General features: G+C 40.6%; 3 protein-coding genes across 10 annotated transcripts in view; 1 reads left to right on the top strand and 2 right to left on the bottom strand.

Moving 5' to 3' along the window:
* The window catches only part of FGF6 (fibroblast growth factor 6), a 3,603-nt gene extending 2,100 nt beyond the window's left edge, over positions 1-1,503 (bottom strand). Inside the window, exons 1-2 of the mRNA XM_009947601.1 lie at positions 1,164-1,503; positions 152-255 (exon numbers count right to left, since the gene is read on the bottom strand). Of these exons, the coding sequence (XP_009945903.1) occupies positions 152-255; positions 1,164-1,503 (444 nt within the window). The remainder of the gene's footprint in view (positions 1-151; positions 256-1,163) is intronic.
* Positions 1,504-27,019: 25,516 nt separating this feature from the next.
* Positions 27,020-48,951, bottom strand: FERRY3 (FERRY endosomal RAB5 effector complex subunit 3). Of its 7 annotated transcripts, none has more exons than XM_086478897.1 (13): positions 48,765-48,951; positions 48,344-48,489; positions 46,788-46,969; positions 45,036-45,135; positions 44,820-44,941; positions 43,493-43,599; positions 42,550-42,747; positions 38,227-38,355; positions 37,065-37,139; positions 35,317-35,519; positions 29,539-29,596; positions 28,268-28,335; positions 27,020-27,277 (listed from the first exon to the last, which is right to left on the bottom strand). In XM_086478897.1, the coding sequence occupies exons 1-13, from the start codon at positions 48,940-48,942 to the stop codon at positions 27,185-27,187; spliced, it is 1,659 nt and encodes a 552-aa protein (XP_086335023.1). In that variant the 5' UTR covers positions 48,943-48,951; the 3' UTR covers positions 27,020-27,184. The 7 variants fall into 7 exon arrangements, 6 of the variants coding, with proteins under 6 accessions (XP_086335023.1, XP_086335031.1, XP_009945904.1 ...); XM_086478905.1 differs by having other exon boundaries at positions 37,065-37,133; positions 38,248-38,355; XM_009947602.2 differs by having other exon boundaries at positions 37,065-37,133; positions 48,765-48,947.
* Positions 48,952-50,711: 1,760 nt separating this feature from the next.
* On the top strand, positions 50,712-58,560 carry RAD51AP1 (RAD51 associated protein 1). 2 transcript variants are annotated; one of them, XM_086478919.1, is made up of 8 exons: positions 50,712-50,740; positions 51,084-51,133; positions 53,048-53,189; positions 54,013-54,122; positions 55,125-55,274; positions 56,394-56,549; positions 56,863-57,009; positions 57,872-58,560. In XM_086478919.1, the coding sequence occupies exons 1-8, from the start codon at positions 50,721-50,723 to the stop codon at positions 57,997-57,999; spliced, it is 903 nt and encodes a 300-aa protein (XP_086335045.1). In that variant the 5' UTR covers positions 50,712-50,720; the 3' UTR covers positions 58,000-58,560. The 2 variants fall into 2 exon arrangements, with proteins under 2 accessions (XP_086335045.1, XP_086335054.1); XM_086478928.1 differs by lacking the exon at positions 56,394-56,549 and adding an exon at positions 54,462-54,536.
* The last annotated feature ends 12,970 nt before the right edge of the window (positions 58,561-71,530 follow it).

Raw genomic sequence — 71,530 nt, 5'->3', positions numbered from 1 at the left:
ACAACACTAATAACACCAGGCTGGGCAGCTGCCTGTAATTGAAAGGCTGTTTTCTCTGCTTGTAATCAGAGATTTCCAGAACGAAATAAAAATCCCAAAACTTTTCAGACTTTGTTTAAAGCCTTGAAAAACTATTTGCACTTGTACTCACCGTTCCATATAACCTCCCCTTGTTGTTCATTGCGATGAAGAGAGCACTTTTCACACCAAACAGGCTAACAACACCTCTCTCTACAGTGGATATTTCAAAGAGACCTGAAAAATAAGAAGTTAATAGAAGTGTTATCACAGAATTTAGGGTTGATCAAAGGCAATTCAGACATAATTTATTTATTTTAAAACCCTAATGAACTTGTCGTATTTTCTTTATTAGAATTATCTCTCTAGTCCAGCAAAACAGAAATACACAGAGATGTTTTTTTCCTGCATGCCATAGGATTTTAAAATAATTATTTGGGAATTGTAATCACATGCTGTATAATCCTTTTGCTGTATCAAACTCTTTTGATCTGTCAAACTCTTGGGCTTTCTAATAAGTAAATTATTTTTATCTAATATGCTATAATCACAGAGTGTTTGTAATTGAGCTTTAGGGAAGAGTGGCTTGCATTTTGAAGGCCCCCATGATATCTTAGCTGCAAAAGATTTTAGCAACTGCCCTCTACAGCAAATTTAAATCCACAGGGCTAATGCTTTTCTTTAATCTTACTGTAACACAACAGTACCCCTAAGAACAAGCAAACCAGGAACAGCAAGCCTTTTCCATGACTGAGTGTCCAAAAAAGCACTAGTCGTCTAGGATTCAAAAATCATGCTTTGGCACTCTGAGCTCAGCAACAACCTCCTGAATTAAAAAGGCAAATGAGAAGGTGAGGAACGAGTAAATGCAGCAGAGAGATGGTTTTCAACCTGATTTTTCTTTTCTCATCTGTGCGGTAAAGCAGAGCAAAAATAAATTGTATCTAAATTTGTCTAAGCATTTGTGACACGTTTCAGCCTGGAGGGTTCTAATGTTTATTGATCCCAGAGACTTTTAAAAGGCAACAGATGTAGCACAGATTAATAATATCAAGTAATAACATTTGCATTCTATGAAGGGTAATTACTAGAGTTCACAGCAATTAAGTGACATCTATTCTATTTCATTTCTGGATGCAACTCACTGTATTGGTTTTCATTGTGAACTCCGCTTATCCTTCCGTCTGGGAGGATTTGAAGGTGAAACCCGATGCCCACGTTGCAGTAAAGCCTCCGCTGCCTCTTGATTCCTAGCAAATAGTCACTCTCCCAGTTCACATCTGACTTCTCCCCTGACATCCCAGCAATGGACCTGGACAACAGAGATTGCCATCCTCTCTCCAGCAATGTGCCATTAGTTCTGCTTACAACTGGATGTGTTGAAGCAATCCCAGCTAGAAAACTCAGGAGAATGAAAGCAGGCAACGTCCAGTGAATGCTGGCTTCGCTGGTCATAGTGATGAGAAGTCTTTGTGCAGTGGCCATCCGGTTCACCTCCTGGGCACGTGGTCAGAATTAATGGCCCTAAAAATACCGCCCTTCTTGTTTTTCTCCCTTCAGCATGGTGGCAGAGGCTTATTTTTGGAAAGCAAATAGGGATTGCTGACATGAAACTAAAGCCCGATAGCAGTTGGGTTAGAAGGAGAGAGAGGCCAGCAAGACTCAAACTGGTGGGGACCATGTTTTGTAGATCGTGGTCTCTGGTGGGCAGCCTCAATTATATTTGATTGACCCATCTTTATAGTGCAGAGGCTGTCCCTCCCCACATCATCACTCTGACATCAACAGCTTGCCAAAGGTAAGCCTGCCACGGCTGTAACACTAACCTGCCGTGCTCCCAGGCTGGCTGAGGTTTGATGAATGCTGTCACCCAAGACTGGAGGCAGGAGTGGGGTTTCATTGGCTGTTGAAAGCAAGAGTCAAATTGGTCGGGCAGTCAGAAGCTTCACAGGCGACTTCCTTATTTAGAGAACAAGGCGTAAAAACAGTTATGGACCTCATCAGTAAGCAATGAAAACTTTGCAGTCACTTCCTTGGTGGCACGATCTCTGAGTGTACATCAGGGCAGTTCAATATTTGGGGAGAATTGGCTTGAAGTGGCCGTTGATACTCAGCAAATCCAAGGCACGTCTTACAATAGCAGCTCATGCGCTAACAGCTTGTCTGTACCTCTAAAAGAAGCGCTCCTGGCTGGTTAACAGAGAGGTAAGCCACATTAAAGGGAGAAGAAGCCACAGGGCTTGCTCCTGCTGTTTTTTATGCGAGCACATTTCTGCTGCTTGCAGTGGCAATTCTGGGCAGGGCATGCAGGCTGGAGCATTGATCTTGCAGTTACACGTAGCTGGCAACATTGATATGTTCTTAAGTGTTCATGTTTTTCACTGAGGTGACTTCCAAATGATCACATTTATTTGGGGAAGGTGTGTGCCTCTTGCAGGGGTGCAATTGTATTTGTATTTGCAAGGCAGGGGCTTAGGTAATGCATTAAAGAAGAGGAAAAAGGGAAATAGACACATCTCCCTACTGTTTCACTGTCTCTTTTCCTCAAGCCCAAATACTCTCTTTTTTTGTAACAATGTATGAGCATCTTTATTTTCCTCTCCTTCTATTTGCCTAGCCTGTCTTACTTGTCTCCTTCATTTTGCACTGACACTGTTTCAGCTTCTTTGGAGCTGGACGGATTAGACTTTTAATTATCTTCACGGGACTTGTTAACGCATTAGTGGGGGGAAAATGGTTGAGATATTGATGCAAATATTTTTGCAACATGTTTGTCACCTTTTCACAGCACAGAACTTGTGTTGTCTATGTCATTTGAGATGCCTGCATGTTAATGAGAGTACCTGGAAGCGTAATAGAACTGAGCGCACTCAGCGTGACATACAGTTTCACATTAACAGGGGTGTAATATGAGGCCTTGTAATATGAGCGCAGACACTCAAGCAGGAGCACTGTGAGTGAAGGGGAGGCAATGGCAGCCCTGAGACAGGTGACCAGTTACATTCAGTGACGTATGAAATACTGATTATTCTCTTGGGAGACGCTCAGCTATAAAAAGATTGGGAACCACTGGACTAGACCCTGGCTTGTGCCAGGTGGTGTTTCAAAGCCTCTCTGCCTTTGTTGAAGCAGCACTCGGAGTGTATTCTTCCTTTTGCTTGCAATGGAAAACCTGAGACCTTTGTCTCTCCTGCCTTCTGCTCCGTATCATGATCTTTCAGCCATGCAAAGTGCATACATAATATTTAGCAAGGCATAACACTAGTATTTTACACCTCCTCAGCATAGCTGCAGTCTTTATGAGTGGCCAGCATCAGTGGAAAACAAAGACCAGGGTCACTGTTATAGGAATGGAGCACCGGTTTCCTAGGTTGTCTTATGCTGCAGTCTGAAGACCTGCACATTCCCAAGGCACATGACTCCTAGAAACATTGCCTAATCTCAGAGTCATCACTGTCTGTAAAATATGCATTGTAATATTTTCTTTCCAATTGGTTTGTTTTCCCCTAGAGAAAGTTCCAAGTGTAATTTTGCAGTTTGCTCATGATCAGTGTCCTAGGAGGTAAATCAGAACACAGCTGCCAATCAGCAGGCAAAACAGCGTTTGGTGGTTTCACAGGTTGAGGGAGGAGGGTGCAGAGCTGACTTTTCATCATTGCCTTTTGATCACCTTTTTTGTGTCTCGTTTGTCAGGTTCCTCATAGCAAAACCAAGGCATGGGCTAAAAGAGCTTCTCTAACTTGTGCTGGCACATCTGCCACTGCAGATTGCCAACCAGCTATTCTGATGGCCCAAATCAAAGGAACACTTTGTGGGATTCACCCTATTGCATCCCAGCACTCTAAATCCTAGAATGAATACTAGATGATAGTACAAAAAATTGGGATAAATTCTGCCAAGTCTATGGGACGCATGGCTTTGGCTTTTAGTCAGTCCAGTTGGAAAGTGACTGCTGAGAGCTGTCCTAGGCCAGGGGGCAGCCTCCCACCTGCAGCTTCTTGCTGAGCAAGTAGAGCTGTCAGCATACTGTACGGAAAGGGTGTGGCCAGATTGCTTGCTTGCAAAAATCAGGACTGCTCTTTTTCGATCTGGAAGCCAAACCAAATAGCTAAAAATTGTGATTTCTTTGGGACATCTGGCCCTTAGAAGACCAAAAGTCTTGGTATCTGGCCTAAGACCAAATGGTGTACAGCTGGGAGACTAACTGCATGCTGTCGTCTTGTCCTACTCAGCAATTCTGCATTGGAGATGAAATGTGTCTTGAACCATTCTGTAGTTTGATCTGTGGTTGCTGAGTTTCTGAGTATTAGCAAAGTGGTCTGAAGATGAACTGCCATGTAAATTCTGGAGCTTCTGATTCCATTAGGCAAGCCTCAACTCCTCTGGTTAAACTCATCTTCTTGGCCCATGAAGTTACTGTTTCCAGAAAACACACTGTAACCTTCTGATTTTCAGGTAGCACGTTGTCCTGACTTCATGTGCCCAGTGAAATTTGGAAGGCATCAAGGGAGACACCAGTAACATTTGCAGTAAAATAAATCCTGTGAATTCTAAAATGGTAAAAATTTGCTTCAGCAGTGCACCTCTGCTAAGTCCAAATCTTAGGACCCAAGATGACAGTGCTTACCACCTAATTAAAGTAACAAGTTTTCGTTGTCAGTATTTTAATACAATATTAAAATAGCTTCCCTTTAGAACACAGCAGTAAGGATCCACTTTCAGACAGTCTAGGAAAAGCCATGCAGCTGAGCAGTAACATGACATGGATGCAGAGCATGTCCTTCAAAAATGCACGATGACTTAGGGTCCTAAGTTCCATTTTCAAATCTCTTAAAGGTCTCTCCCTATTTTAAGGTCTGGAAAGAGCAATCACTCATTCAAACACAGGACAGACTAAAATTGTTCACCTTGCCTGTGTTGAAGACCCAGGCTGGTGGAGGAACAGAGGAGAAGGGAGATTTCCGGGTGACAAATCGGACTCTTGTGGCAGGGCAAGTATTGCAGGCTCTGGATAACTTGCATAAAACTCTGTTAACTCAAGTGTGACCATGGAGCCTCATCAGACCATCTTTAGGCTAATGGGGTTTGTTGGCCAGCATATAGAGATTTGTAACACAAATACTAGCACGATTATGAATGAAAAATGAGTCACAGTATGAAAGCAGCAGAAAAGAATCATAGAGCAAGTGTTGCAGGGATGGGCTGTATTGATATCCAAGGACCTGATAGCTGTAAAACTGGTAAACACTGAGGAGTGTGTTGTTGGCATCAAGACTAGATTGGATAGAGCCACAGCATAGATGATTAACCCGCAGAAGACCTGAGCTCTGATAGCAGGATGATGACAAAAAGGGTTATAGCACACTGCATCTGTTATTTCTCTTCCTGTTATCCAACAGAGAGGCAGATTTGTAGCCATACAGATACCCAAAATGAATAAACAAAACAACAGACCTTGCCTGAGACTCTTGGAGGCTGAAGCATGCAAGCTTTTGAAGCTTCTGTCTCCTGAAGCACATAAAAGACCTGTTCAAATCCAGTTTGCCAACACCAGTCAAAAGGAACCTAAGATACGGAGTGAAGACTTAACAGGGGATGTACCTCATCCTTCATGTCAAACACACAGCAATGCTGGCTAGGCCATTTGGACACACACACCTTGGTGCATGTGAGTACCTGGCTAAGAGAGTGGGTATGTTAAACAACTCAGAAAGTCATCTAATATAATTATCTTCCCATTTTGTCACAAGGACTCTCACTGAGTTTCCACCTGCTAATTTCCTAGAGGCAATCACAAATGACAGAACAGCTTCCTGCTATTTTTTTGAGGGAAGAGGGAAAAAGGATCCACTCCTGAAGGAAACAGTGGAGAATTTAGGACTAGATGGATGTTAGCTTGCCTGGAAAAAATCTTGGTTTACTGCTTATTCATGCTAAATTCGTATTCTGAAGAGGTATGCCAAGCACAGTCAAACATACCCATCTTTTTCTCCTGAGGAGTTACCACAGAAGCTGGTTCATAGGGACACAGACTAAGTTTGCCGTGTTTGCACACAGACAGGGTTATGGGCAAATCTTGCTCTTTATGACACGACGACAAATTCTTTCTTGCAGCAGAGCTGTCCTCAGTGTACATGGCGTAACAGAGCAGCACTTGCATCCTTTATCTTTACCATTTTCTGCACAATATCTGTCCTAGCCTTATGCCTGTTTAAAGCTTGGCATAGAGACCCAGAGGTAGGAAGCTATGCAGGAAATGAAATTGTGTTTCAGCTTCTCTTCTGTTCTAGGGGCTGGGAGAAGGTAGCTCACATAGCCTGCAGAGGCGGTTGGCATTAAGTTGGAAGAGGAATAGCCAAAGCTGCTGGTGGTTGCACTGACTTCCCTGTGGACCTCTTGCCAGTACAGGTTGAAGAAGACTTGGAGATTTGAAGCTCCGTGGAAGTGCATCCTTCTGTAGTGCAGAACTGTGAGCGAGAGATGCATTTCCATGTAGCTGGCTTTCTGGTCCTTCTCCATTTGTGGGTGCAGTAAAACCCCATCCTGAACAGTTCTGAGGTGGCCACGTCTGCCTCTCCATATCTTACAGAAGTTGAAATGACAGTCATAAGACAGAGCAGTGGACTGCACAGCGAACTTGTAGGTTCCCAAACTGGTGTTCTGCATGCCAGCCCACACTGCCTCTCTCATCACCTTCTCAGCTGTTCCCACTCTGAAAGGACAAGCAGTCCAAGAGCAAAATGCTGAGCTGAAAAAAAGTGACAGCCACCAGCCCCCACAGGGATCTGTTTGGTGTTATTTATTAGAGGAGCAGAATGACGTGGAACATGTTTAATTTGGTTTTAGTATATGGTTTTCTCACACAGCAGGGACAGGGACACTGCAAGAACAGGGATGCTAAATGCCCTATTTAGGTAGCATTATTAACAGGAAAACAAAAATAGCTTGTTTTTGGTGGTAGTGGTGATGAGATTTTGTCAAGAGCCCAACTGGCCAGGTCTCTGGGTGATTCCTGACCGTGGAAGCCACTCAGACAATATACTGTAATCCGGTATAGAAGATTAAAGGAAATTTCTGCCATTTTCCAAGTAACTGTGTCTTCCTTGTGTTGCGTATCATTAGCTCAATTGAGGACTTTCTCTTGCATGTCAATTCTTCATCTGTTGGTTTGTATCCTTCCTCGTATTTCGGAGGATGATTCTGAATCCTGGGCCTTTTGTGCAGTCACCTGAACTCTTTCCTGGTTTTGTCAAGCTCTTTTCCTGCAGGGCAGGCAACACTTAAAGGGATAAAGCTTGTAATTCATCTTTGATAGCAGTTGTGATTTGTTGTTTAATTTTCATAGAAAGGATCCTATCTTTGACATCTCCTCTTGTCCTCTTCCACCACTATCTTCCCATTCCTTCTGCTGTGTTGGTGGGGAAAGAGAAGATAGGAAGATGCTGGGTGGATACACACTGCATTCCTGAGTCCTGACCATGGCTGCTTGATGGGTGGAAGTGAAACTCTTCAGATCCCTGGTATTTAGGAAGTATGGTTTATTCTTTAAATGGAATACAAGACTTGAATCAAAGCATAACAGAAGTTTCTAGCACACAACTGGTTTGCCTGCTGGTCGCCAGGAGTGGAGGAAAGCAACACTACTTCACATTTTGACTGCATTCACAGCATCTGAAGCCTTCAAAATCCTGTAAGGCACTCAGGTGTGTAAACCTTGTTGTCATGTTGCTCTTCCACAGAGGAAGGCTGAATGAGTTACGGGAGAGTGAGAGGAAGGGGAAGGGGTCAATACACAGTGACTCCCAGCATGAGAGGAGAGTAGAGTAAAGCATGGTTCTAGGAAAAGAGTCCTTAGGCCATGTAGGGTGGGAAACTGCTTTGTATTCAGACACCAGTGTGTGGGTCCACATGCACTGAGGGACTAAGCCAGTGGGGATCTATTTAACACAGCCAAGGAGCCCAGTAACTGACACATCTCACCACCCAGTAGGTGTCTTCATCAGGATGAGCTGAAGCACTCTCTAGACTTCACTACCTTCATTGACAAGGTCTGTGTTTCACAGGAGCTGAGACACGTGGAGACACCTAAATGGTAGTCTTTTACTCTGGAGATTAATCCCTTCCCCAGCACGCAGCAGCCTACCTGGGAATGAGGCAGCAAACAGACTGCAGTTAAAGCTGTGTGAGCTGGTGTTAGATCTAGCAGCATCTGCAGAGACAGGGTATGCTTGGAAACCTCTTGCACCTCTCCTGTTGCACAGACATGTTTCTCAGTTGAAGTCTGAAAAGCAATCTTAAGTCCATAATCTGAAGCCCTGCAGACTCTTCACACATGCTTGCATCAGACAGGTGTCTCAGCACCCTGGCTGCTGTATCCCGGATGTTTTTGGGGACTAGAACTTCTGCATATTCCCAGCTACATAAGGGTGGGTGGAGAGTGGCTGCACAATGTGCCTCATCCTCATCCTGCTTGCATCCAGATCTGCAATTGGGAGAATTTTTAAATGTCATCAAAACTCCAGACTGACCTAAGTGATCCATGCAAGGTTTTGAAAACTGCTGGCTTCTGTCATCAGCTGCATGTGCTTTCCATGAGACTAAGCCCCCTAGGGCTACCTAGCTATCAGAGTTCAGGGACACAAGTCTCACCAGCCACCTACCAAATGCTGGGTCATGCTCCAAATACTTTGTGGAACCAGAGCAAGAAAAATAAATTTTTCAAATCCTTTATGATTCTAAAATTAAATTGCAGGAGACATGGGATTCCAGCTCCCTGTTGCTCCTGCTATCATGCCCATGGCAGGTTTCTCAGACTCAGACTTATCTTGCCCATTGCAAAAATACCTTGTTTCTTCCTTAGGCATTTAATTTATTTGGTTTCAGCATTGTTCTGCAATGTGCCTGTCATGGTGTTGCATGTACAAAAAGAGCAACCATATAAGAGCTCATAATGGGAGGAAATTTAGATTGCCAATGATATTACTGAAGAACTCATCATGTCTACTCCCGCCCTTCCCCATCAATCTTCTCTTTGATTACTTAACTCCCTGAGTAAATAGGGAGTCAGAATCGCAGAAAGATTTACATTAGAAGGGACCACCAGCGCTAACTCCAAAGCAAGAGAAGGATGCCCAGTCATGTAAGCCCACCAGGCAGTGACAAGAACAGGGCTCCTCCACAATGGAAGGCAAGCCAGTAGCTGAGTGTGACCACAGTGTGGGCAGAGGCAGTGCCTTTAGCCAGGCAGGGCACAGTCCCAGGTCCTCGCCAGCACCCAAAGTGGATGAGCAGAGCAGGGGTGCTGATACTAACAGTCATCAAAGTCCACTGCTCAGCTCAGAAAGGTAAGACAGACCCCAGTTCAAACCAGGAAACCCAAATAACAGCAGAGGAGCCCCCGGGAACTGGGCTGGAAACAGGAATACCTATGCTCTAGCTTAGGCCGGGACTGAAGGCACAGCTCTGAGCTTAAAGGGAGCTCCTGGAGCAATGGACAGAGGGTGCAATTTGGAGGGCATAGGTGGGGCTGTATGGAGCAATTACAGCCTTCTGGTGCACTAAGGGCTCTGAAAAAGTATCCTTAAAGACAGAAGAATCCCTACCCTCTCTGGCTGCCCCTTCTGGTGCTGCACCACTCTTAAGGGTAAATATTTTTTCCTTATAGAACTTTCTCCTTAGAACTGTCCAAAAGGTCGAATGTTCTCCCTTCAATCCCTGGGAGCATAAATCCGACAGCTGTCATCTTGAACTTTTCGATGGCTCCAAAGTGTCATTTTAGCTTAAAGATGGAGCTGGTGTTTTCCTTTCATGTTGTTCTTTATGTGAAATAGGCAAATAAGAGTGAGAGGGTAAGGAAGTTTTATTTCTTTGTTATTTAGTACAAGTAAGTTGATTACTGGGGCTGATTAAAAGGGACCTGAGGTTAAGCTAGGAGTATTAGTAGATTTTTCATTCCCTCTTTGAAAATGTGCATATAAATCTGTATCCTATTCTCATCACCTGACATCTAGTGAAGCTGCAGACTGCATTCTCAGAAAGCTGTACATCATGTACTTGAGAAGTACATCAGATCTGCAGGAGCACACAGAAAAAAAAAAAACAAAAAATGGTTAAAGTGCAGAGCAAACACTAAAAAATATACAGACAATAGGCAGCTAGTAAGCATTGTGGCTTACATCATCAAGGACCAAAGATATGTGGTAGGTGGCTGGGACCAACCTAACTTTTAGCAGCTGCACTTTTGGAGGCTGCAGTTGTTGGTGCCTGTAGTATCTGGGACTGTTCACACACTCAAAATTAGGCACATGCTGCTGCAGATTGCTGAACTGGCCTGACTTACAGCAGTAAAGATAGGCACATGTAGAAGGTAGAAGTAGTCTTAAAATCAGAGCACTAAGGAGCAGAGGGTACAAAATAAGCAGTTAGTGAACCTCTTTTTGGTGTCAGAGAAGAGGTGAAGGAGATGATGGCCTGCATCTCATTATATATAATACTCATGGTTAGTAAAGAAATTATAAAAAGAAACATGGAAAAAGGTAAAATATGGCTGAGAGCACCTTCAGCCTCTGCGTGAACATCTTCAACATGCTCCCTGTGCATCCTATCAGCTCTCCACTGGACTTCCTCCAATTTGTTGACCTCTCTCTTGTGCTGGGATGCCCTAAACTGAACATCGCACACCAGATGTGACCTCATCAGTTCCAGTTACAGGGAAATAATCACTTCTCTCAACCCTCGACCTCCTGGCCATATTCTTACTAATGCAGCCCAGTATGTGGTTGGCCTTTCTCACCACAACTACTGGTTTAGGTTCAGCTCACTCTCCACCAGGATCCCCAGCCTCTTCTAAAAGCAAAGCTGCTCCCCCACTGGTCAGTGCCCAGCCTGTACTATTGCCAGGAATAATTTCTTCCCAGGGCCAGGGCTTTGCATTTGTTAATGTCAGAATGCATGAGAGTCCCGTCAACCCATTGATCCAGCTTTTCAGGGTCCAGCTGGATGCCAACCGTACCCTCATTGTATCAGCTTTTCCTACACATTCTTGTGACCACTGCAAACTTGCTGAGTCAATGAAAATAAACTAGTCTGGTGCTACTGATGGATTCTTCCTCAAATGCCTACTGTATTTACGCATCATGTTGTTTCCACTCTCAAAATTATTATTTATTGTGGTTTTGTACTATGTGGTCATCCCATATAGTACCCATAGTAAAAAACAATACACAAAAAAAAGGGCCAGGCTTTTGCCAGAAAAGACCTCGTTCTTTAATCTCATGTTTTTATGAGAATGTTTTTAACACATTCTTTTTAATCTGTGTATGATTCTAGATGTTTAGCTACTAATCCATGACTGTACAATACAGTTAAACTGACTGAAGCTTCCCCTCTCCAAGGCACAACACAAAGACAATGTGAGATCAGTAAACCCAGAGTTTTAATCTAGTTGATTACAATGGTCTTTGGGTAATATTTTTAAAGCCTGCAAATCCCATTTTCAGAAAGGAATCCACCTCTCTGTGTCAAAATCTCCTCTGCTCCCAGTGCATTGAGGGGTTCTCAATACTAGTACCATTTTCACACTGGAGTCTGGGAGCTGTTGAAGAGCTGGCTGTGAGTTACTAGAACATCAGTGCTCTCTCTCCAAATATACAGATTTGCAAGTTTCTCTGGTTCAAGACTGCCTCCTTCCTTGCCTTGAAATTATAATTTCTGATACTTACTCTAACAAAGGGTAGCAAATCTGAGCACAAAATAAACACTTTTCATTTAAGGCTGCAGCCACCTTATTATTTCTTTGTCAAGAATTGCAATGTAAGGTATTTGTTGTGATGGCTTTTAACATGTGGATGATCAAGACTGGATTCCTAAAATATTCTGAAAACCAGTTATAGCTTTGACAGTGACTGTGGTTAAATATAAAACCTAAGTAATTTGTTCTATTAAAAAGTCAGAGCCTTATTTTTATCAAGTGATGTTATGAGGGTATGTTCTAAATCAGCCAAAAGCACTTGTAGCTGTAAGAGCTTCACTTGTGCAATTTTTAACAGCACAATTATGTTGGTGTGGCTTCTTTTATAAGCACAGAATTCTTTCTCTGACATTGGCCACATCAGGTAGACTCTAGAAGATCAAACATTTGACGAAGACACAGTCAAGGAAAACGCAAGATCTGAATAATAACGTTGATTTTATTTTTCCCCTGCAAAAGTGAGTCTCATTTGGACAGGGTCGGGTTGTGATGGACACACAGGACTAAGAGGCAAACCCACCCATTTCATGCATTCATATAACACTCCTGCTCTTGACACCTCTCCCCATACTGTTGTGCACTCTCCATATGCATGGGCCCAGTTTAAGATTACACTGCTAATGATGATATGCAACTATTCCAAGCATCCTTTAACCTGAATGTGTATTCCATGAAGGATTAAAGAATAGTTTGTCTGATGCACACTAGACAAGCGGTATGGAGCAGGGTCAAGGCAAGTATGTAGCATAGCTCTGAAATTTCCTTTTTGATCACGCAAGTAGTGAGCATATGTTCGCAGCTGGAATGCGTGCTCAACTTACTTTAGTGGAGTTTCAGTACTGACCTTTTGCTGCATTCCTCCAGCAGCAGTAAAATGTTTCTGCTTAAGTAAACTGACATATACCACGTGCAAACTCAGCTGTCTTCTCCAGCCCACCATTTCTCCTACTGTTACAAAAAGCCTGAAGGCATGGGAATGCTGTAATTTAATGTGTAATAACCTCTCATGAAAATAATGTTGTGAAAAATAATTGTGCTCATGGCACAATAAAATCCACCTTGAGAAACTGGTTTAAGGACTGGCCATAGGAGCGCATGTTAATGTGTCCTGTGTTGTTGTACTTTATAATTGCCTGTTTGATGTAAATATAGGAGGTTAAAGCCTCTTACACCATCTCCTGCTGAATCCTGTTGCCATCTCCAGCTTGACCCATCCTTTCCTCTCTTTGGTTGCTTTGTGTTTTCCACCTTTGTTCTTGTTTTGCTTTGTTTTTCTAAGTGTCTGGCAGGCCTGGCCTGTGTATGACTCCACTGTAAAAATTAAGATGGTCTATGCAGCAAGTAGGTGATCCAGCAGGCAGTTATTACCAGGCAGAATGCTTCTTTGCAGAGCTACTCGTGACAGTAAGCACTGCCATCTGCATGAGCAGTCCATAGGGAAATAGGCACATTGCGCCCCTATACTGTGGCATTGCACTGTGTGCAGGCCGAGGCTTTCACAGACCGTGTGCAACTACAAGTACCTCTATTTATGAGATGCGTTAAAATTTCAGACGTGTGGGCTTGGCTTTCAGAAAGCGCTGAATATCGCCCATCTGAAAGACAACCTGCTTAAGCTGCCTTAGTGTGGGTACTCAAAAATGCAGACATCACTTGGTGTTTGGATAGCCATGAGAGAGCTTTCTTTTATGTGCATGGCCTGAGCTTCCCAAAAGTCACAATTGAATGCATCTTTCCCCATAAAAATGCAGAAAACAGACAAATGACATGTATCCAGCGTGTACTGTATACAGCCTGCACTGCCACATTCTTGATGCCTTTTTTGGGAGAGATGAAAACCCTGGTGAATAGGAAGAGCAGTCAGGAAAGATACAAAGGCTCTTGGGGTTTTTCTAATTCTCTCATAGGAATTAGGGTGCTGTCTCCACTGCCCTGCTCAAACAAATACCTCGATCAAGTTTTCCTCCCACTGCCATGACATCAGCCGAAAGATTATCACCTACTGCTGCTCATTGCTGCTGCCTTTCACTCAAATGGAGGTGGGTCAGTTTATATGGAGTGACCGAGGAGCTTTTCTGACGCACTTCTCTTTGCCTGCAGAGGCTTAGGGAGCATTTTGGGGAGCATTTCACCCAATGGAGGTGGCAACTTTCAGCAGAGAGGGAGTCAGAGGGCAGAGCTGCAGCTGGAGAACAAGGAGGTTTCAGAGCTCCTTCAGTTTTCCAGCCTCCCTAGGTGAAGCTCCCCATATACATGCTCAGCACTGTAGCACTTCACTTGCCTCAAGCTGAATCCAGACCCTGTCAGGCAGCAGAGGAGCATTACTCGCCCATGAATGACAGCAGCCAGCAAACTATGGAAGCACTGTAGTCTTAAGCGAATACTAAAGGGTACGTGCAAAAGCCGCCAGATTCAAGACCTTCTCTCCGGTCTGTTTGTAACCCCAAATCCTTTTTTGAGGTTAGGCACCAAAGAGGAAGGAAGGTCAGCCTGCTTTTTTCTGCCATGGCAGGAATGTCCTACGGTTGCACATTATTTGCCAATACATAAGACTGTATCAATCTCTTTGAAGAGGGAAACTCAGATTACAGGCCCACTTTGTCCTGAAGATGTTCAAATCCAGCTCTCCCCTAAGAATGGCTTAACTATCAAGGGAAAAGAGTGTGTTACGAAGCCAGGCTTGGCTGGAGTAAGGGATAAATGAGAAAGAACCCACCACTCTTAGTGCACGTCCCAGAAGCCAAGGAACATGTGGGTGGGACCTATGTCCTCACTGCATGGCAGGTGTGCTACCAGTCTATCTGAAAACCTTGTGTGAAGTTTAGTCCACACACTCAAAAAGACACCTAACCTGGGTTGGAAACACAACTGAATGCTGAGGCTATTGTGGATAGAATTAGAGTTAGGAACAACACCCTTGACTGTGAACTCAGCCATGAAGATAACTCCCTGTTGTCATAAAATCCAATTAAAGAGGCACTTAAGTATGTATATAATTTTAAGTCTTGATATGTCTGCAATTAGACAAATACTTGGTTTTTTGAGTTAGGGCCCTAGGCAGTTCTGCAGAGTTGTAGTCATAAGAAAATCAGTTCTCCATCTTGACTTTGTATTTTGTACATATTATGAGTCTGATTTATTTCAGCTGTGAGACAGACAAGCTACGAATACTCCATCAGCACAAAAAGATGTCAGAGCTCTTGGGAGTCAGAGGATTCCAGAGTGCTGGGCATTGCCAAATCCAGATGAGGTTGCTGCAGCTCTATAGCCCCAGGTCCAGCCAGTAGTGAGGCTGAGCATGTATCCCCAGTAGCCACACACATATACAATATGTACACATGTATCTATGTGGCAGATTCTATGGCTCAACACAGGCAGACAAACAGCACGTAACCGAACACCAACAGCTCCCCAATGGCTTCATCTGTTACCTTCTCTGACTGATCGGGATGAAAGCCTGTTAGTGGAAAACATGTGTCACATGCATGTATGTATACATACACATAAACATACACATATATGCTATAGGTAACCCTCCAATTGCTGATGTGCTTTTAGTTACCCAATCTATCCAGAAACTTCCCCTACTGCTGGCACTTGGACATACAAGCCCCTGAGTCCTGCAAACCCTGTTGCTACTACTCAAACTTACTCACACACCGATGCAGACATACACTTGCCCTGTGGATGCCCCCAATAACTGGACGTAGTTGTTGAGTGTCTCCAGTACCTGGCCACTGGATTTCTGGTCTCCCTGACACCTTATGTACAGACATACACAAACAGCCTCTCTCCACTGGCCTTCCCAGTAGCTGACTCGCAGATGCCACAGTCCCTCCAGTAGCCAGCTCTCAGACCCTCTTGTTGCTTTTGGTCACTCCAATACCTGGCTGCCAAGCCTTTTATCCCACTAGAGGGTAGTCCAGCATGATATTCACTAACAAGTACACACACTGACACCCACACCCACACGATAGGCATGCTCTCCAGTTTCCGCAGTTTCTGGCTCCTCAGACTCTGGCCCATTCTGACCCAGTGGCCCCTCGACAGTGGCTGGCCCTCAGACCTCTACATACGCACATGCATATAAAATAGAGGGTCCCTCACCCAGGAAAGTAGTCAGAAACAGTTTAATAAGAAGGCAGGACAGCCTGTGATGACCAGGTGCAGGGCTGACCACCAGCCTGTGTACATGCAACTGTCTCCTTTTCACCCCTTATCCCTCTGTTTTCCCGCACTTTTTCCTCCCCAGTCCACTTTGACCCCTCCCTCCCCAGCTCTGGTCCCTCCCCTAAACATCCCATAATAGGTCTGGTGCAATTCCAAGATGCTTTTCCCCTGGTATGCCCTACTGAGTCCCATGGCCCTGCAGGCAGTAACCCCCCCTCAGTCTGCAAAGTGATGTGGGGTGAACCTCGCCAGCTGACTCACCTGGTGAGTCTCACATCCACACAATGGGGCTGATAGTCCTCATCGATTAATACCTGCTGACTAAAATAAAAATAGGGAGAAGAAAAACTAGAAAATGTTGTCCACTTCCAGCAAATTATTTCCCAAGTGTAAGCAAAAGTAAGATATACTGTTGTCTACGGTGTGGTGGACACAGATAAAGAGTCAACACAACTGAAAGCCCTTTCCTTTAAACTCTTTATATATGAATACCCGTAATGACCTCTGCACATCCCAAAGATTTTTAAAAATTAACAGGGCCCCTTTAGTTACAATATAGGCATGAGATCATGCTATCATAGAAACGTTGGTTGGAAGGGACCTCTGGAAGTCATCTAGTCTAACCTCCCACTTGAAGTGGGACTTTTGCCAACTATAGAAAAGATCAAGCCGTGACTGACCTTCATGCTGTATTTCAAGCCATAGAGAGATAGCCATCTAACTTAACATATGATGATTACTATAGGGCTAAGAATAAGACTCTGACTAGGGTGATCTTTTGAGTACACTGGATGGTATCTGATTCAATTTATTGCAAAGATCTTTTGCGATGGACTGACTTTTTCTTTCTGTCTGTCTATTTTTTTTTTTAACTGCAAGTTAAATGTTCAGTGCTTTCCCTTTTTCTGTAAGGAACTAGATCTTGTGAAAACATGAGCGCCTGAATAGCACTGCTAATATAAATGAAATGTGAAAGCGTCTTTTAACTTGTTTCCTTTTTCATGAGATTTTCACTACCTACACTGATACACTGCTAACGAGGGGGCTTTGGGAAGTACATGTTTGCATGGTGAGGAGCTGTATACATTATTACCGAAATACCACCTGCCTGCTGGTGGTTAAGTATATTATGATGCTTATCCAGCACTCTTGTACTATGTATCTCAGTTTTGCAAGGGTGACTTTCATAACCCAAGGTTTTCGAATGAGGTACCTGAAAGGGGGTACATTGGCTAAAGATGCCGTGAGGCATTGGTGACACTGGGGAAGTGAGTCTTGTTCTTCTGATGCCCAGTCTAGATTTTGCGCCTCTAGATCTGGCTGCTAGACGATCTTTTGTTTAGAAGAATTGCCAAGATTTGTTGTCTTGCATATTTTGCACACATTCATCTTCTTATTTAACCATTACATACTGCTAGAGATATGCTGGGAAGTTAAATCTTGGGCCCACTGCAGCCAACAGCAAAACTCCCGCAAAGTTCGGTAGGGCCAGTATTTGACGTTACTTTGTCATAAACCCCCTGAATTTGGCTTCGGCATGCAACTGAGTGGAGAAGGCTGACTGTAAAGTCAGCCTGTATAATAGCATCCAGCAAAGACTCAACATATGAAGGTTTTGGGCTTTAGCTTTTCAAATTCTGTAGCTTCAGTGTAAACAGCCTTGATGGTGCTCTTTACAGAGCAAAGAAGTGTAAACACATGGGCAGAGATTTTATAAAAAACATCTGGAAAGACTAGTCTTTGGCTTCATCACTCGCATCACATTAAGTAAAAATTAATTGAAAGCCTTCTCTTAGTGTTGGTTTGAGTCATCCTGTTGAACACAGTATTTTATTTTTATCTGCATTATTCAGCTGATCAGCAGAGATTTTTCTTGTCTTCACTATGTTTTTCTATTTTTCTGAGGGGCAAAAGCCTATTCAATTCTCCTAGACAGTATTTTATGTATATGAGAATTAAGACAGGCTCATGAACTGAACTGTAGTTAATCTGGTAGCTCAGGAGATAATAGTCATGCCAGAACAACTGAGCCATTCCAGTTCAAATCCTGCTGTTTTCAGGTGGAGAAAGTGTGGTTGCTTATGTACATTGGTCTGTCTGGAAGACCCTTGTAATGATCTTTTTTTCTGGTATGGGACTGCAATGATAAGTAACTAGCTTCAATTGACCTGTGGGTGCTGGTATTTTCTCCTGAGGCCTTATCAGAGTTTGGGCATGTTACTTACCCCACTGCGGACCACAATGGTCTGAACACGCATGATTGCTGGTGCTTTTGGCTACAGAGGCATAAAAGGCCAAGGTTGTAAGAAAGGTCTGGCTAGACAGAAATCCATTTAATAATAAAGGGACCAAATCTCCTTGGATCTCCTGTGCTCTCGAGTCATTTTCACTAATTTCAGTAGCCTTTGAGTTAGGACTTTCGTGTCCTGGAGTATGTAACAGACTATGATCTCGCACGACTTCGTGTCCTGCAAATAGTGAAATATTAAAAACAACCAACCAACCAACACAAAAGCAACAAGCAACCTTCCTTCCTGCTCAGGGTGCCTGTGGTGGGGCTGATGTAAGCCTAAGGCTGGCAAGAAAGCTATGGAAACAAGGCCTGGCCTCCGTGTTCCAGAGAGAATGGTTGCTCCCATCTCTGCGTGACAGAACATCCCGTCCATTGTCCAGGTGATCTTTAATGCCCAAGTGATTTTAAATTATTTCAACTTTTCTATAGCCTGATAATATTCCCAGCCAGTGAAGTTTTCCTGATCAACTACATTTTATCTCTTAATAATTTATGCTACTATTATCTGGCCTACACTTTGTAGCTTCATAGAATCATTTAGGTTGGAAAAGACCCCCAAGATCATTGAGTCCAACTGTAAACCTAACACTGGCAAGTCCCACTACACCAAGTCCCTAGGCATCACACCTACCTACAATGTCTTTTAAGTACTTGCTGGGATGGTGACTCAACTACGTCTCTGGGCAGCCTGTTCCAACGCTTGACAACCCTTTTGGTGAAGAAATTCTTCCTAATGTCCAGTGTAAACCTCCCCTGGTGCAACTTGAGGCCTTTTCCTCTTGTCCTGTCACTTGTTACTTGGGAGAAGAGACTGACACCCAGCTTACTACAACCTCCTTTCAGGTAGTTTCAGGGAGCGATAAGGTCTCTCCTCACTGCTAACAACAAAAACTCTCCAAGTCTGCTGCCTGTCTTCTGTGCTACTGTCAACTATACATCATTCAGTCACTTGAGTCCTTCCATTTTTAAATCAACTTAATAGAAAAAATTGCTTGATGCAATGACAGCCATTTTAAAAGGACTAGATAATTTGAAACATTGAGAGTTTGACTTTGCTGGGTGTTGGGTACTTCAGAGTGAGGCAGCTATTTCTCATTAAGACCATGATAACCAGAACATAAAGCTTTGCCTTCTGTATTGTGTAGTTCCTTGTGTGCTGCGTGCCATGGGCTGGACATTCAGAATTTTTACGCTACTCGTGTTGACTGCTACATCCACCACTTACCTTTGCCTAGGTACACCATCATCTCTGTTGGGACTCACGATGACTGCCAGCTACCAAGTGATTCAAAAACACAAGTAGGAAGGTGTTATGGTGAAACTTTGCCTTCCTTGAGGACTCCAGAGCACATCCATTATCAAAGGCAGAACTGAAGAAGCAGTGGCCCAATCTGCACAGCAAATTCCATCCACTGAAACAGCAGAAACTGGCACTAGTAAAAACATCTGCACCAGAGAAAGCACAATATCCTCCACGGTCAGGCAGCGCTTCCCTGAATTATTTTGAAGGTTTAGAAATCGAGTGAACCTCACAAAGATGCCAACAAAGTATTTTTACCTGCAGTTCATATTTCTTAACAGGAAGGCTCCATAAAGAGAGCTGAGAAGGACTAGCTATCAACACAAGAGTGGTGTGTACCATTTTGTATGTAGTAACATCAGCTTGCAAGACTTGCCCATGATTTATGGACTGCTTGAAAGAACCACTTCCATGGGCAGGGAGAATTGCCCGAAATGGCTAAAAACATATCCAAGATAACAACTGGTGGTCAGGCAGCGGTTTCCAAACAAGTACTCAACAGAAGCACTCACATCCTCTTGTGTAACTGGTCAAGCTTGAGGCCAAGCTCCTGTCACTGGCCCACTGCAATTTCCACCTTTTATTGGTGAGCGGGGAAAGATTCATTTCTCAAAAAAGGAGGCTTGGCCGGCTTGCGCTGGTAGGATTTCCGCTGCGGAAATAAGCACAGAGAAGACTGATAACATGGATGCTGCACACACGAGGAGTGGCGGAAGGAAGCAGGCCCCTGTTTGTGGAGCGATGCTATTTCTGCCAGGATTTAAAAGCGTTCTTTGGAACAAAGTTGAAACAGTCACTATAAATGACTTGCATGAGTGAGTACAGAGCATTTTGGAGGATTATAATTTATGCCGGGCAGGAGCAGTTATGGTTCGGTCTAAGGCACTTAAAATAAGACTTTTGGGAGACAACCAAACCAGCTTCAACTCTGGTAACTTCCCAGTTCAAGACACTCCTAAATTTATATGTACAGGGTCCGTTCCTGCATGGAGGCCAAGGACCTTGAACCCTTTGTTGAAACTACTAGGTCTCAAAGATGCTCTGATGATATTTGGCACTGTTATAAAAGAACCAATGCCCATTAGGAAAGAGCTGACAATATCATGTAGCATATGACTCTCTATACTTCTTATCCAAACCTGAATTAATTTAACTAAAGGATTTCTTTCCCCAAAGTTTTGTCTTTCACAGAAAGTATGTCTTGAAGGAACAGAAAGTTTTTCTCCATGGTATGCTCCTTTGTGCAGATTTAAAACTGATCAACATGTTAAGCCAAGTGGGGACAAACCACGTCTGTCTGGACCCAGATGGTCATGCATGTTCTTTCCCAAGATGGAACAGCAGGAGGGAGAATTCAATCCATTTCAGCTGAGCAATCAGAAAGACAGATATGAAGTCCTGTCTTGCCATCTCCTAGGCAGCTTAAAGTACTTTGTAACACAAAGGCATAGCTGTATCCTCTTGTGATTTTGTAAATTACACAGTGGATATCTCTCCATTCTTAGAGATGAGATATTCTCATTTTTGTACATTATGAGATTGATTTCTAAGTTTTTAGAACTATTGCTTCTCTAATTCTTACATATTTTTCTTTGCTCAGTTTTATCCCAGTTAGTTAAGTTAAAATCCTTCTTGGAACATGCAGTACCAACCCGCCTCCTCTTTAATCTTTCATCCTTTAAATATTTACAGATGGTTTTCATATTCCCCTTCAGTTGTCATTTAGCCAGTGTTACTCTGTATCTCTTCAAACTTAGCACCCTTGGAAGGGCACACAAGGCCAAATTCTGCTCTCAGTTACATCTGTATAATTTTGGAGTAAGTCAGTGAACCTCAGCAGACATTGAACTTACACCAGCAAAGCGCAGAGTGAAAGGTGAGTCCTAAATAAAGGTGACTACTAAATAAAAACTAGAAAGACAATCAAAATTAACAGAACTATGCATCATGTACTTAACTCCATAGTGCATTTTCCAATGAAAAAAACCACTTCATGTGTGAAGAAAGTGCCCAAAGGAAGCTTTGCTTTCTAAAGCTATCCCATCTTCCCCAAGCTGCACTTGCTGCCCTGCTCTTTATACCATCTTCTACCACTTCTGTAGTCTTTTTTTGTGGCCTGGTCAGTCCATTCTGCTATATTCTACTAAATACCTAGGGAATGTTTCATGGTCTGTAAAATTATGACTGCTATTTCCCAGCCATATCCTTGGGCCTGTCCTAAATCATGTTGCTGTTCCAGCTGACTTCCTTGTACTGTCACGCTTTCTTCTGTCACAGCCACATTAGAGACTGTTAATGCAGTCAGTGTTTTCCCTAGTTGAAAGGCATTGATTTTGGGAAAAAAAAAAAAAAAAAAAAAAAAAAAAAGCTGACTGGTCATTGACAAGAAGTTTCTCTGGGCTCTTTTGCACTCCATTCTTCCACTCGGTTTATTTTCCTGATGCTTCGCCCTCTAATACCCTAAATTAGATAGGATTAATGGAAGCCCTCCCTTTTTCGTCCACTCAGCCAAGCTATTTCAGGTATGATGCCTGCTGCTGTATGAACTGCCGTTGTCTCTGCAGGTCATGCACTTCCCCAGCCTTCCCACAGGCCTAATGACAGGGACCACCTCCCAGGAGCCTGACAGAGGTTCTCTCCTCCACAGACAGCAGCAGCCACCTTCCTCATACTTATTCAACAGGATGCAGGCAACGGACTAAACACCTTTTTCCTTGCCCAGGGTAGACAGATGTACCTGTCTGAGCTGATGGGTGTGTCACTCCTGCTGTACTCTTCTACTCCTGCTGTACACAGCACCTCCTGTAACGATACCGTTGGTAGGTCCTCCTAAGCAATGGACTTTGGACATGACACTTTGTGTGGGAAAGCTTATGTAACAAGCGAGATTTACCGTGCATCTTACATTGACTGGTTTCAATGGGTTTTCTCTTTTGGAGCCTTTATTATAAAGGGTGAACACCATTTTTGTCCCTTTACAGGTCATTCTGACAGATGCAGGAACGGAAATAAAGAACCATAAACCACCTTTTTTTCCCCATAATCTGTCCTAATCTCCAATAAATAATCTTAAAAAGAGCTTTGCGGGCTTCTTATGACTTCCTCTGTAGCCTAAAATCACCATGACAGCCCGTATCATGTGCAAAGAAAGAAGTTAGCACGTTCCAAATGGGAACTAAGACGCAACTTACATGCCTACTTCAGAAGCTGTGAGCCTGCCACCCATGCTTAGCCAGTACCCACCTATGGAAGTGCTTGGTACTGAAGCCTAGGAAAGAAAACTTTTCTAGGAATTTAAATGCTCTGCTTCTGTGTATTTGTAAGTTCATCTCCATTTCAAGAACAAGCAGCACACAGGCAACTGGCTTCATCCGAGCTCAGTTGGGCTGCCTTCACTGCACGTACTCTCTGGGGCTCAGCCCAGCAGATGTGCTGAGTCTGTGATGCACATCCTGGCAAATACTGCCGTCATGGGAAGGTCCCCCCTTAGTACGGCCCACCCATTTAAGCACTTGCTCAGCATGTTCAACACCACAGTTCAGTCTGACTTTCCATCTGAGGTGATTCAGTGCAACGTTTGCTATCAAGCTACAGATTCTGCTGATGGAGGGGCATTAGCCCATTCTGCCCGTCAGGGCCGCCTGGTGCCTGTTTTGCCAGCAAGCACAAGGGGGAGCACAGCTTATGACAGATGAACCGATCCCATCCGCTGACCACACTACCTGTAACTGCTCGACTTCTTTGCCTTTTGGGTTTATTCCAGCTTTCCAAAACAATTTTGCTAACAAGTAGCTTAAGCCATTAGCAGGACAGGCTACACTCCTCTAAGGACTTCCTCGCACACAGAATGCCATCCTGTTGCTGGAGGTAGTCCCTTTTTTCTCTCAAGTGTAATGAGTTTTACTGGGGTACTCAGTTCACCACTGTCTTCTGATGACTGTTGTGGCTGGTCTCCAAATGCTGCTCCTTGGGATGCACGTTTGCTTTGTTCCACTTGCTTCTAAATGTTGGAGTAAGATTACAATTTAGTGTTTAAACGCTATTATAGCACAAAGTCAAGCCCGTCAACTTACACAACCAGGAATAAGGTTGTTTGTACTTGTGCATACTAATATATTCTTCTAATTCTGCGGTTGCTACTGACTTCTACTACATCCAGCATACAGTATGAAGTAATAAATTTATTTTTATGCAGCACTGATGGTCTGTCCTGATGCCTGGATGAGGCAAAGATACAAGAGGAGGGTAGGAATCTTTTTACGCTTCTGACCTGGTGTGAATACCAGGGAACAGCACCGTATTTTTGGATATTGTACAGGCAAGAAAAAAAAGAGTAAATGTGGCATGCAATGCACATGCCCAAAATACTACACAGGCATAAATTAAGCTTTCTGCTAAAGAGGGGAAAATGAGGTACAGATCAAATTTTAAGGTCACAAATAATAGAACTGGGTTAGAACACATAATTTTAGTCAGAATTTCTTCCTTTAAATCATATCTCCTCTTCTGTGGCTTCACTCATCTCTCATACAATGGGAAAAGTTACAGAATAACATTTTTCAGCTGTGCTTCATTAACTTAGACTCTGCTATCCAGAGTGAGCTATGGCAGAAGGGAAGACCTCAGATGCGATTCTTACATCTCCGGACAGTGACATCTACGAACAGTGAAATTTCTGGAATTACAACAGGGTGAAAGCAGCTTGGTCTGGACGAGGTCTGTAAATCTGTTTCTCAACTGCCTGCATTCTTTTCCTCCTGTTTGTCATCAGTCACCATGTACGCGAACAGACACAGATCATATAGCTGCAGACAATAGGCTGAAGGTCAGTTAGCTACGTCCTTGGCAAACTGAGACTCTCTACCATTCTTTTTTTCTTGTAATAACCTCAGCTCCGATTCCATAAAGGGCACAAAGGCACCCACAGTTTATACTGGTCACCATGAGCAGGTTAAAACAGCTGAACCACGGCATTTGTGCCCCTTTTCTCTTAGCTGCAAAAACAATTTATTCAGTACAAGCCACATGTACAATTTTATGCAATGTTTTCAAGGCATTAAATACCGTTATCCTTCCAAGGAATGCTGCACTGCATATACAAATAGAAAACCTCATGCCTATTGAGTCATTTTCCTCTCAATCTCAAATAGCTTCTCATGACCCAAACAGGATTTCTCACGTGGCTTTACTCCATAAATTGCAGCCTGTATGCTACTGTTTTGTACAGCTGCCAGGTACGATCAAACAGAAAGTACAGTTTAGGTCATCCCATCTCGATATTCTGGGTTTTTCTACAAAGACAGCTAAAAACTGCTGTTAGCACTACTTCCTTGGGAACAGACATGAAAAATAGGAATAATAAATGTTGTATCAAGAATCCTTTAGATGAAGATTCAGTTTGGCAAGCCAATTCAGCATTTACAAGGGCCAGGCTTCAGTACGATTTTAAGCAGAACTAACAGCTTTCCCTGTACCATTCCTACCACTTTGATTTTCCAAAAGCCTAACCACTAGAGCTTGTTTGTTCTGTTTAGTATCAAATACCAATTGGTTATTATGCTGGAAAGTTTATATGTAATCCGCCGAGGGCTGAAAACACAGATACAAAAAAAGGAAGGCAAAAAGCCTAATTATTTTCTCAGAAATTACTGGCAGTTTTACACAAGTGGTACTAAACTAAGTGGTGTCTTCATGTTTTGGCAAAATAACAGAATTCCAGCATAATTTTTATTAACAAAGGCTCTAAAAGTATAAGCAAGATGATTTGCTCAAGAATTTTTGGTGTTCCACTGGCTACTTGTTGGTATACGTACTGACTGAAGGAAAAAAAAAAAAAAAAAAAAAAGAACTACCAAGTACGTAACATAGACATTTCTCACAACACATGTAAGTCTTACAACTTATAAAAAGGATTATTCCTGCTACTGCACCTTTCACAAACAGAATAGCAGTTAGAGCACTTGCTTTTCTGGGACCAGAGTTTGATTTCAGCTTAAGGCCAGCAATGTAAAATGAGCTCGAACAGGATTAAATCCAGCTCCTTCTAGCCGAATTTACATCCTTCTTTTCTAGAACACCAAGATAGGTCACAATACTTGCACGATTCTTCTTTAGAAGTTGCTGGCAGAGGAAAAGCAAGCATTTGACAGTTCAGCAATAGATGTTTGCTGGGTCACTTACATGGCTTCTGTACAGCATGTAGGGCTCGGTAAAAATACTAAGCTACGAGTTCGTTAATTACAGAGTGACTTTATAAACATCATGAACTGATTAATATTCTGTGAGAATTTTAAATTATGCAGTTTCCAGAGCTTTGCAATCTTCACATTTATCAAACTAAATGATAATAATTTAAAGAAAAATCACAGTGCTAATAGAAAATAATTCGGTTTTTAGTTGGCTCCCGGGATCTCCAGTTTTCAAGTGCAGAATTTCAGCAATACATAGAAAGAGATTTCAGATTCAAAGCCAGCTCTGCCAGCATCCCCGTGCTTTCTGCAGAACAGAACTGTGGACTTCAGAAAGCTGCCTGAGACCTTCACCACCCCACCTGCTTCGCTGTGAGCCTGACTCTTCTGGCCACCCTGAGAATCCCAGTTCCAGACAGGCCGCTCCCTGTAGCCAGCCCCTGCACTGAAGGATTGCTTCCAGCTGCCCGGGACCACAGCTGAGTTCAAAACGCTTGCCTGGCCCAGATGGGGCAAAAGCAGATCCCAACCTCTCCCCTGCCCCCATGATGGGCAGGCCAGGGGGTGCAGGCTTTTTTTTTTTTTTTTTTTTTTTTTTTGACTGGAGTTGAGTTTGCCCCAAGATAGTTCATAGCTGCACCTTGAGCTGCCTCCCCAGCGTTTCTGATTAGCTTTAGTCACAAAACATTAATAATTAATAGGCTGCAAAATATACCTGTACAATGGAGTCCAGAACACTATAGTGTTCCTATTTAGTTGTTCAAGATTTCACACTGACAAGTCTGTCAGATGAAATAAAGCAAAAAGTTAACATCTTTTTTAAAAAGGAAGAAATAGTAATTAAAAATTCTAATTATTGTCACAGGTATTATTTTGATTATTTTTTTTAAAACACTTCCGTGATTCACAAAATGCAGCAGGTCAAATGCTTGTTTCACGTCTTTCATTTTGTAAAAGTAAAATGAGGTGGTAACACCTTTCATTTTGTGGACACTGTGACACTGGAAAGACAACTGTGATGAATTACGTCAAAGTTATTCTAAGGAGACATCTGACATTGTTCATATTATTTTAAAGGTCACTGAGCAAATTCAGAAAACGTTTTTAAACAACAACCTGAAGCCCACCCAGAAGATCCTATTCCTACCATAAGCTCTAATTCCTACTACTGAAGTATAAGAGTCACCTATATATTTCTGTAGATTACATACAATAAATTATATCGAATGTCCTGCAGCTAAAGGTGAGGAATTCAACATTAATACCGTGCTGAAATAAAGCAAGAGGCAAAAATCAACTGCTAACACCCAAGTATAATGTTTGTCTTTTATTATGACTACATGATTCTTGAAATTGCAACAGATACCACTTCAGGGTCATCCTCCCTCAGAAAAAAGACATTCCAGTCCAGAATCTCTGTAATCTCATCCTTTGTCAGCAGAACACATCTTACTGCCGCACAAAATTCAGTGCTTAGAGGTCAGAGTCAATGTTGAGGATACTCTGAAGATTTGTGGAAGCATATTACTCAGCTGGTAAAACATTTCCTCAGAAATTGTCTGGAAAAAAAAAATACACCAGTAAGCTTGGCTTTTTGTTGTAGTTTGGAAGAATTAAGTCTCTCTCAACTTTGTTTCTTGACAATTAAGAGGAGAACTGCTGTTTTTCAGAAGACCACAAAGATAGTTTTCAAACTATGTGTTGTAATTCTGTTTAGTTCAATCAAAAGGAAAAGATTGACCTAAAAATACTGTTTGTGTATTTACATAACATATCTGTTTCCAGTAGATTTCTTGTTCCAGTAATCGATTATTTCTGTCTAGCATAAGCAGGACAATGCTGTTTGTTATCTGCAGGACTCCTGCTCCCTGAATTTCAGCATTAGACTCAACTTCAGTACTTAGTCTATTCTTGGATTCCTCCTTGATTGGCAGTTTACTACTTTGTCAAGAAACACATGCTAATTCTTTCCTAATATAACTCTTGATTTTTATATAACTTCCAGTACCACTGTTTAGAACCAAAAAACTTAGTGCTGGCCACCTTTGGAAAACTTCCTGTTTCTGAAGATCAGCTAGAACTCCAAATTAAATAATTTCAGAATGTTAATTACAATTAACTTCAAATACCTGGAGTCATTAATGACTTTGTGGAAGCATGACTGAACTCAGTGCATTGCAACTTTCCAAGTTGTTAGACAATATACGACTAATAAATGCCTAAACTTATGTAACACAGGGTTAGCCCATCTTTTCAGGGTAAATAACATCAAAAAAGCATCTTTTTCAAAGAGGATGTATTCACTATTTGTAAAAGTGAACCTCCCGGTTTGAAATTTTAGCATCCTCAGAAGATACTATGGGATATCAAAAAAAAATATAAACCCTTCTTACTCCTGTTTTGTAAGCAAGGAACCAAAACAACAGTGATTAATTTAAGCTCAGACAAAAAGAACAGGGCATAGCAAAGAAATCAAAGCTAAATCTGCTGACATCTAACTTCTTGTTCCAACAGTCTCCTAGGTTGGATATGAACTTGGTTTACTCTACCTGTGGTACCAAGAATTGTACAGTCCGAGAAATTCCTCCATCCCATGAGGCCATTTCCATCATGAAACCTAAAAAACAGCATTCATACTATATGCATTACCTGTGCAATCTTCCCCGTCAATTACACCGTTATCAAGCAGTGAGGGAGTAGTATTCACATACAATCGGGATTTTAACTGTCTGAACTAGGGATGTCATTGCATCTAAATCATACTTGGCCAATCTCCTGACAGAAATCTGCTTTAACTGAAAAATCTAATGAGGAGATATGGAGAAAAATCAATATACCCTCAAAGAGCAGAATAACCAGTCCTATTGCACAGCACAGTGCTAGCCAGCAGAACCAAGACGTTTCTCCAAACACGTCTGTTAGGAGTTCTTTCAATGGCTTGCCTTCATTGAGAAATAGCTCTTCCCTTTAGCTCTGTTGTGACCCCACAACCACATTAACGAGTACAAGCCTGTTGCCAAAAGTACACTGACAACTTGGCAGCAACAGAAACTACCTGGACCTGCTTGTATGGTAAAAGCTCAGCACTCATTTATCGCTCAAGTTACAATATGGCATTTTTATGCTGGCATTTCCTTACAAATGAACCACAAGGTCCACAGAAACACACTTGTGGCAAATAAAGATAATCAGAAAAATACTTGTTTAACGAAAGTGGCTACATGGATGATATTCCATTGTGAATTACTAGAAGTCACAATAGAAGAGATTCCTCAAGTAGGCAGTAAAAAGAACATTAACACTACTAACATTTTAAATGGGTCAAGTATTTAAGTGCTGCACATAATAATACAGTAAGTAATAACACTTCTTGGAAAGACAGAAAACCAAGTTGAGTCATGAGGACATTCTAGCAAGGAGATGAATTAGCGTATAAACTACTCTTCAAAAAATGCACGGAGTCCTCATTGTTCAAGGCAAGTAAAACATAAAAGACACTTGAAATTATACTGCAGAGAACCACCAGCTCTTGCCCTGCTTAGAGATTGCTCAAAGCAGCAGTAAGAGCTTCTTCTTCTACTTCCTACGTTGAAGCTGCAAAGATACTTTCAAAACATTTTTAGTCTCTATTCTAAGTGCCTTAGACTATTTTGTGCTATGACAGTTAAAAATTTTAAAGAGAAAATATAAGTGTATGTTTTAACAAACGATAAATTATTGAAAAACACCTTTTTTTTGAAATTGTATAGCCTGAGCTAAGGCTGATGTCACAAAATGCAACACAAAAAAAACCCAACAGCCAAAGCATTCACTAGCATACCTTTGACACACTTAAACACAAGCTCTGCCCTCTTCAAGCACCATGGAATGGTCATTTCCTAAAAAACAATAAATGAAAAGCCTCAATGCCCAATTGATCCAACCAACAAGAGTAGTGGGGAAGTTACTGAAAATAATACATTTTTGCAATAGAACCCCATTTTCCCAGCAGGTATTCAAGCATCATTATAGGCCATGAAGAGGGAATCTGTTTTCCAGAGTATTCTAGGCAGGTGGTATATACTTTACAGGTGACCATAAAAGCACCGCCACAGCTTATTGATAGGAGAGCCCAGTGTGAGACCAATCTATAAATTTTTAAGCGGATATGTTGAATAAAAATACTGTTGACAATCCTATCAATGTCATTGGAAATGGGGCTATTTAATTCCCCTGTGGAGCTTCAGAAAAATGTATACTACTTAACAGCAGTAACTGACGATTCCTAGCTATTCTTGATGATTCTGGTAAAGTTTATTGGCATATGTGCCACCTTCAGTAACACCTTCTCTCTAATACTGGAACTGGAAGCCGCCCTTCTCCCCTAAAGATGGATTTACTTTAAGAGTTAAAACAAACAAAATCCATCTTCATCTGATGGAGGAGTTTCAGATAAAAAACAGACAGCAAATCCTTACCTAAAGTTAAAAACCAAGATGGGATATGAAAACCACAGCGGTTTAAAGACACCTTAAGACACAGCTACAAGCACTGGTGTAAATAATTTAAGTAACAGTTGAAATGCTTTAGTGCATTAAAAGTCCTTTGGCTGTGCACTATAAAGTGATTTATATCAAGATGAATATTCCTAGTTGGAGACAGAATGACTCACTGTAAACACTTCTCAAAGTAAATACTACCTATTTGTTCTGATGCACTCTCCAATATGGAAATAAGCACTTTCTAGTCTGACTACAGGAATACAGACGTGGGAAACAGTTATCATTCTATGTACCTTTTCAAATTCAAGCTCTACATAATTTTCTGCTCAGTAACGCCAGCCTTTATTTTGCAACGCCAAACACTGTGCAATCTGTCATTACCAAAGACCTTAATTTCAAGATTAAAGAAAAAGTTATTTGAGAAGAAAGGTTACCGAAGAATGCCAGCTGATAATACTGAAACAGTATACTGAATGCAGCTGCATTAAAAAACTACTGAGAGCCAAAGTTCCTTAGGCAGGAGTATCTCCTGCCATCCCCAAAATACCTAAGTTAAAACCAGCCTACACTAGAAATATCTTTTCAGAAAACTTTCATTATGAAAATCACTACATCAACAGGTGCTGCTTTTAGGGTATTAAACATTAATCAGACAAATCATGATGGATGACTTTTTTTTTTACTTCCTTTTTAATTTCTAGCCTTTCTGGAAGAAATACATGGTCGTTGTTATAATGTATCTGCCTATGTATGCTTCCTGTCACAAGTAATGTAGATGTTTATTGTTAGCTTTGATCACTGTTTTGGCCTGGGTTAAAAAAAAAAAGTATCTAAAAAGAAAGGTCCTGTTGCTCTGAAGGCAGCTCAGGACTACCTTTCATGGTCAATAGAGGGAACTAAGCCTTTAAAGGACTGATCAAAACAGCAGGATACGTCCCTGTTCCTTGGACTATTTCAGAGCAACATAAATGTTAAATCTTGTGGGCACTCAGGGAAATAACAGGTTGAATCCAGAGTGTTACTCCATGCAAGCCACGAGAACCGAAAATGATGCAGTAGTGATTCAATTTAATCTACCTTCAAAAACTTAAGTTCTCGTAATTTTGCCATGTTATCAGGATTTTTCTCTAGATGCAAACTAAGTCACAGTTGTGGAAATGCTGAAGGTACCAATTCAAAATACAGTTCAGGGGATAGGAAAAAAAAAAAAAGCAAATACCCCATCTCCTATAACGAGTGTTGGTTAATAGCATTCAAGCAAGTAAAAAACTACCCGGGATTTTTGGTTCTGTTCACTAACAGAGCCCACACCTCATTTCTTTTCAGGATGCAACGATTTGTGTCAAATTAAGATTTCTCCTGCTTACTAAAAAAAGGGGGAGGGGCAGCTTTACTGATTAGAAAGATATGCTGCAAACTTTTTTTTTTTCCCAAACAAATTTGTGACAGACTCACTACACGGGGCTGCCGCTTTTGTAAAGCTAAGGGCTTACGCCTTTGCAGCACCATGTCATAACCACGCAATGAAAACACTAAAGTCCATAAAAGTCTTGCGGGTCAAAGATTTCAAACCAAATTTCAATGGTTAATTTTACTAAGTTAAGAATTAGCATGATGTTTACTCAAAGTTTATATATGCAAATCCTAAACGCCATATGAGCGGCTATACATTTAAAGGCAGGAAACTCAGATGAGAAATATTTGAGGTTAATACACTCATCAAGAATCTCTCTATAATAATAATATTCATATATATTTGTTACACAGCTTAGTCTCCCTTCATTTCTACTTTTTTCAAAACATTTTTGTCTTAACCTGTGGTAATAACTGCCCGAGACCCCTGAAGAGTCACATTTTTCTCAGTGTTGCCGTGTGGACAGCAGCAATGGCTCTTGTGCTGAAACTACCAAGGAACTGTGCCAACTCTAGCATTTTTAGCAATGCCATACTGTTGGAGCCATTTGATTCCCCAGTTTATATATCAGTTTATATTCAATTCAGAACAGTGATCAGACAGTAACACCCAGTTGTCCTGAATTTCAACTTATCTGCTTTTGCTTTTCTCAAGTATCAAACCCGGTTTCTTTCCTTTGTTTAACTTAATGATCAAAACAATCTGGTTTTGTTGTTCTCGTCTTAAGAAAAACTAAGGAAAACAGAATTCCTAATTTTTTTTTTCATAGAAATAACAATGAAAAGTAATAGTTTCATTGAGGTCGATAAATTCGTTACTTCTATGAGGTTATAAAACACCACTCTTCCATCCATAATAGAAGAAAACCTTTGGGAAAAGCACAGAGAAAACTCATGATGAATGCCTCCCACAGTGAAGCATGCAAACATCTCTGCAGCTGTGCTCCTGGTTAACCACTTTACAAAAATGTTTTTATGTAGGTGGTAAACGCAGATTCAAAACTGGGGCTGCTGAAGGCACCAAGTTCAGCTCAACTTTCAGCAATTTGTTACTATTCACTTTTCCCTCAACAACAAGCTACATAGTTGTATGTTTCAAATGAGGTCAGCCAGCTGCAAAGCACTGTAATAAGCAACCCTGCTAATGCCATTCTCACAATGCAGTTTTGGCTTAACGTACACGTATCATACAGGTCACTTTCTGCTTACTCTGCAAAGACTTAAAACTTAATATAAAAGGTAAATAGTTTTACCACCACCTTTTAAGAACCTAGCACTACACAAGATGATAATTCTTTAGTTTCACACATCCAAGCAACAACACACTCTCAAAGCACATTGAATACTTGGTCTTGTGCTTTATTTGTATTTTAAAATGCAGACATGCAAATGAAAGCTAAAACTAACAAGGTTTAAAGTAAAAAAAAAAAAAAAGAGAGAAAAATAATATAGTCAGATGGCAACTGATCTAAAAAGGATAATAAATTTATGAAACACAGTAACTTGGTCTCATGAGTAACCCAGGCTGTTGTCCTGCAAGTTGATCACTTGCACTTGTGCCTAAAAAAAAAAAAGGACTTGATACCAGAGATAAAGTTAATAAATAATATAATCTGTTCCTAAAATCGTCTACTTTTATGTACGGAAGTATATCCTTCAGAAGCTTCATTACTGGACATTTTTAACTTTTGCATTGCTTGCACTTTCACAATAATAGACCCTGATCCTGCAAAAGGAGGCCATTTCTACACGGTGTTCCAATCAAATTCTGTTATAAAAAAGCCACTGTTAAAGGTAACGCAGTGGCGAGCCTTTATCTTGCTACGAGTTCACGTCCAATGAAAGAAAGGCAGCACTGAAATCTAAAAGTGAAAAAATCAAAGGATTATTTAAAAACCCCCAAACCAACAGACTATAATTATCCATGCAAGGGTATCAGTAATGGAAGCATTATCTTAGTTTTGTCATTTAAGTTTACAGACTTTTCACCTCCTAAGGAGGTGAGGCATACGGCTGTACTGCCTGTCCACTGCTGCTCTCCCTGCCTCCCCAGTCCCTTTTCTTCTCTGCTAGTAACTTGTGAGCCAGACGTGACACAGGAAAGAGGTTGCAAATGGTATTAAATTACTATGCACTCTGAAAAGTTACAGTTGACTAAGAGACAACCTCTACATTGGTGTTGCACTGAAGAAGAGAATACAAAAGCTCAGCACAATAAGTAAACACACTTCTATCTACAAAGAGCCTCAGTAATACGCTGCTTCTGGCCCAGCTGGTATTTGGGGGACTTAAAGAGGAAAGAGGGACAGAAATTAAGGATGCGAGTGATTAGGCAGTGAAGAAGGAAGTTCAGAGAAAAGGTGAAATTTGGTTGCTGCTGCGTAGGGCTGAGATGACAGAGTGGTGCTGAGGGACACAGAACTCTAAGCCAAGCTTTGCTAGTTCTGCTGCTCATAAAACTTAGTTTTACGGTTTTCTAGCTAGCAACAGTTAAACCAGGATCTGGTATCACTATTGCATCAGTGACTCTGAAGGCAGGATTTCTAAGCAAGACCTGTTGCCAGAAGACTTCCTTCACAGAATGGTTTGGGTTGGAAAGGACCTTAAAGATCATCTGGTCCAACCCGCCATGCCATGGCAGGGACACCTTCCGCTAGACCAGGATGCTCAAAGCCCCATCCAGCCTGGCCTTGAACACTCCCAGGGAGGGGGCAGCCACAACTGCTCTGGGCAACCTGTGCCAGTGTCTTACCACCCTCAAAGTGAAGAACTTCTTCTTTCCTAATATTTAATGTACATCTACTCTCTTTCAGTTTGAAACTGTTACTCCTCCTATCACTACCATCCCTCGTCAAGAGTCCCTCTCCACCTCTCCTGTAGGCCCCCTTTAAGTACTGGAAGGCCACTATAAGGTCTCCCCAGAGCCTTCTCTTCTCCAGGCTGATCAACCCCAACTCACTCATCCTGTCCTCACAGGGGAGGTGCTCCAGCCCCCTGGTCATCTTCATGGTCCTCCTCTGGACCCACTCCGGCAGGTTCATACCTTTCTTGTGCTGGGGCCCCCAGAGCTGAACATGGCACTCCAGGTAGGGTCTCACCAGAGCAAAATCACCTCCCTCGACCTGCTGGCCACACTTCTTTTGATGCAGCCCAGGATGCAATTGGCTTTCTGGGCTGCGAGCGTACATTGCTGGATCATATTCATTTTTTCACTCACCAGCACCCCCAAGTCCTTCTCTGCAGGGCTGCTCTCGATCCAGTCATCACCCAGCCCGTCTCTGTGCTTGGGACTGCCCTGACCCAGGTGCAGGACCTTGCACTTGGCCTTGTTGAACTTCATGAGGTTTGCACAGGACCACCCCTCAAGCTTGTCAAGGTCGCTCTGGATGGCATCCATCCCATCTTTTATTAATACTTGGAAAACTGCAGAATGAGCTGGACCAAGGAAGTGAAATGTCCAAAATGAGGGGTGGGAATAAAAAAATCAAAGTGATTCAGCTGGCTGAAATGTTTTTAACTGGTCCAGTTCCTTAATTTGGGTCACCACATAGATACGAGTGCCAGCATAAGGATATGGCAGAAGCATGTGACTGGGATAAACTGTCCCATTTGGCTTAAACCAGCATGAAACATACCCTTTGCAAAAATCACTTCTGTTGCATCCTAGAAGAAAAAGAAAACCCAAAATCTTTACATTTACTTACTTCTGACATATCGTGCACCAACAGGAGAGGAATACTAATGGTAGTAATGTCGTGTGTGCAGCAAACTTTGAGAATGTTTCTGAGCCCCATGATTGCAGGATCCCGAGCAGTAACGTTACCGGATCTTACATTATCATCCACACAGAGGTGAAAAGCAACATGAATTTCAGAAAGATTTGAATGGCGTGTGATGTAGAATTCTCCTACAGAAAAATATAAACCAGGAAGGCAAGATATCATGGTAGTGATCTGTACTGAAATAAAATTGTTAGGCAATGTAAAGATTGCGTCAGTTAAGACAAAAGGCAAACAAATATACAACAGAGATCAGAACACATACATAAGGAGATAAAAAAAAAGTTAAAAACCAACTGATCTAAAATCTCTTGGAATGTTTCACATTCATCCTACATTCACTTCCCTGCTTTGGTGGGTTTCACTGGCACCACAGACACCTGGTGTAATAAGACATAACAGTGCCAGTACAGGCGGATATGATCTATATATAGCACAAAAAGAGAAAAACAAACACAGAGGAGGTGTAATACTCAAAATGTATAATGTAATCACTGAACTGCAGACACATGTGGGAGGCGGAAATACCAAAAATGGATGGGTTAAAATAAAGGATGTGGAAAAAGATAGCAGGTTATGTAACAACTGAGATATGTACTGGAAGACAAATGTATCAATGATTATTAGAATTCAAATTCATGGTAATGGAAAGACTAGTTAGAGAGTTGTTTGCAAAAAGCTACGAAGACACCTTGTTGGGGATATTTTTTAAGCTCTGTATTTCTTTATCAAAGGTAGAGAAAGAGTAAGGGGCAGTGAAATGCAGGACTCTCCATCTTACCTTTCCACTGGAGATCAGAAGTCTATACTAGAGTCAATAGAAAAGCAGGTATGCAATACCCTTGCTGTTTCAGTCAACAGATAAACATCTTCAAACCTATTCTCACTCGCCATTTGAGTTAAGATACTACTTTTGCACTGGGGCAGCTGAAGAACAGGTATGTACTCCTTCGTGATGACTGCTAAGCAGGTAGTAATCCCCAGCAATGACCACCTAAGAGTAGTAATACACCAGTCACTGCAGCAAGATTCACCCAGATTTATCTGTTAAGGACCCAAGACAATTTATAATCCACTTATACTAACAAGACCCAAGACAATCATGAAAGCAATTTTAAGAAGCCCTCTTACTCAACCATGAGTTGTATGGATTTAACTCCTCCCCCCTCCAACTGCATACTCATCTTCAAACTCCACAGCAGCTCCCCTTACTAAAAATCACAGCATGTACAGAAGAGAATTCCTCTTTGACAGAAATGGATTTGTACATTCTCCAAGTTAAAAAAATACATTCTAAAATGCTTTGCTGTACCACAACAGTGACATACGTATAATTATTTTCAAAAATAATATTAGTTGCTAGTATTTATGTTACATCTTTTCCCAAGAGGCTGAGAGATTTTGTTTTCACCCTCAAATTCTGACAAGAAATTTTAGGCATAGAGAAGTTAAGTGATTTGCCCCAAGTCACATGATGCAGTGGCAAAGCTGGGAATAGAAACCAGATGTCCTGACACTCAGTTCTCTGCCTTAGCCACAAGAACATCCTTCTCCTCTGATTGAGGTCAACTTACGTTTAGTTTATAATTTATGTTCTGACTTTAGAGCTAAAAATGTCTATCTATAAAATACAATTTGCTTTAAGAAGAGGGGGAAAATGCAACACAACTCACCCGGCAAAATATTTGACTGGTTTCGTTCAATATTCTTTAATTTATCTTCATTTCCACTACTTTTGTTTTCTGTATATAAATACATAGCACCAATATTAAACATATCATCTATTAATTACACTTTGATATGAAAGTTCCATGTACTGAGACGATATCTTGCTTGAATTTTTACCATAAAGTTACCACAAAGTCCCCAAAAAGCATCTGGATGGGCAGGAAGTATTTTTGTTGTCTTCAACAGACACTGAACTGAATCCTATCTCAAATCATTAGCTTGCTTTCTTAATCATCCTACAATACCTCTTAATTTGGACAAAAGAAAACACAATGCTCTTAGACACAATACTAAACTTTCCAAGTCACCCCCACAATTACCTTGCTATTGCTTTTCAAATAATGTTAACTACTTAAAACAAATTTATTCCTAGTATTACAAGACAAAATGTTAAAGAGATCTACATAAATCAGCAGTGCCAAAACAGCAATATGCAGTTTCCTAAGAAAACTTGTTTCTCTATGAACTCTTACGAATCTATTCATGTTACTGACATATTTAAGTCACATAAGTAGCTCTTTGCAAGAAAAAACAAAGTTTCATGATGTACAAGTACTGCCTTAACATCATGTGGTCAGAAAATTTCACAGCCATTTGTATATATAAATGCAAAGTAAACCATTCACAAGGATTTGGTCAGCACTAAAAAGTATACACATCTAGTCAATTTATTATTCAGTTTTTAGCATTCACTGTTAAGGAAAGGAAAAAGTCTTAACTCCTCTTTTGCAATTTTTAAAGCTTTACATTTAAATAGAAATAAAAAAGTAAAATCAGATAAAGTCTGTGTTGCTACAGGCAGTTTAAACTGCAGAGGAAAGCACAATTGCCCTATACACTTCATATGCTGTTAAAGTGTGATCAGAACCTAAGGACTTATTAAGGATATTTTTTTTTTTGGTAAGGTGTATCTGTTACGGCAGCAAAGACATCACGTGAACACGCTATCTGTGGAGAGAGAATTTCATGCAGTCTTCATCGATAAACTCAGACATTCCATTTCATAGATCAGTTAACTGAAGAAGAGTGAAATCAGGTATCCGTAACCATAAACATTCAGCTGACCACTATTCTATTTCAAGAAAAGTAATTTTGGTTGTCACTGACCATGATGTCTTTTCGACTTACTGCTACGCTGTGCTCTGGCCTTAAGTACAACCTTCTGGACAATTTCAAGCTGTTCTTGAATTCCAGGAAAGTGGAAATCCGTGCATTCTTGGCAAACAGTTGCAAAATCTAGGAAAAAATAAGATAAAAATCCACGTCATAAGGCCATGCTTAGTAACATTACGTAATTCTGCTCTACTGTTCAAACAAGTCCAGTTACAAAGACACTCCCCTAAAAACCAGACAAAGACCTGCTGTACTCCTCTTTAAATTCTAAAAAATTTATGGCAGAGGCAAAACATTTTTTGAAAGAAATTAATTGCTTAGGGGGGGAAAAAAAAAAAAAAATCAAATAAAATCACCCCTTAAGTTTTGTTGCTCTTTAAAGAAAACCACCCAGACCAACCTCCCTCCCCCGCAAAATAACAGCAATAATAGATGTGCATTAAAGGTAACTGGACTTTAAAAATTATGCCTTATTACTAACAGTCCTTCAATCTGTTATACTTTATTAAACCATACATAATAGATACTTCCAACGGCAACAACAGCATTCCAGTTTGTTTTGAAAAGTGAGAGCTATTAATGAAACTCAAACTGTATCTGGAAAGCTGGAATTACAGTTCTTTCCTTTTAGCTCTCAAAGCACAGATCTGAAAGCTACAGAAAAGTGTCATCAGCTGAAAAGAGCTGCAAGTTCCTTTTCCTGATAAGTGAGTATTATGTCAGACTGGGAAATATTATACTGATAATTAGAATCATAACATACTGCCTCTGTGACTGATAATTCTAAGCTCCTTATCCTAATGCCCAACTGTCTCCCCAAGCAAGCCAACAGGAGGCAAAACAAGCTATTAGCAAGGAGCTGGACTATACTAAGCAATTGCTACTTACTTCCTGTTTTGAGGTACCTGTTCTAATCCTCCTTAAAGTTCTTAATGTACTCTCATTGCCTATCTGGAGAGCACCGTATACTCCTGTGAAAAGGCTGTGACAGGCAGGGCAGAGAGAAAAATCTTGATGTATTTTATCTTTTTACATGAAGTCTCCATCACAAAATCTATTTTCAAAATAGGCTTTATTGAATTCTGGTGTACAAAACTAAGGGAGGAAGAAGCTCACATTCCAAAAGATTGTGCCTTCTGTGTGTACCAAGACCAAATAAGGTGACAAGATGTTTTATTTGAAATAAACAAATGAAAAATCTCTTGTATTTAAATTAAAATTAACTTTTACTTTATCATTTATCTGTATCTGAGTGCGCTACACCTACTCAAAACCTAAGCCACAGTAGCCCTACAAAGTCCTAATATAAGAGACTTGAGCTGGGCAATGCATAAACATAAAGTATATAAAGAAACTATTCACCTAGCTTGGAAAAAAAAGTCCAAATGAAATTAGCATGTTGAAAGGTTACACATAAGTTCAACCTTCTGTTCAAGGCTTTTTCTAGAGATGTGTCCAAATACAATTTCAAAGGTGTATTTTACTAGTTGCCATTTACACATTGCAAGAAATACAGAAAACGTTGCAGTCGTGGTGGTTTTCAGTCTTGCAAATACTTCACACCAGTCCTGAATTCCAAGACAAATGGAACCATTCTTGGATAACAGATTTACCAAAAATGCAACACCAAAATGTTTGCCAGACAGAACAAAACTAACAAAATACACTACACAAAGCAGATTTTTAAGCTTCCTTAGGATACAGCTAAACAAACAAGGTCAACCAAGTAAACTGCAGGACTTTGTGCTTCCATTTAGTTCTTGCTGAGTGATTGGTGCTGCTCAAAACAATGTAAAACGCTTGGATAAATAGCGTGCTCCCATGAAGCTCGTTTACTCCAACTACCTTTGAAAATCTCAAAGAGGTTTGAGGGAGTTTCTAGCCCATCACAAAATAAAGGCTATTTTTCTCCAGCTTCAACACAGAAGCAGCAAATTATTTCTGCACTTTTGTAACCTAGAAATTTAGACTGCACAAGCCATGACCTCTCTATTTAAACAACAGCATCAATGTATTATTTCAAGGTCTTCCACATAGCAATTTTATGAACCTTTGAATCCCCTAGCGTATTTATTTCTTAAACACACTTTTTGGGAAGAAGAATTGGCTCTGGCTAGTGCTCTTGCAACAAACAGCTTTACCAGTTTAACAGCAAAGTCTCCTCTCAAAGGTGTTTATTACTGCTCTTCTGGCAGAAGCTACCACTGTCACCACAGAATGGATTTAAAGAAAAGTGCCCAAACCTCAGTTGCCGCTGACAGTTGTTTGGGGTCTCAGTACAACCAGATGTTCACTGATCATTTAAAGTAATACATCCGACTAGGTCAGAGGAGCTGAGGCATGAGACACATTCATTTCTCCAAGTTTTAAAAAGAATGGTGGTGTAGACAGCTGTGGAACATGCCCACAGTTAAGTTCACCAAAGTCCCTTTGGAAATCAAAGAAATCTAAATTTATTGAGGATTGTGATACAGTCCCTTATTTTGCCCTCTACTGTGGCTGTAAGATCTAATTGGTGGCTAGAAGATGCAACTTTGTGGTTAACAGTATTACTTAAATGTCTGCCTTCTCTTATCACCTGAGATTTAACATAAAAACAAATCTTCTCCATTTGTTATTAATTTAAATATTTAAGCAGTAAAAAGTAACTGAAACTAAGTATAAAATAACACTGTCAGAATTAAGCAACTTGGAAACCATGAACTGCACAAAGGCAACTGCAATTTTTACTGGTACATTTCCCTTTCCTTCTTGCTACAAGCCTGATTCCACACTGTTTTCAGAGAGCGTCAACCACTAAAGTCTACTTTTTTTTTAATGGCACACTAGAATAATGACAAGTAATAGTGGCTCCAGTCAGAAAGACATTTCAAGTGTAAATATTTTGGTATTAAGCTTCAAGAGGAAGGTGGGAAAGTCAATAGTGGTTCAGAGAAAGCCTCTGTGACCAAAACTGGAACAGGAACAAGCATGTTTCATGGGTTAACCTTGTTATAAGAGACCTTCATCATAGTGTCCACCTACTCAAAAGACATACACTTAAAATGTCTACTAATCTAGCTTTCCAGGAGTAGGAAGTAATATTCCTGTTGTTCATTTTTAATGGAATTCATAGTGCTGCAGATATCTAAAGTACATGGTATTTTTATACGTTTACTTATCAATTTAAAATCTCAGCATATTTCATCTTTGCAAACAGGTTTCAGTATACTAACCTCACATTAGATTAGAAGCCCTATAATACATCCAAGGTCAACTGTATAAAGTTTAACAAGGCCAGGTGCTGGGTCCTGCACCCAGGCAATGCTACAGGCTTGGGGATGAGTGGCTGGAAAGCTGCCCAGAAGAAAAGGACCTGGGGGTGCTGGCTGACAGCCGGCTGAAGATGAGCCAGCGGTGTGCCCAGGTGGCCAAGGCGGCCAACAGCATCCTGGCCTGTATCAGAAATAGTCTGGCCAGCAGGAGTAGGGAAGTGATTGTGCCCCTGTACTCAGCACTGGTGAGGCCGCACCTCGAGTACTGTGTTCAGTTTTGGGTGCCATGGTATAAGAAAGATGTTGAGGTGCTGGAGCGTGTCCAGAGAAGGGCAACAAAGCTGGTGAGGGGCCTGGAAAACACGTCGTATGAGGAGCACCTGAGGGAACTGGGGTTGTTTATCCTAGTGAAGAGGAGGCTGAGAGGAGGCCTTATTGCTCTCTACAACTACCTGAAAGGAGGCTGTAGTGAGGTTGGTGTTGGTCTCTTCTCCCAAGTAACTAATGACAAGACAAGAGGGAACGGCCTCAAGCTGCACCAGGGGAGATTTAGGTTGGATATTAGGAAAAATTTCTTTACTGAAAGAGTGGTTAGGATTGGAACAGGCTGCCCAGGGAGGTGGTGGAGTCACCAGCCCTGGAGGTGTTCAAAAGATGTATAGATGTTGTGCTTAGAGAGATGGTTTAGTGGTGGGCTTGGTAGTGTTAGGATAATGGTTGGATCTAATGATCTTAAAGGTCTTTTCCAGTCACAGTGATTCTATGATCAGTCTACAGCGGGGAAATCAACACTGAAGTGTCCACTCTAACATGTTCCTTACTCAAACACAAAACCTAGGAAAGAGATAGGAGAGATAACAGCATATCAGAGCACAACCCTGTCCCCCATCCTTATCTGTATCTCTTTTTGCATTTGTTACTCTTTTGCAATACCATGTCCAAAACATTATGGCCTCCAGTAAATTTTAATTTTACAGGGAATATTTTTTTTGTGAGAGAAAACAGCAAGTTTTTAAGTGACATTTGTTTTCACTGACATGCTATACCCCACCAGAGAACTCACCTCTTTTGATGCCACTATATGAACTGATACGGTTATCTACCAACAAAACCAGGCCACAGAGAGAAGTAGAATAGAGAGACATTGCAGTTTGAAGTCTGTGAAGTTTTACTCCACTTCGATGATTGCGCTTATGTTTACAGAAATCCAGCATATCGGCTCTCAGTAATCTCAAGTTATGCATGGTTTTCAGCTGAGCTCCTGTACAGAATATAAGTGATTTTAATACATATAGTAAAAGAGAAAACTCAGGATTCTTATTAAGACACAAGGAATCAAAGTGCTCTCCTAAGTTTTGTGAAAAAGATCTATAAGGGAAATATATTCAATAATACTCAAAGAAAGTTCTTAACCATATATTCATTTCCACATACACATCAGCAATTTACAAAGTAAGAGTAAAAATGCAGTATTTTCACACACTGTCACAAAGCAAGGCTTATCTATACCTGAAATGAGCCTATTGCAAGGCTATGCATGGAAATACTAACAGAGTCAAAACAGACAGCGTGAGAACTCTCTATTGTATAAGCAAAAAGTAAAAATTTTAAGCACCTATTTTTTGGTTAATCGATCATGGGAATCGAATTTAATACCCACATTTTCTTACCAAACATAAGAAAAGTTAAAATATAATGCTTAACCTTTGTGTTTTGACATTAGAGTGCTTTTCTACACCAGTCACCTTGCTAGAGTGGATAAAAACTTGCTTCTAGAATGCTTTCCATTAAGTATATTTCAAGTAGCTAGATACTGTTTGATACAGTTTATACCACACTGTACTTCTCTTACATATGTAAAGAACAAATACTAAACAATTACAAACTGTATATATTATGTACACAGACAGTTAAATGCTAATAAACAATGTATCTAAGCCATGTATTATTTGTAGCTGTTATATAACAACCAATAACATAGTCTGGTTTGGTGTCAGTTTACTTACCCAAGTGAATAGTAAAACTTTCTTCTAACAGCCTTTGCTCTTCATAAATTCTTCCATTTCCTTCTACAGATTCTCTCAGTTGGCTGGGCTGAACCTTAATTTCATCACTAAAATAATGAGAAACATACTGAAAAGTTTATCCTATTATTGTTCAAAACCAACAATATTTTGTGAAAGCTATCTGAAGTTTCCACAGCTGGTCTGTGGGAACCAAGAGACTAAACCTATTTGAATGAACGCCACTCATCTGAGGTTTTACCTTTCTGGCATGCAATACTCCAGGTGCATACCAGGAGGAAGAGTAGACTACACTGGTGATACATTACCTATCTCATTTGTAAAGCATTTTGAGATTGAGGAATAAAAATAGATTACAATACCTAGTTATAACATAATAAAAACATAGGAATAAAAGGGAAAAAAAATTATAATAGCCAAAATTTTATTTATGTAGTTACTAGGTAAACATTTTTATACACACACACAAAATGGGAGGTTAAAAGAAACGCAAATGGAACGCTCCACAGAGTTCAAACTGAACAACTCTCCACTTTGTTTTCATACACTCAGCTTCCTTATCTCAAAAGGAAACATTTAAGTGAAAGCAATGAAGTATTTACAACATTATGATCCATGCCCGTCTCCTCTTAACACTGGCATCCACTTTGTCCAAAGGTCTTGTGTTTCCCGTAAATTCCTTACTGCATGCACCTAAATCTACGCAGACACACTCTTCTACTAACATGAGGCATGAGGAAGCATCAGGTTTTATGCCTTCTATTTTCCTATTAGTAGCAAAGGTGGTAGTTACTAATGATAAAGGATCTCCCCAAGTTACAAATGCTGATTTCCCTGCTATCTCATTAATCAGAAAGCTTCTTGTTCAAGTCTCACCACAAAGGTCCACACTAAAAAATTCCAATATTTTTTTAGTTATCCAGTGATGTCTATATAAAACAAAAGAAATAAGAAAAAAGAGGTTTATTAATTCAAAATGTGTGATACTGTTATAATTTATTAAGCTACAATTACTCTGCAGAACATCCTTAAGTGGTGACAGAAAGCCTTGTGAAATGTGTTAAGTACAGACACCGTAAATAAAGGCAAAACAGGAGGAAACCCCATTCAGCTCAAGTTGTACTTTAATGCATTACAACACTTTTTGGTAGAGAAATGTTATAACATTACACAATGAAGAAACTCCTAAAAATATAAATATTTAGTTACGATGGTTTATTTGCCTTTGATTACCTGATTCAAATGGGCAATCTGAAATAAAGATTGAACTACTACAGGTGGAAGTAAGGATCACAGAGGAATTAAATACCTGATGGAGCTGTTGTTGGGATTCTTTAGGTCCTGATGAAGCTTTATCACCCATTCCTGATATTCCTGCTTCTGGATAGCAGTAGACTGTTTTAATTCATTCGCCCACTTGTTCTCCAAATCCTAACAAGACAACAGTGACAATCTGAGCATTTTGGGCTTTCTTTTGAAGACAGTTACTTGCATGACTTATTCTAGTTCACCAAGCTTAGTTTACCTGCTGAGATTCAAAATGCTGAGCTGCTAATGAGTTTACATCTTGGTCCGTTAGTGATTTCCCTAGCTCCTTCATCACCTTATCCATTTCAGCTCCTTGCCTGAAAGAGAAGCAAAGGTAGATTTTCAACACGCAACACTTTAAAGAAACTGGCAGAACACCACCCGTTGTTGTTGATGCAGTTACTGATAACAGTGACCAGTTGTATCAGCCAGCTGGTCAATGCTCATCACAAGCAGAGGTACAATTGAACACACAGCTGAAAGATATGTCATGCAGCACTTTGTCCATCTGCTCATTCTGGAATTCAAATTCATACATTTAAAGCCTGCCCTCACAGGTATTCAAAAGAAGGTACGACAGCATCTCCAGATGCTCTAATATAGCACTTCACTCTCCTTATCAGAGCAACTTTTGAAACCGACCTACTCAGTCCCTTGCTTTCCTCCTGCCCCAACCACTGTTGATGAAGACATCTGAACACCAGGAAGTAGGCTAAACACACCTATTTTTAACAGTCAGGTGAGCTTCTGACTCAAACTATGTTCAACAAGAGGATGTGGAGTTAAAGGGCTGCCCTGCTTTCATCGGTACATCCAATACCTCGTCCCTCCTTAGTCTTCTTAATCCCTAGTTTCATTTAGAGTTTCACATTCAGTCCTTTCTTCATCAAGGAATCAATTTACCCTAGCACAGCCTTAGCAATGAATATCCACATGAGTTCAGGGTCAGGAATTCCAAGTTAGCTCCTGTGTAAACAGCCAAACACCTATGGTCATCTGGGATAGTCTCAGCTGCCACCAACATACGGAGTTTCTCGGTTATGACAAACAGATACGACAAATTCCACCAGAGGCAATACACAGCTGTATCATACTGGAGCTCTACAATGTTACTGCTCTTATGATTAAGTGCTCTTCTAGATGCATACTTGAGAAGAGTCAATAAGCAGCAAAAAGTTCTGCTAACACATTATTGGCAACATTTATCCCCATAGAGATATGCAAGATTCAGTCTAGAAGAAACTACACAAGCAGGTATGCATTGTATAACACGAGCTTCAACATACACAACTCCAGAGGAATACTGCCCCTTAGAACGCTGAAATATACCTACCTAGAATATACCGGCATCTCACAAGCTTCCCTAGTATTTATTTATATCGATACTACATCTATATTTGTGTGCATTTATTTTCCTTAACCTATTTAGCCTCGAAAAGAAAAAGAAAACTCCACACTGTGTGTGTTCCCTCTTGTGGACAAAGCAGCCACCTGCAGCTATTCAAGCTTATTCGGAAACTCGGGATCCCACATAGACTTTCCAAAATTTCAAATTCAATAGTTTATGATTTAAAGTTGGTTCAAGTTTTCACTCATCTTTTCACCCCATGAAGCTTCCAATTTTTCATTTAAATTACATCATAACAAAGGCAAAACACAGTACAATTTTCTAGATATCCTAAGCACTTTATGTTGCTATACCACTTACAACCCGGATAGAACAATGGAAATGAAACCTTACATTGCTTTGATGCCCTTAGCTTCTATTGTTTTCAGTGATTGAGGAGAATAAGGCAACTGCCCCAACAATATAGGCTAAGTATTATATAACTTTAAAGAGGAAAACTTAAAACTAAATTAAGGCTTACACAGACCACTACAAGTTGACATTGCCCTACGAGTTGTATACACCCAGTGGCATACACCCCTGTTTAATAAAATAGAAAAAAAAAAAAAAAAGAAGGAATACCTTTCCCGTAGTTTTTTCAGTTCCACATCTCTTTCACTTATTAATTCTGAGATGCTAACAAAATAATTGTGTTCCAGGTTTAACAGCATTTCAGAAGCTGGAGAATGTATCAGGTCATGATAAACATCTGCAAAATCTTCATCCCAGCTGGTTTCTTCAGGTTTTGCATATTCTAACATTGTCTAAAAATTGTAAGAGATTTTAAAGCATCTGGTACCTTCTAGGACATATAAGGATCCCTCATAGCGGTGGGGCAAAACCAATTGGGTGTGCACACTGTTGCACAACCTTCAACAGACATGAATTATCTTTCCTAATTTGACTTGTATGTACTCTGCTTTAGCTTTTACATTTTCTCCCTTCCCATATTCTTTCTCTTTCAAAGCAACTAACAGCAGAAGCATTAAGGTTTTGACTACAGTGAGAAATTAACAATTTTCAGCCATCACCAACTTGGAAAGAACAATAATATCTACAACAGTATTTGCAACTGATGAATTTTAGACAGTGACCAAAACACCAGCTGTGCAAACAAAAATATTTTGCTAGAAAGGATGACTAACCTCTGATATCACTAGAATTTGATCAACAACACTGATTTAAGAAAAGCCATTTTCATTGAACAAAGAATGGGCCAAAGATGCCAGTTCGTTTATACTGAAACACTCCTTACATTTGCAATCACTTCCACCAGATTCAGATGATGCATTGAGATTGCATCACTGAAGTATAGGTTAGAAATGTCAAGAAATGGTCTAATCCTAGCCCTAGGACTCAGGCTATCCTGCTCTTAGATACCGCTAGCACAGAAGCCTGTAAACTCTTTCAATGTTTTATCACATTCCCGTGCTCACCCAGTAGATTTTTCCTTCTTAAAGGTCAAGCTAATTTCATTTTGTTGACGCTCATTAAGGCAGATGATTTGCTTCCAGTTCTCTTTTTAACAGATGTATGTTTTGGAATTTTCCACAATGTTCTTCTATATTCCATGATAAGCAAATTCAATCCCTATAAACTCTTCCTCAAATGCTGCAGTTTCTGTCATTCTTTTCTTTCTCTTTGCTAGGACTCTTCCAGTTCTTTTGCATTCCTCCGTTTTGAAGATCACATGCAAAACTGGATGCATTACTCCAGCTAAAGGCTCATCATCACTAAATAATGTAAAATAGTCACATGAATTCAGACAATGAGCTGAAAAGTCTCTCCCAACTATACACTTTCTCTTTGGAGCATTCATTGCTATTATTGAGATTAAGGATAGGAGTACCACTTCACTATCTCTTGCTTTGATTTTAATGCACCATAACCCTTATGCCTATTTTTGTTTGACTATTACTAGCTCAATTTTGGATGTTTTGACTCTACTAAATTCAGGGAAAGCCTAGCTGAGAATTTGTAGGATGAAGACTTAATGATCTCTTTCAGACAAAAAGAAAAAAGACCTGTAAACGCAAATTTGTAATTTTGCATCTTCACAGATGCGATTCCGTCTGTACATGCAAACACACTCACACAAAGCAAGTCCTTGAATATTAACTTTTCAGACTTAATCTTACCTCTTTATAAGCTTTAGCCCAAGTATCTGCCAGCTGGTTTATGTCTACTTTTCCTGTTTTCACTGCTTCCAGAGCCTTTTCAGCTTCTCTGTCATAATCTTTTATAGTTTCCTCTTCTACGAACTTACTAAGAGATTGCTTTAGGTCTATTATAACAAGAGGAGAATGGTTCATCAACAAAACAACTCAGTGGAAGTATCAGTAATCATCTAGGAAACATACAAATAAAGATTTCCTGAAAATCTTTTACTTGTGCACCTTACTTGATAGTACTGACTAATTTTCTTCCATTTTTTGCTGTTTTAAAAACTTTTTTTTTAAGACTGTTCTAGTAAATACCCTTCTTTTGGTTTCTTAAAGCAGGTTGTAAGACACTTGTGGACATTGATATATGACACTAATTTAGGAAATTGATTCTTACCATTTTCTATAAAGCATGGAAGATTGTGCAGAAGCATTAGACGTCCATGCAAGTGACTAATATTCTCTTGCATAGGGAATCTGAGAGGCACAGTAAGCACTAAATGTTGATTTCCAGCACTGAATTTGTACACATAGTCTCTCTCCCTAGTGCAGGTCTTTGCTTTATCAGGCTTCATCTTCCCAAGTTGATTTCCTGCGTTAGAAATTAAAATGAGTTACATTCTTGTAAAATCATGTAAAAACCTTTTACAATCTTGTACAAAAATGCTAAGTAAAAACATGGCTTTGTTAATAATTAACAGCTTCTGGCAAGAAAACTTAAACCCCCAAATTTCTCACAGATACTCATCTCAATTTTGACTTCCAAGTACCTAGGTTGGAACTGAAGCATAAATACCAGTTTCCAAGCCACTGAATGCTTCTAAACTGTAATTGAGTGTATCAATATACGAATTTGAGTAATTACTCTTCCAAATCACAGTATAAGCCTCCTGACTTAAAGGCAGAACCAGGACAGAATGAATCTTCATAAACAGTGAACTTGAACTAAGACACTGTAACTGCTATCAGGCATATCTCAAAATCTGAAATCCTTCACAGTGCATTAGGATTTTAGTTCCTCCTTTCCGCAGGTGGCAGACTTAGTGGGGGACTGGAAGTTTCCAATCATTTTTAGAAAAAGCTTATTTTGTCATTTTGTAACCCACTTTAAAACAGATTGTCATTATTGTTAAATAATACCACTAAAAAAAAATCCAAAAGAAAAGCCAAGAGAACTGTCTACAGGATAAAAACACAGGATGGGAGCACACATCTCTAATTTTTTCCTCCACGAGGGCTTCTCTGCTTATTTACATTCCTCCTTTTTGAGCATCACCTGCAAAGCTGGACACACTACTCCAACTGAAATCTTCCCAGTGCTAAAAACCACGGTCCAAAAAGAAGGAAAGCAGAAAATGAAAGAAAAAAAAAGTGTATTTTCCATAGCAAAATTCATGGGACCAGCTTATAAGTCTGTTTGGTTTGGGGTTGGTTTAGGTTTTTTGTTTGTTTATTTTGTTTGTTGTTGTTGGTTTTTTTTTGTCAACAAACCTACATGCTGGAAGCGGATTAAACAAATCAGTTACAAATCGCTTCACGACAACAACAAAAATCTCTGGGCAACCACGGCTTAAAACAAGGCTGTCTCCCGGCCCGTCACGGAGACGGATTTAAACGGCACCACTCAGAAACACAGGACGGACGAGGAACGCCTTTCCGTTACGCCCCGGCAAAACGGCGCTTAGCGGGGAGCAAAAGGGCGGGACGAGGCGACGGCCGCTGCCTCTGACCCCGCTGCAGCTGCGCAGCCGGCCTGCCCCCAGCCGGGAGAGCCAAACCCCCTTTCCCAAACCGGCGCTTGGGCCCTCAGCCCCACCGCAGGCTCTCGGGGGACCCACCCCAAGGGAGGCAACATTCGCTCCCGTCACTGAACAAGCAGAAGCCGAGCTGCCGGAAGGGAGGGAAAGGCCTGCGGGATCCCATCTACCTTCGGGTCCAAAACCCCAGGATAAACGCAGCCCCTCGGCTCGGATGGGGCAGCGCCCGCCGGGACTGGAGCCGCTTCCCCCGCCGAAGTGCAGGAGCGGCGCCCTCCTCCCTCTCCGCTCACCTGACTCCGAGGCGGGCAGCTGAGGGGGGTGCGGCGGCGCCGGGCTAGGGGGAAGAGCGTTCGACCGCGGAGGGAGGCGGTGGCGCCGAGCCGTTCCCGCCCACCCGTTAAGAACCTTCGCGTCCGGAGCCGCAGATTCGGCGCCCGCCCGCTCTGTGGCGAATGTGCCGAGCCCGAGCCCGCGCTACCGCGGCAGCTGCCGGCGCACGGGGAGGGAGGGAGGGAGGGAGGGGGGGAGGGCAGGGCAGCACTGTCGTCGCCGCTGCTTGTGCCCCGCCCCCGCAGCGGCTGACCGCCGCGGGGATGGCGCGGCCGGTGAGGAGGTGCGTGGGGGGGGTCCGCGCGCCGTGCGGGGTGGGGGGGCGCGAGGGGCGCGAGCCGCTGGCGCCACTGCCGCCACTGCCGCCGCTGTCGCCGCTGTCGCCGGTCACCCGTCACCCGGCCCCGAGGCGCGCGGGCGCTGGGAGCTCGCGCCCGGCGGCGCTGGGTGGCGTTTCCTAGAAAGCCGGAGACGCGCGCGCGCCGCCGGCGGGCGGTCGTTGCCCGCTGAGAGAGCGGGAGGGCCCCGCCGCCGCCGCCGCTCTTCCTTGTAAGACACGATTTACCCAAAAATCAAGTGTTAGCCAGTCTGAGAGGACTAACAGTGCATGGGTTTTTTTGCCACAGGAGCAAGAAAATGGTTGATTATTCTCAATTTGGGGATTCGGAAGATGACGGTGAGTGGTGTGTTTTGTACGTAACAAAAATGCCGGACACTAATGTAACCACCCAAAGTATTGTTGTCGTTGGAATTAAAGGAATGTAAAGCGTGATTGAAGCAACGGGGAAGCTGCTCAGAGCCGTTTGTGTGGTCCTGATCCAACTTGGGTGAAACAGTAACTGGACACGATTTGGGACTAAATTTAAGAACTATGGGACAACGTGGCTCTGTCAGAAAGGGTGATGGGTTGTGGTTTGGCCGGCAAACCACGAAGAACTGCTTGGTTGGAGAAGGAGTAGGCAAAAGGTAATTCCGGCAAGGGGAGGTCGCGACCACCAACTCATTGACCACCTACCCAAGTGATACCACCTACTCAAAAGGGACAATAGAAGACGACAACAGAGACTGTGCACTAATTTGCATCAGAAGCGAGGAAGAAGAACCAATCATCGAAGAGAGTAATGATGAACTTATAGTTAGTTAAGTGTATAATTACGGGAAACTCTTGAGGCCAGTTGCGCTGTCTTGGGACAGACACCCGTTGGTGCACATCAGTGAAATAACGTACCTCAGCTGTGCGTGTGTATTGGCGTTTTGCACACCGGGTACCGGACCTCGCTTGTGGGACAACAGTATCATTGGAGTGTTTTTAATTAATTAGCTCATTGAGAAGGCTCTTAACTGTTTTCACTGGGAGTAATACAGGCATGCTGTTAAATACCCTAATTCAACAAGAATACGATGGCTGTAAGCCAGAGCCTAACCAGAGTGTGTCAGGAAACTGGTGAACGCGCTGTGTGGTGTTGCAGGAAAATGTTTCTCTCCCTGCCTCATTTTTTGGTGGTAGTTGTTTGCTGTATGTCCTGCTTATCAGTTCACAGGATTGTAAATCAGGATATAAAGGAGATGTGAATCATCTGTACCCAGATCTAACATTTCTCCTACAGCTCTGTATCTTGATGGGTAAGGACATAGCAGTCAAATTTTCAGTTCCACTGATAAGAAGAATAGATTGCAGGCTATTTGTTTTCATGACAGTCCTCCTTCTAAGCCCTAATGGGTGTTATGCATTTTTCTTACAGAATTTATTTGCTTTCATGTTTTGTGGGGTTTTTTTTTCCTATGCTGTTTGCAGGATTCGGGGAACAGTTTGGATTGGTGGGAAGGGGAGGGCAAAGGTAAATAGTATTGAAGGTCTCATGTGAATCATACAGATTTATGCAGATTCTTAGTTCAAATGTGGTGCATGGCTTTCCTTAGTTTGTGAGTGACCACTTGTCATATTAAAAGAAGGTGAAAATTCTCAGAAACATTGGTGATCTTATCTAAGGTTCTCCGTCATTTAGGGAATACTGAAGATGATTCTTTTTTTCCCTTATTTTGCATTGTGATATGCAGTGTCCTCAGTCAGAAGAAAGGCAGTTTTCGTGCCTTCCCGTTTTCTTTGAAAAATGAAGAAATGCATTGTGTTTGGCAAGAGGCAATATGAAAATGGTCATAAAAGGGGAGCAGCCTGCGTTTTTTAAGAATAGGAGTCGTTAGGGGGAACATTTTCCCAAACACCAAGAGCTCAAAACTGTTTAATGAAGCAATAACTATTATAATTGATTGCTGTTCAGCGTATCAAAAGGTGGACTTCTAGTTATTGAAGATCTGGTATCACATTGGACATTGAAGCTTTATTGCCATATTGGTAATAAAAATTGAAATAACTACCTCTTGAATAGAAGTATATGCAAAAGAGGTCTTGTTAAATTTTCATTGAAACACATTTGAGAATAGTATAATTGTGTTCTTTAAAAGTAGAATCCATTTCGAGAAGGTTATCTTTGGTATAGTTTCAGTGTGTGATGAAATTAATTTCAGTGACTTGTTTGGGCTGTGTGGAAGAATGTAGGAAAACTCATTAAAGCCTGTTGCTGTTTCCCAGATGATGACTTCGCATGTATAGCTGCACCTTCAAGCAAAAAATCCAGAACACAGCTCAAGGATGCAAAGAAGGAGAAAAAAGAGAAGCAAAAAAAGCCACACAAAGAATTGACTCCGTCACAAAAGCAGACACCCAGTAAAAGGTAAGAAATGTTGAAATGAGGTCAACTCTGTGTAAAGCTGGATTTCAATAACAGTATTTGTTTGTTTGTTTGTTTGTTTGTTTTCCCTAGTGTTTTAAGCAGCTGAGAATTAACAACTAACATATTAATGGGATAAAGATTTTGACCTTTATTGGTATAGTTGCAAATCAGAGGTAATGCAATTATGCATAGAGTCAGGAAAACTTGCCTGAGTTGAGTAGTGAGATATGTCTGTTTTGGTACAGCTCTAAAAAACTCCAGCAAGCGGCCTGCGTAGGTGCAGAAGCAGGTTTGCATGTCAGCTCTTGTCTTGGTATCTCTACAGTGCAAAATAACTGTGACAATTCCTCGTTACCTAAGGACTCCTAAACCAGAAACATACAGACAAGTTTGACTCCTTAAAAAAAGAACATATTTAAAGCTTGACAGAAAATACAAATTCAATGTCAACGAAAAAAGAAATCTGATTATTTTGGTGGTAAAGTTGTGCATAAATATTACATTTCAGTGTGGTATTTCAAACAAATGTAATCACCTTTTTCTGTGATAATGCCAGTTATTAGTGCATATATATATATGTATATACACACAGTGCCTTGCAATTACAATACTTTTAAGTGTAGTGTCCTTTAAATATTATTATATACTTTGTCTAAGTCTTTTCGGGAAGTAATATTTGTAATATGCTATGCATACTTTATAAAGTATGTATTGAAATATTAATCTCTTTACAAGTATTTAAGAAGTTCAGTGAGTCAGAAGTAGATCTATAAAACTCATACCATTGTTTTATTATTTAGCGTGTGTGGGGTTTCTTTTCCAGGATATCCTTGGATGACAAACTTTATCAAAGAGACTTGGAATATGCCTTGGCCTTATCCGTCAAAGAAAAATCTGCAAATATCCTTGAGGTGCAAAATTCAGAAAAACAAGGTTAATTTACCATTCAGTGCAGCACACTTTATTTATACGTAGTGAATTTGAACATGACTTAATTCATTCTACAGTGAAATTGGTTGAAAGTCATATTTTATTTCAAGATGTCATGATAAGGAAAAGAGAATTTCTAGGTAGTGCCTGTCTTCTTATGTTCATATTTTCTTCTGTAAGAAAAATAACTCTTCTATAAGATCTTCCAAACATGTAGTTTGATTAGAGACAGATAAAAATGTTAGCTATTTTCATTTCCTAATATCTTGACTTTTTATAATATGTTTTTTGAATACTAATATTTTATATTATTGTTTGTTTGTTTTCTGGCTCCTAAAACAGCTACAAGTATTGAATCAGAAAATGTACAGAGGAGACCTCTCTTTTCCAACTGCAGTGTAGACAGTGACCTTTTAGGTAAGTTTTTCTCATACTCTTGTCTTTTCAGAAATAGCATTTCAAGATACATTTAAGATACATTTTTTCTTTGTTTCTGTTGTTTTCTGTTTTTCACTTACGTGGAAAATAAGTCTTAAAGACTGAAGGATGCATTAGTTTTTTCATTAAAAATTTGGTCTCTGTCTTAGAATGGGGAAACCTCTGGATGGCTGAATGAGATTGTTACAGATCACTGAAAGTTAGTTGGAAAAAACAACAGACGTGTGATGTTTTTGGATGCTGAGTTTATTTACTTCTTCGAGAAGCTACACTTAACCCTCAGCTCCGTAATGGGTCCCTAATGCCCGAGCATCAAATAAATCTGACCAAAACATTTGCTGTGCCAGTGGAAACTTCTTCATTTTTCCAGTTTTATTTTTGGTCTTCTGTCCTTTTATTAGTTTGAGTACAGATAAATATTGAGAACTTTCACAACCAGAGATTACAGTTCAGTCAGTTAAAAAAGTAAAATGAGAATGAATTCTGGGGGCTCAAATACCTCCTTCTTTTTAAGGAGAACACATTTAGTGTGAATTTTAATTAATTAGACCACCTTGTGTTCTGTAGGTCTCAATCAAGTTATGGACGATGATGTACCTAGGGGTGATGGTAGGCAAAGGACAGCAGCATCTAAAGTTCCAGCACATCAGCAGTTGCTGACCATTGACAGTGATGATGGAAAGCATCCTACTGACTCTGAGCCAGAGTCTGTACCCAGTAAGTTCTTCTTGATAAAAACCCTCTCCTTAGATACGCTTTGCATGTGGTGCCTTCCATTTAGTTTATGTTTTCAGTGAAATGCCTACTGCTTCTCCTGTGTCTCCCCCCCCTCCCCCCCCCCGAACCGTTCTCTTTTAATACTAGCGGCAGTTTGACACTAAATCTAAACACTGGAGCTTATTCATACGCATTCCCCAAACTGGCAAAAATTATACTGCTTCTCTGAATTTGCTGTGGTATGTCAGAAGAAACTTCTTCTGCCCTCTTTGTCCAGGAAAGTTTAGACTCTGTTCATTTTTCTAGTCATTGTTTGGGGTTTGCATCAAAACAGAGACTCTGGAGTAGTGTCAGGTGTTAGTGCTTTCAGTATTGGCTTTGTTTACGTTTCTTTTAAAAAGTAAGTAGCCTGTCGTCTTTCCTTCCTCCAGTCCTCAGCTCTTAGAAAACCATGTTGCATCCGACTGGAGGTCAGCCTAGCCTCATACTCTGCTTCTGGTAGCAGGCCGGTATTGAATGCCTGCAGAGTATGATAGATGTCTTTCTCGTTTCCCAGTGGTGAACATGTCTGTATGCATTCTTTTATTCCTTACTGCAAGGTTTATTGGAAAATATTTCTAGAATTGTCAGTGAAATAAAATATCACGGGAATAATCCAGATATTCCCATTGATAGAGAACTATGTTTGAGATTTGCTAATGTCTACGTTTTTTTAATAATAAATCTAATAAAATCTTTCTTACAGTTGAAGTAAGACATAGTGGTTTTCCACTTTAAAGAGTCATGACTAAGAATATGTAAAAATCAGAAGTCCTGCCACATAATTTTAACTTTTTCATCTTGCACACATGGAATATTGGCAGTTCTGCTGTTAAAATTATTGTTGTGTGTTTATCCAGGGTGTTCCGTTATTAAAGAACAGAGCAAGAGTTCTGTAAATACAGAAAGTTTTATGGTGGCTATTTCTTTCTCAGTTCAGCATACAAATATGTGCAAATTTATTTTACTTCATCCTTAAGATATCCTCGTTTTTTATGTCCAGAATGTGATTAGAAGTCCCTGGAGTAATAGTAGATTGTATTTCCTGTAAAGCAATGACATCCCTTTTCCTTGCTGTAGGTGAGGAGTCAAAAGAAGATTCAGATTATAGTGAAGATGATGATGAAGACTTTGCTATGGAAAAGAAGAAAGCCAAAGGAAATAAAAAGAAAACCACACAAAAGATGCCAGCTGAAAGAGAGAAGAAAGCTCCCAAATCCAAGATTAATACTACAGGTAAGTTTGTGCTATGAATTTGAAATAGACTTCTTTATAATAAAAGTCCCTTTTATTTTCACTGAAGGAATAGATAAATTTGGTATCTTCAACAAGAAATTGTTACAAATTATTTGCAAATCAGGGCTGGAATTCCAGAATACGACAGGACTGACTGTGTACGTATATACTGTTAAAGATGTGACAATCCAGTAACATAACTCATTACGTCACTCAGTGCAGTGAGCTCACCCTATACAGTGATCTGTATGCAGTGTGATGATTTCTCTGCTAAAGAGTATCTTGCTGAGATCACTTTTATTTTCCAACTAAGTATCACCTGGACTTTCTCCGTCACGGATAATGGAACAAAAATCTGAGCCAACAGGAAAGAAGATCTCCAGTACTTCAGAACCAGTTGGAAGGCCTCTGCATACATCAAGTCCTGTAACAGACAAGAAGCCTAAATGGATACCACCAGGTACCTCTAGGTTTATAAACAGATACATTGGTTGACTTAAGTTTTTAGCAATCTCTCCTAAAAGCATGCAAATAGTCAGTATTTCAGAAAAATGACTGCCCTCTTATAATGAAAGGTATTCTTTTGACCTTAGATTTTTTTAAAAAAAAGAAAGAAAAGCTATCTCTCTGCTTCTTTTCCTCTTAACAGCATTATCCTTAATTCCTTTATGTGGGGAGGTTAATAAAATATTTTCCAGAGTGTGGATCAAATCTTAATCAGGAGATGTTTTGTGGCCATTTCTCTCTTATTAAGATCTTTCTTTATCTCTGGTACGTGCTGCATTATTATATATTCTAAACAAATAATACTAGAAAAATGTTGCAGTGTTTTAACTGCTCTAGTAAAGCAAATGCTTAGTAGCTTTATTTTCTTAAGGTGTTTGAGCAAGCTGCTGCTGACTCCTGCCTCTTACTTTGATTTTCCTTCATATCTACTTTTCTTTTCTTTTTGTTTGGCTCCTTTCTTTCAAGTGTATTTTTCCTGCTTGGAATTGTGTTCACCTGTGTGATTCTCTGTGGAGCACCTGAAAACGCACAGTACACTGTGAACAGTTTTTATGTGCTTGTCCAGTGTTGCTCCAGTGTGTTCCTGGTTAATTAAAACTGTGCATCGTGCCTGCTGCATTGGCTCCCAAATAGGTTGTTTCCTGGGGAGTATGCTGATATTCGTGTGCTTCTGTGGTATTTTGTTCTAACCTTTTTGCAATATCTTTAGAATACTTTTTTTGTTCTGCTATGAAAACTATAAAAGGACAATGGTTCTATGATTATTTTTTTTCTAAACCTCTTACACCTTCTTTTTGTTTTACAATTATTTTCAGCTGCATCGGGAAGCAGTAATAACTCTGTGAAGTATGTTTCAGTTAAGTCACCTACTCAGTGTCTTAGACTCGGCCTCTCCAGACTAGCAAGAGTCAAACCACTGCATCCCAGTGCTACCAGCAGTTAAGTGGTCAGTGACAAGGTGTCACATGAAGGACAAGACTTTGGAAAGTGTTTTGCTTATAAATAGAGGATGGGCAGCAAAAGCTTCATGTCATCGTCGGTTTTGGAAGACTGTTGTTTGTGTAGTTGTCTGATACTACAATGAGTTTTTATTCTGCAAAAATCCTTAAGTGCTACTGAATAATAACAATATTTAATCAAGGTGACATCTGGGTCACGAACTCTTTGGTGTATTATACTCAGAGATGTGAGTTTATGATCATTTTAATTCTCTGGTATGTAAACCCATGGCATTAGTCTAGACAGCACTATGTCAGTTATAGAATTTGATATCTCAAATGGATTCTTAACACAAGTGAAAGTCACAGTTTAAAAAATATTTCTTGGAAGAGTTAACACTTTCCACCCCCTTCTTGGTATGTTTGTCACCACTCTCTCAAAATCTGTTAATGTTTGCCTGTCTTGTATGTGGATTTTAATTATTTTTATGTATTATAAATGTTTTTTAGAATGTATTTTTTAAAAAGGGGAAAATAAAATACTTTGTATAATCTAATTAATCATATTAATTGACTCTTAATTTTGAAAATCACTTCTACATTTTGGCTACAGTCTAGTAAATGTTTTTGCATGTGCATACTTATACTGGAAGTCAGCAGCATTAGTCAGGCTCAGACAGTGAGGATTTTGCTTCAAGCTCCTTGGTCTTCATTGAAGACCATGATACCATGCATAGCTGGTGGATTTTGTAAAGTGTTGAAGTGATAGTCACTGAGGACTGAGACTGAACTTTCAAACTTACTAGTCCACAGTGTTAAATAATTTCCTACCTAAGCATATTGACTATGTCAGATGACACAGCAGATGCATTTTTCCCTGTGTTAAGGGATCTGGTCATGACTGAGTGAATTGCATTAACAAAGGAATATACAGCCCTATTCAGAGTAATTACACAGACAAAAGCATGGTGCTGCCTAAAGTGAAACTACGGTGTAACAAATTACTTTTTAACTGTACAGTACTTAACGTTACTAAACCAAGAAACTAATAACCGCATATTTATTAAAAACAATATGCATATTGCCTTATGGAAGGAATGAGAAGAAATCTATGGATGAAAATCTGTTTCTCAGAAACAAGGGAACGTGGGCATGGTGATGTATAATCTCAGATCACCCGCGTTTTGGGTGCCTGGCATGGAATCACATAGCCCTGAGTGAAGTGTACTCCAATGAGCTGGGCTAACTGGGTCTAAGAGGGGAGGCATATGCCTGCTGTCTTGTGCTTGTCTCACTCAGTCGTGAGTTGTCTTAGTTTGCTAACATGGCACATCAAAACCACAGGTTTGCAGCAGGTTGCCATCAGATGAGCTTGAAACTGCTCCGAAACAAGGGTGAAGCAGGAGTACGCACAGGAGGGACAATAGGTAGCCAAAAATAATGCTTGTGATGACTAGTATGTAATAGGTATGTTATGTCCCTCCTCTCCTTAATTCCCTTTTTTGTGCTGACTTACGTAGCCCTTCCTGAGGCGTACAGTGGATAAGTGACTGCAGCAAAACGGGAAGCACAGAGAGCTGTGGTCCCCAGGGTGGTTCGTTTTAGCATCCCAATCCATTGCCCCCCATTCATGCTTCAGTCCTTTTCTTTCTGCTGGGAGTGGTCGTGCAAAAAACAGCTCCCTTGCTGCATCACAGGTCTCTTTCTATTGAAATTAAACTGTTATGAATTGCTTTTATGTTTTTGCCAGGGATAAATACAGATTTCATGTGGTTGCACTTTTTCTTGCTACAGGGAATTTTATGTAACAATGCAAAGTATTTCCTCAACGTGGTGCTTCAGGAAAATATTTCTACAGCTGGTAGATTTACTAACCCCCTCTTTCCCCCACTCTTCTTTCATCCCATTTTTTTTTCTCTGCAAAACATACATTTGAGATTTGTGTTCCTTTGGTTTCCATCTTGGCGTCTTTCAAAAATTACGTGATTTTCAGTCTGTCGCCTGTCCCTGAGCCCCTCCTTAAGTTTGTATGGGTTTCCAGTTCATGAGGGTTTTCCAGTATTTCTCTACTTTTTTTTTTCCGAGTGAAAATTTCACATGGGCAATTAGAAAAAATGTCTTTGAAATGGAAGTAGTAAATATTGCTGATTGTATGTTTGAAAGCTACTCTGTACTTGACCTGAAGAAAACAAGTCTTGCTGGTAGAAGCAGATTATTTTTATAAAAGACAACTTCTTTTGTGTTCTAGGTTATTAAAGGACATGGTCAAGAGCAGCCAAATTGATTTAGGGGCTGTAGTTGTTACAGTAATTTTTTTTTTCTGTTAGTAACAGAGAGGTTGTCTGTGTTATTCCATCTGATTTCAACCTTGGAAAACTAAATTTTTGCTGAAAATAACATTTACAGTTCCCTCATGGCTCTAAATTTTAAACAATGCTACAGAGAATTTTTCGTGCATCATTTCTCCAATGGTTGCACAATGGTGTGACATGAATGCATTCTGATTTCAATTTGTAAAGCAATCAGAAAATGTCTGATTTTGCATCAAAAAAGCATTCCACAGAATTCCACCAGCCTGGAGACACTGTGCTCCAAGACTGATACATCAGCTTAGTCTGAGACAAGCTTTAAAAAAAGCAGTTAAAATGGGTAAAATTTAGGGACATGGCAGGGTAAAATTGCTTCAAATATGCACGAAGCAGATTTATGTACCTCCAGACATTCAATGTTATCAGAGCGCCTCTCACTTTCTACTCTCTCTGAGAGTGCTGATAATGTCACAAAAAGAGAGGAAGAAATTGCCAGACAAACAAGCAGAAACCTACAAGGCAAAAGTTAACTAAAGTTAAGTACAGCAGATTGGTGGGTTAAATATGTGTTTGGGGACACCTATGACACCTCCTCACTCTCTGTGCCACAGAGACTCTGTTTTAGACAGTGGTGATTGACAGGGCACTTCACGGATGACATGTCTCTTTAAGGTCAGTGAATCACAGCTTGGCAATTGACATCCATGCTTTGTCACAGCAACTCTTAAGAACTGCGGTACCTTTTAGTGCACTAAGGTTTAGACTTTAGATTTGATATTCCTAATAATAAATGCAGAGCATTATTTAAAGGAGAACATTCAAATAGAATATAAAGCAAGAGCAGGGCTCGGCCTTCCTGATTTGACTGGACACAGGGTTCAGGAAGATGCTGAACAGCCCTGCAGCAGGTGCGTATTTGGAACCTCCATCATTAGAATGAATAGAACAGAGCTGAATAGAATGTTACGGTTGGAAGGGACCTACAATGATCATCTAGTCCAACTGCCTGACCGCTTCAGGGCTGACCAGAAGTTAGAGGGTGTTGTTGAGGGCATTGTCCAAATGCCTCTTAAACACCAACAGGCATGGGGCATTGACCACCTCTCTAGGAAGCCTGTTCCAGTGTCTGACCATTCTCTCTGTAAAGAAATGTTTCCTAATGTCGAGCCTAAACTTCCCCTGGCGCAGCTTTGAGCCATTCCCATGCGTACTGTCACTGGATCCCGGGGAGAAGAGACCAGCATCTCCCTCAGCACTTCCCCTCCTCAGGAAGCTGTAGAGAGCAAGGAGGTCGCCCCTCAGCCTCCTTCTCTTCAAACTAGGCAAACCCAGAGTCCCTGGCTGTTTCTCACAGGACTTGCCTCCCAGCCCTTCCACCATCTTTGTTGCCCTCCTTTGGATGCATTAAAGGACCTTCACATCCTTCTTAAACTGTGGGGCCCATAGCTGCACACAGTACTCAAGGTGGGGCCGCACCAACTCTAAATACAACGCAACAATGACCCTGCTGTCAACCAGCACCCCAGGTCCCTCTCTGCAGGGCTGCTCTGCAGCCACTCCTCTCCCAATCTATACTTGTGCCCGGTGTTACTCCATCCCAGGTGCAGAAATACACATTTGTTCTTGTTAAGTTTCAAGCCATTGATGACTGCCCAGTGCTCCAATCTATTCTGATCCCTCTGCAAGGCCTCTTGTTGCATTCAAGAGAATGAAAAGCAAACTTGTGGATCTAGCTTTCTGGTTGATATTCACTGACTCTTATCCACGCTCAAGAGCTCTGTTAACATAGTCTACATTCACAGCCTGTAGAAAAGTTGCATTTATTTTCTGTGGGAGTTTTGTTCACTACTGAGATTTGAAAGTGAATTAAGGAAGTTGGCACTGCATTTATGAAGCCTGGATTTTGCACCAATTTTGAATTCCTCTGTGGTGTTCAGAGAACAGCTGAGATAACATTGCCACAGATTATTATTTCTGTGGTGTTGAAATATCCCAGTGGGGTAATGGAGTCAGAGATTTTGATTTGGAAGAATAAGTACTCTTCCTCAAAATAGGGTTTTATCAGTGTTATGTATATGATTTTTCTTCATCCTGGTTTTCTAGTTTGTGTGCAAAGGTAAATAATTTCATGACATAAACAACAAACATTAGGAAAAAATAAAGTAATTGTATACAATTATAGTTGGGGGAGTTGGGGATAAATAAATAATTGGTCGTAGTGACTGATGAATTGTAAATTAGTGGAATAGATTATATAATGTGTGAGTAATCTTTGTGACAAAAGTTGATCTTTAGAGTTTGAGGTGCTTATTATTTTTCCGCTTACAAGTTCTTGAAAATAATTTGTTTAGGCTTTGTTTCTATGCTGAGATTCAGCCCTGCACTGAATTTCAACAAAAGATATCTAAGAATTTACAACAGAAACTACCTGTAAAATTTCCTTTTCTGGGGATTAGACAAAGTAAGTGTGGAAGGGATCCTGAGCAGTTCTTATGCCCAGCCTGGAGGCATAATAATCCTGTCCTGACAGAGGCTTCTCTAAGTCTTCTCTGAGAGTGGTGGAGAGTCCCCAGCTTCCTTGGATGATCTGTTCCGGAACTTGAGTCTAGCAGAGGACACTGTTGGAAGGCTATGATTTTTGCTTGCAGATTATTTGGTCTTGATACATTATCAATCAGGTTACCATCATAAGGCAAAGATCACTATTTCAACTTTAATTATTTCTGAAGAAAACTGAATTTAGTTTTGATTCAGAAGCTTCCAGTTTGGGAATAACTCATTATATGATTCAAAAGGTCTGAAACCCAGCCCTCATTTCCCTGGTCTGTTATGGTTATTCTCGGATACTCTGTTAATGTGAAATTCTGTATCTTTTGAGTAGCTAAATAATAAAGGTGTAACTTAATGCTTACATAAAGCCTTGGGATTTAATAATGGAAACAAATCTTTCCCAATTATTTCTGCAATAGGAACAAGAATGCCCAAATGCCATTTCCTGAGATCAATTGCATCAGGAATTGCACGCAACTCTGTGGGCTGCTCTTCCCTAACCTGCTCTTTAGTTTTTTACAGAGGGGATAGGTGTCATTTACAAGATGCACTGTCTCTAAGCCGATAAATGTTATGTCTTTCATGTTTGATCCCTTTTGTTGTCTTAACTTCCTTTTATCAAACAGACTAGTAACGTATCAGTGCAAACCGCAAAGAAACCTATGTTACCACTTCCTGTGATTCTCTGTGCAGAAACCTGCTCTTTGCATTTTAAAACAGTTTGTCCTGCTACTTCAAAGAATTACTGGTCTGTCTCCACTCATGTGTGGCATTGTTCTCTTGAGAGGAAGCCAAAAAGCTGTGAAAAAACCCAGACCTTATTTGAATTAAGCCTGTTTCTGCTGTGCTGAATCTCTCATTCCTGTGAAGGACCGTCTGATTTTTTTGCCTTAAATAAACTGTTTTGCAGATTTTATGTATGTGTCTTGAACAAACTTGTTTTACAGTGCAAGTTTTATGTATTAGCCCTAAAACCAGCCTGCTTTGCAGGACAGTCTGCTCCAAGGAGGGAGCAAGCCCTGCGAAGGTGAAGTGGCGCTCCCTCCTTGGAGATAATAAGGTGGAGCAATGTTCCCCCTTCAGAAACTTTAGTTGGGGTGATCAATAAGGGTGCTTCAGTTGGAGCAGCTACCCAACCTCTGCTATCCAAATGGACAAACCCTGCAGAAGAGGGTGTTTCCAGACTTGAGGAGGCCCATTCCCTTATCTATAGTGGACAAAGCCCCCTTGGAGCCCCCAAAATGTTGTATAACGTGCCTGTGTCCTAATTAGCATGAAAAGCGAGGAGGGGATAACGTTAACAGGGCTTACGAATATGGAAAGGGACAGTAAAAATACCAATAATCAAGACCCACCACCAAAGACTCAGACATCAGACCAGACCTGCAAGATGTTGCTGGACCCTAGGAGTGGTGGTCTTGCCTTTCCTCGCCTTTCCTCGCCTTTCCTCGCCTTTCCTCGCCTTTCCTCGCCCTTCCTTGCCTTTTCTCGCCTTTCCTTGCCTTCCCTCACCTTTCCTCGCCTCGCCTCGCCTTCCTTCTTTCTTTTCCTTTCTTTCTTTCTCTCTTTCACTTCTTTCTTTCTCTCTTTGACCCTTTTTGTTTCTCTCTCCATATTATTAGATAAAATCAGGGAACACCAAACCTATTATCCAATCCGTGAAATATTATTAATAAAGTGTGTTATTGCTGTCCATCTACTGACCAAAGAGGGTTATTAACTCACTACCTTTGCCTAGCAAGAGGTCTCTGCTGTGCAGAGGAAAGCCCCTTTACAAAAGGGAGGATACAAAAGATTCACCTACCCTGAAACCCACCAAGGGGGATGGGACAACTCCTCACACACTCAATATTCATGATGCTTGTGTACATTTTAAACAAAGACTTTGAGCATGTGTTATTCCCATACATTTGGGATACTGAAAATCTGAAATTTCATTTTCTTAACTTTTTTCCTCACCTTTTGTTTTTTATTTTAATTGCTTTTGAATATAACTCTAATTTCTAGATTAGTTTTCCTTAGCCTTACTGTGTAAGAGCATGAAAGGACTTAATTGGCATTCTGTGTAAAAGACAGGATCTATGTATTTAAGCTTCTGTCTACCTAATGCTCAGGCATCTCAATTCCTCTAACCAAATTCTTTTTCATTACAGTCCTTGAGGCTAAGGCAATCGTATTTATGGTGTCATTAAAAATTCTCAGACTCTGAAGAACAAAGAAATAATCTGAAATATAAGACAGTAGAATTGATCAAACATAAAAGACAGATGATATTTATCTGCTTGGAGATAGACCATCTTGTAAAGTAGAGCCAAAGATGACAGATTATCTTTCTGTTTTCCTCATTGAACATGAGAGATCTTACTCGAGTGCCTCATTTTTTTTTTACTTCTACTAAATCTGCGTAAATCTTCCTTTAGTTCTGCTAGTTTTGCATGATTCATTACATTGAGTGTTTCTGAAGAGTTTTAATCAAGTAGTTCTTTTTGAAAGACCTTGTGTACCCCACCTCAGCTGGAATGATAGAAGATAGGTGCACGTTTCCTAGAATGCAAACAGAAGCTTGTAACTATGTCAGAAATCAACGTTAGAGGGCACTGCATTATTATTATTCCAGTACAGTAGAGCTATATGTTTAACATTTGTATTTGCCAAGTGTACGCATATCAGAGTTGGATGACATATGTGAGCACCAGAAGATGTAAATAGAAATAATGTGCTACAATGAAATTAGGGAAAAAAAAAATAAAACCAGTGAGACTATTAGGTGGTAGTTGCCGGCGTAGTTAGCTGTTCCTCAGGTCTGCTGTAGATTTTTTGAATGTATGTAGTATTTTGGCAGAAGGCAAAATAAGAATTAAGACATTCAAATATTTATACTGTACTTGCATCAGCACTGACTGGTGCTTCTCAGTTAGCAGCAGCCTCGCATTTGATTATCCAGTGACAGTGAGTCTTAGAAAAGTCAGGTTTGACACAAATACCTATAGAAAAAAAAAAAAGTACTGGTTTGAGGATGATCTTATAAATCTTTTCCATATTTGATGTCTATTATTCTTTGAACACAAGTGTTTTATAAAAGTGCAATTATCACTTAATAAATAAAATATTACACTACAGTACACTCCTAGTGCCCTAATGTATCTTGCAGCTTTAAAAGACTAATATGTCTCGCTGAACAGGAAAAAGAAATAACCAGAAAGTATTCTAACTATCTATTTTCCAACTATTTCTTTTGAATCCAGAATATCTAGAATAAAAAAACAATAGACATGTAATAAGCATTAATCATCTTACCTTCTGTCAAAGCATATCCAGAATAGAGTTTAATACAATTTCACAGATGATGTGAGTAATAATGTTAGTAGATATTTCCTGCATTATTTCATTCAGTTAGAAGCTTTAATGTATAGTTCTTTTCCAGATGCTTGCTATAATTTTTCTGAAGCCTTTTTACCTATCCCTACCTGGATAAAAATCATATTGATGTGATATTTGAGTGCGGTCCAGCTGATTCAGTTTCTCTGTCACTATTTCATAGGAAAAAGTTACCTACAAGTCAGAAAACGTAAGAATAGACAGATTTGTTATCTTCCCTAGCACAGCTAAGTTGGGAAGAGGGATGCATTCAGCACAACCAAAGGTAAGAGAACTGCATGGACCTCAAAAGTTGGAGGCATAGATTTAACTTACCAGTAACTCATAATGCCATAGTGCTTTCCTGTATCAAAATAAGGTAGCAACTGGCAGCTATTGTCCAGGTCCAGATGGTATGTAGTCATTCAAATACTCCTTCATTCTCTGTGCTCCTCTCACGAAGGCCAGTTGCAATTATGTGCTTGTCCTTAAAGCAGCGCAGTGAAATCTGTCTTCCTCTTCCTTAAGACAAACCTCTCTCTAAGGAATCAGAGAGGACCAAGGCTCCTACAGTGGCAGGGAAGACCACAGCTTTGCTTGGCTTGCTCCTTTCCCCTTATACACTTGATTGCTGTCTTAAGAAGGCACTTCTTGCCTAATTTTGCCCATATAGGATGTTCAGAAGAGCATAGCAGGTGGCTCCCATCCACCTTCACAGCCTGGCACCCCACATTCTTCAGTGCATTGCACCTCTCAGCTTCCTCTGTGATACAGCCAGCATATTCTTGACCACCTTCTACTGCTGTTGCCTAAAGTTTTCAAAGATGCATTGATCTGTCTCCTTGATGACTGAAGGAGACCCAGAGGTCTATTCACTGGAGGAACTGCTAACTGCGAGTTCCCTGTGTGAAAACAAAAAGTGATATTAATAATGCAAGATTCTCAAATAATCCTCTCTTCCAAAATTGTTATTTTTTTCTAACTCAGGATTGCACAAATAATAGAAAAATAAAGTTGTTGCTCTACACAATCATTTTTGTATTTTAATTGATGGTAATAGGCGAGCCGCATTGTGCCGCATGTGGTACACATCTTGGGTTATTATAAAGGGGATTGGAAGGTTTGTGTTTTGCTGGAGGACCATGAGCAGAATGGTGGTCCACACGCAACATGGGGAAAGTAGTCTTTTTTTTTGCTAAAGTCAATGTAAGTGACTGAATTAGTCATTGAGAGACTCATGGAGATTGCAACAGAATAAGAATGAAGGAAAAATACAAAATTATATCTTTTTTGCGTTAAATGTTTGTTCCAATCAAATTTAACATTAGGAACAATTTCATCATAATAATCTTAATAATATCTAGTAGTTCTGTAGTGGTTTTAGGTAGAACTCAATCCCTTGTAAAAGATGTTCTTTTTGGCTGTGTTCGTATGGCTGTGCAGAAGTAACCATGAAGCCACTGACAGCTTTGGTAAAGCAGGCCAGCTGGTATGCTTGAGAGAAAGATCCTTAAGTGAACACTTCTGAGCTCATTTTCCTGCCATGTGGATGGGTTTCAGCGCTCTTGTGGCTTGCCTGGCTGCCCCCACCCATTCCATCTGCCCTTCTGACAGATCCCTGCAGCCAGCACTGGGCAGACACGATGAACCAAACCCTTTTCTAGAAAGGTTGAAGTGTGCCCATGCAGCAAAGGCAGATGAGATATATTTACCAAGAGCTGTCTGAATTTAGGCTACCTGCAAAGGAACTGTAAATGTGGAGAGCTGCCAAAGTTCCTGGGAACATTTAAATCAGCAAGATATAGATATAGCACTGAATAGTTTTGAAACCATCATTTAAAGAAAAATCATGGTCTGTATGGAATTTATTTTCTACCTCTAATTTATGTGGCTGTATATAAAAAGCCTGATTCTCCTCATTTATCAGCTTTGTGCACTATATCTTCATTAGCCCCAGTGAGGCTGTAATAAAAAATTAAGTGTTAGTAGAATGTATGTTCTCTGCCGAACTGTGTGTACACTTTGGAACATGAGTGAGCTTGTCTTCTGCTTCCCCTTTTTTCATTTACTTTGATTCATCTTTCTTGCCAAAGAGATTTGGAGGCGGATTTTTCCAGCTGCTTCTGAAAGAGTGGGGAAGTATGTTATTAAAGTGATGTGAAGCATTCTGTCCTTCACACATCACAGCCAGCCTGTTCCTAAGCAGGAACTGTGCCTAACTCACAAATTTTGATCTGTATCATTCAATGTTACCCAGCACATATTGCAGTAGCTCCTCTTTATGCTTTCTGTGCATCTCCCTGTAAGTGAAAAAGCTTTTATGAGCAAATTTCTGATTTGTTAACGTGATATGATTTATTACTGTTCTGATTTTGACATTATTTTACACTCTGTAGTTGAACGTGCAGGGAGTTTCTGACACAGAGTAAGAAAATGAGTGGTGTTGTCCAAAATGCAAGGCAAGACTGTGGTAACACCAGTAAACATACAACCTTTGTTTGTATGGTAGGCAGTGATACTGCAATATAACAGTCACAGAACTGTTTAGGTTGGAAGGCACATCTGGAGATCAGCTACTTTGACTTTGACTTTTGAGATTGTGTCAGTACCTGAATCTGGCAAAGACTGTAAGCTCTCACCTTTAAAGTTCATAGAACCACTTGCATACTTCAAATTAACTGTGTGCTGAATCATCTTACTTAATCAGTGCCTCATACTGCTAACTAACTCGTCTTCTTAATCGCATGTTATTCAAGTTGCAGTTGACTGCTTAGTTTAATAACAGCACGTGAAATGCAGACCGCAGTCTGAATCCCAGGGGTTTCCTGTGGTGTCCAGGCACTGAAAAATGTCTCACTAGGCCAGTGGTTGCCAGCCAACGATGCACATCAACATCAGAGGTGGATCGAGGAGGTCTGCCAGGCTTGCTCACTCAGCCCCTTTGCCAAACACAGCGCTGCCAGGAGCTGTTAACACCCCGAGGAGGCTGCAGCAGGGATGGCAGTGCTGCTATTATGGGAGGTAGTTTGGACCCTTCTCGTGTCTGGTGCCCCTTCCTCCTCATACTACAGCACCTCTGTACCTCTGGCTGCAGCCGTAGCACTGTGCCTCTATGGAGGCTCCGTGCTGCTGCAGCTCTGGGAAAGGACGTGGGCATGGACTCCTAAATGAGGCACTGGATGAGAGCAGGAGGGAGTAGACAGCGCTGAACCACTGCACTCACCGTGCACCTGCATTTCTGGTATGCCTAAGTGCTTACAGCATTTCTGAAAACTGTCTTTTGGCCACTAGAACTTGTGCAACTAAATGTAGATATCTTGCAATAGCTAAAAGGAGATACCATCAGTAGACGGCCCAACCTCCTAAATAAGGTCCCTGGCCTTCACATACAGCCCTTGCAGGAGGGCAGAACCACTGAAAACACCTAGAAGGAGTCACCCAGAGCTAGCCAAAAGCACAATGTAGGCAGAGAGATGTGCTTGGAAGTTGCATCCTGCCTTTACATACTTCCACCTAATCACTAATCAAAAATATATGGATAGGGCTCTCTTTATTTTTTAGTATGAGCCATGTAATTGCAATTGTGATGACTGAGGATATAAGTGAAGTAAGATTTGGAGAGGGGAGTCATTTCTTTCATCAGGCTAATTCAAAATGTTCAAAAGTTACAGATTTACTTCTTTTTTTGGGGTATTGTTGTTGTTTGTGTGGTTGGTTTTTTTTTTTTTTTTTCCTTCTTGTTCTGCATTTTGTTTTCTGGTGATAATTAGAAAGTTCATCTGCAGACCTGAAGTTTGTTCCTGTATTTATCCACTCATTCAGATTACATTTGCTATATACTTTTTCTATTAAATGTTACACTGGCAGCGATGATGCTGTTGCCTGGAAAAACTGTGGCCATCTATTTTATTGACGGGGATTTGATTCTTTCAGTTTTGGAGTCATAGAAGATTTCATGTTTTCAGGTGATTTCATATACAGCTGCCCATTTTGGCTTTTTTGTTGTTAATTTTTATTTAATTTGGTTATCTGCTTTACTTGTGTTTTGCATTCAGAATCAAACTGTCCAGTTTTGAAAGTGTATTCTCTTTTTCTTAGATTGTTCCTTCTTCCAACATTCTTCCCAGGTTACCTACTATCAACCTCTGCTATTTAGCTGCAAAAGCCTGTGATTGCTTCTTTGCATGTAACACTTCATTGTTTTGCAGTGATCTTATCTTCTTCCTCCTGGTCTACCTTCCTGTTCTCTATGACCAGTGATGTCAGCTTTACATGAGACCACATTTTGTGGGTCAGTCCCTACCTAGCAGTGTTAAATATCATTAACAGCACAAAGTTGTCCTGACACCTGACTGATAACTCCAGTTGAATAATGTGTATAAAAACATTAACCAAAAAAAATATTCATTAAATAAAAATTACTCAAGGAACCCTGGTTAGCAAAAAAAATGTAATTAGTTACATGCGTCTATATTGATTAGTATGCATTGATTTGCTTTGTATTTTGTCTATAGGGTTGTTGTGTATAGCAAAGTGTTTTACTCCGTACAGGTAGCTGCAAGAATCAGAGGTGCAGTGAAGGAGTGTGCAAGCATAGAGGAGCGTATTGAACTGTTACATGTATAGTTTTAATAAACAAATTATTTTATTCTACTTTGAGCACTCTGTGTGAAGAAATTGATTCTGCTGATGACAGTAGAAGACGTGGCCAATGATTAGCACCAGGTCTCTAGAAATTTCTAGGGAAATAAAGCAGTAAATATTTGCAAGACTGACATGAAAATTTTAGTGTGATGTAAATGAGAAAAGTACAAGAAGACAAGTAATGTCAGTGGCATTTTTGCTTCAACAGGCCTGAGGTCTATTCAGCAGAGAGGCAGGATATACCTGCGGTAAGATGGGCAAACATTTAACCACTGAAGTAGATGCTGCAATGGCAGAGAGCACTGTGAGTTTTAACTTGCAGGAAGGGAGGTCAGCTCTCAAGGGTCTGGGACATGCCTGGTTGGGAGATCCACACTGGGAAACGGGGAATCATAGAATCATAGAATCATTTAGGTTAGAAGAGTCCCTTAAGATCATCAAGTCCAACTGTAAGTCTAACACTAGCAAGTCCACCACTAAACCATGTCCCTAAGCACCACACCTACAAGTCTTTTAAATGCCTCCAGGGATGGTGACACAGCTGCTTCCCTGGGCAGCCTGTTCCAGTGCTTCACCCTTTCAGTGAAGAAATTTTTCCTAATATGCAATCTAAACCTCCTCTGGAGCAACTTGAGGCCATTTCCTCTTGTCCTGTCACTTGTTTCCTGGGAGAAGA

The sequence above is a fragment of the Leptosomus discolor genome, chromosome 1 (genome assembly GCF_034619465.1).
Source record: "Leptosomus discolor isolate bLepDis1 chromosome 1, bLepDis1.hap2, whole genome shotgun sequence".
NCBI classification, from domain to species: Eukaryota; Metazoa; Chordata; class Aves; order Leptosomiformes; family Leptosomidae; genus Leptosomus; species Leptosomus discolor.
This window is presented reverse-complemented; position numbering and strand designations above follow the sequence as displayed.

What these genes read in the sequence shown, in the direction of transcription:
- RAD51AP1 (XM_086478919.1), top strand. Translation starts at nt 50,721, where the DNA reads ATGGCGCGGCCGGTGAGGAG. An exon ending in ATGGCGCGGCCGGTGAGGAG is followed by an intron (nt 50,741 to 51,083) that starts GTGCGTGGGGGG and finishes TTTTTGCCACAG; the next exon opens with GAGCAAGAAAATGGTTGATT. An exon ending in TGAGCCAGAGTCTGTACCCA is followed by an intron (nt 55,275 to 56,393) that starts GTAAGTTCTTCT and finishes TCCTTGCTGTAG; the next exon opens with GTGAGGAGTCAAAAGAAGAT.
- FERRY3 (XM_086478897.1), bottom strand. Translation starts at nt 48,942, where the DNA reads ATGAAGCCTGATAAAGCAAAGACCTGCACTAGGGAGAGAGACTATGTG. An exon ending in TGTGTTTAAGTGTGTCAAAG is followed by an intron (nt 28,336 to 29,538) that starts GTATGCTAGTGA and finishes GCTGTTTTTTAG; the next exon opens with GTTTCATGATGGAAATGGCC. An exon ending in TACAATTCTTGGTACCACAG is followed by an intron (nt 27,278 to 28,267) that starts GTAGAGTAAACC and finishes TTTTTTTTCCAG; the next exon opens with ACAATTTCTGAGGAAATGTT.